Source organism: Seriola lalandi, unplaced genomic scaffold (genome assembly GCF_002814215.2).
Source record: "Seriola lalandi dorsalis isolate HSWRI2012SDOR001 ecotype SW California unplaced genomic scaffold, Sedor1 jcf7180002054694, whole genome shotgun sequence".
Classification (NCBI taxonomy): Eukaryota; Metazoa; Chordata; class Actinopteri; order Carangiformes; family Carangidae; genus Seriola; species Seriola lalandi.
The window spans coordinates 240,679-311,801 of NW_019525247.1; the positions used below are offsets into that span (position 1 = coordinate 240,679).

Sequence of the window (71,123 nt, forward strand, 5' to 3'; positions counted from 1 at the left end):
ACCAATCCTCCACCATGACCTCTGACCTCTGAGGTTTTAAAACCTATAATGTTATAGCTATGGCTGTCTTTGCTACATAATTCATACAGTCAGTAGAGGTCCTTGCTAGTTAAATGTAGTATTTGAACAACATATGTCATTTTTAATGGGAGGACAGTCTTGGATCCTTAGGATGTTTTTTTCACAACCTGATAATTAGTACAAATGGTTTATTAACCATTAACAAAGCCATTAGTTATAACACACAAAACTTGGCACTAATCTTATAATGTAACCTTTAGAAAAAGGGTTTATGATGCTGTACAGCTTTTATGGGCACATCAACAACACGCACAGGTCAGGGACACTTTCACACAGGATGTGTTTGATGAGGAGGAAAAAACAAAAACGTTAGATATTAAAAACTTTAAAGATTGGCAGATTGGCCCAGCAGCGCCCTCAGTACCAGCAATCAGGTGCAGTCTCTCCGACAGCTCCGTGCCTGAGTTTACGTCACACTTAATAGTGAACAGATACACAGCGCAGTATTTTCAGCAGATACTTTTATGCACAGTATTTCTTCACTGGATGTGGATGCAGTGTGTGTTTAAAGGGAAATCAGAGATGTGCCAAATTTCATGACTGAAAACTTAAACTAGATTTGTCAATTAGCTCCAAAAAAATTACAGTTTTTAATTACTGAACATGAGTTTTAGTTGAACACTGATCTATGAGTTAAATGTCTCAATAGAGAAGAACCCCTGTAGCACACAGACAGAGGTCGGAGGTGATGTCATCAGTGGTTGAATGTGACACTGAACATTTTTTTATTTGGTTATTTATAGCACTTTGTTTAAAACATGTGATGATGGTATACTTTGTATACAGGTGAATAAACTGCTAACACATTGTGCTGCAAACCCTCCTACAGGGTTAAGTATTATATTATTGTATGTTTTATGACTTACTGTACAAGCCATTGAGTTAGTGGGTAAAGCAGCATGCACTTTAGTTGTCTTTGGCAATAATAGATATGCTCCTATCTACTGTACAGTAGCATCGACTTCAGTGGAAACAAATGTTCTTGTCGCTCATCTCGATGTCCAGAAACAATCATACAGTTCCATGTGAGAGACGCTTTTCTCTGTTTCTTCAGTGCTGAACCATTTCACACAAGACATGTAAAGACGTTTGTACATTCGTATACAGTGGTACTGAAATGAAGACTATATTTTATTCTCAGAGCAGACTAACAACTATAAGATTAACACACTGAGAGGTTGAAATGGCTGTGTTCTGAAAGAGTAATGTGGGTTGGGTTAGTTAAGTCAAGAGATAAAAAAAAAATACATTTAGTATACTAGTTTGTAAGTAGTTAAACTTTATGTGAGTAATTCCATTTTGTGAGACCTCATACTTTTACATTTCAGAGGGAAATATTGTCCTTTTTACTCCACTACATGAACCTAACAGCTGTAGTAATTTTCAAGACTAACGTTGTTACATGCAAAATATAAATAAGATGCACTGCTGGAGTTTGAACCAGCTGGTGTGATGGTAGAAATGTGTAGGCTGCAAAGATCATTTTATTTTAATATGCACTCAGTGATGCAAACCTTCTTCTCTGTACATTAAATCTCTCTCTGTGCTCGATTTGTAGTGACTGCTTTGTCATGGCTTGATAGGTGATGCCTTGGACCTCCAGGAGGGGGGACATGAACAAACCTGACTCATTTGTTGTGTTTTAAGTAAAGACAAGCAACGAGTCTGTGTTTCCTTTTTTTTTTTTTTCCCTCCTCTTAAAGGAACTCTCTTCAACTCTTCAACCTTTCTTTGCTTTCGTAGTAAATAGATCAGGTACACAGCTGGAGTGAGGGCGTGGCTAGCCTAGCTTAGCATAAAGACTACAAACGTGGGTTAAAAGCTAGCCTGTCTCTGTCCAAAGCGGCATACCGACACCCCCAGAGTTCACTGTTTTAAAAACCAGCTTGTTTAACCTGCACAGAAACAAAAGTGTAGAAATGACCAGGTGTTTCCAGCTGTATCTCAGATAGCCAGTGAGCACAGGTGTTGCTTCTCTGTACAGGTGGGATTGTCAATTCAGTTCCAGCACAAAATGTAAAACCACAACATTACATTTATGTTTCTGTACGAATCGTTGACTGTACATAAAGATGAACGAGGTCACATCTCCCCAAAAGTGAAGCCCAAACATCTGGATTGCCACCTGGTGGCTGGCTACAGTATAGGTCATAAACCGGGCTTCCTCTATGTTAGCAGATGGGACATGGGCCAAACTAGAAAACGTGTCTTATGTCGCTGATGTTTAATTCGTTTTTTTGATGCAATGAAACAGGAGTGTGATGTTGTGATTGACAGTTGTGATTGACTCGCAATTGGGTCGAGCAGGTGTATGGGGCGGGACCTCAACCCAGAGCGATCACTACTGCACAGACTCTGGCTTCAAATGACGTCACCAGTGTCGTCACCATCTTTATAAACAGTCATTGGTACAAATTAAACAAACCACATGCAACATGGTAGCCAGTGAGCTTCAGAGGTGTTGGTGTATTTAGTTGTTTCCCCTGCTTTTATGCTAAGCTAAGCTAACCTTGTCTTGACTCCAGCTCTGTCCTCAACACACAGACATGAGTTTGGTATCCCAGAGCTCACTCATGGAAGACGGTGGATAACTATATTTCTATTCTTTAAAGTAAAGAGTCTGGAGTGAGGACTTGGTTAGCCTAGCTTAGCATAAAGTCTGGGTCAGTAGCCTGGCTCTGACCAAGTGAAGGGTTGAACACCAGCAGTATGTGGAGAATAAGATATTTACTGTAAAACACATTAGTTCTAATGGAACAGTGAAAACCTCCATGAGTACATGTACCTCTGACATTTCACTACATTCCACTTTAAATACTTATATTTTATTTACATAAAAGTCTGAAAGCAGTATTATATTATTGTGGTACTGATAGCTTTACTTAAATAAAGGATCTCAGTCATTTCCCATTACTGTTTTCTGTCAGTCATTCTAGGGCTACATACAATAATCTGTAGTAATTCTTTAAGTTGAATATGAAAGTATTTTCATAGCACTTGGTAAGTTGGATATTTGTACAAAATATTCTTGTATGGACCTCAATACATTTGAGGAAGAAACTGGTTCTCAGATCATATCCTTCAACTGTTCCAGTATGAATGTGGAGCAAATATATTCCCACAGTTCATCTCAGCAGGATATATTTAGAGAATAACAACAAAATATTTGCTGTATATACATCAGTGATAGTCTTCCACCATAAAAAATCAAAATGTGATTGGTTCATTCACCTGTCTAAACAAACACATGCAGCTGTGGGGGCTTCTACAGACATATATACGTAGACACCATATTGGTCGCTTCGATATGCTGCGATATGTCGACATCGCCGCCATATTGGACCAGGCAGGACTGGTCTGTAAACAAACAGGAATAAATTCAGGAGCTGTGTTTTTCTGGATAAAAAGCTCTATAACGTTTATATTTCTCTCCCAAGTTCAATGAGTCATTTTTATATTCAAGGTTTATGATCTACTTGAAGTAAAAATAAAAGTTTTGTCTCCAGTTACTTACAGTCGTGATAGTTTGGCTTTAATCACTGTTTTCCATAAGGAGGAGTGTGTATTAACATTGGGTTTACATCATGAACTGAATTAATTATATGGTGGAAAATAATTCATTGTCATAAGGAATTGTTGAAACTTGTGAGTAAAATAAATGAAATATAATAAATAAAATAATTTTATCAGTGAAATGATATACATGTTTATTGATTCCAGATGAGAAATCCAAGTGTTAAAGCAGGATAACATATTAACATGATAAGCTATTAAAAAAAAAAAAAAATAGTAACCATATTTTACAGTGAGGAGGAAAACAGTGGCAGCGTGCACAGCTCTCAAAGTAAGTAACTCTGTAGGGTGCACGGACGTGGCTGAGTACATGGTAAAGGAAATGCTGGCACTTCCACTGGAATAGTACTTATATTTTAATACAGGGCAAACAACGAACACATACATCCTGAATGCACCGCTCTACACATTCTAACACTTCAAAGCAGTCTGAGCTTTTTGTTGCATGACTATGAGAAATACTCTGTTTTTTCTATGATTATATTCATCATTTATTTGATGTGATGGATTACATAACCTAGGCATGCCATCCTGATCTTTTGAAGGGATACTCCAACAGTTCTGGACATGAAAGTCAGTCACCTGATGCTCCATCACTCAGCCTGTGAAAACATTTTTATGATGTCCTGTGAGGCTCCGGAGGCGCTCTGTCACATCTGAAAAAGTAAAGATGTATGATGTCATACTGAAGTCATCAGGGTTCACTTGGTTTGGGATTGGAGACTTTGTTAGCCTGTGTTATAAACTGGAGGTGAGGAGTTTGAAAGAAGCTCTATTATAATTATTATTATCATTATGGGAAACAGAGGATCCAGTATCAGGCGTCTCTGATCTTCTAGGTATAGATCTTCTGGCTTTGTTTATGAATATAACTTTATAAATGAAAAAGCCATTGATGCTAGAGTGCACTGCATTCTGGGAGCAAATTATTGAACCATGTGAAGGGGAAAGTGAGGTCCAAGGCTGAGGCTGAATGGTCAGCAGCTGGATGGATCTGGGTGAAAGGATCAGTAGACCATGATGTGCCAGTGAGGCTGTCAAAGGCTTTCATTTAGTCTGCATCCATGGAAATGACTCAGCTGATGTAGACATTAGATGACATCATTACTCAACTACCTCCCTCCTGGTGAGAGAAGGCTCTCTAGGGCACGATGGAGGAAAAGGGTGGAGAGGACCTGCTTGATCTTTTTACAAGGATAGGTTCTCACTTCCTTCCCCTGAAGAACAACATGGAGCCTTCCAGCAACACAATGGCTCATTAAGCCATTCCACAAGAGCCACAATATATATGTACTTATAAGCACTTGTACACACTGTAAACACACTGGTCACCTACCCAGAGGCCTGCACTTAGAGGCAAGTTCAACATACCCAGGATACCTTTCTGTTATCTGGCTAAACTGAACCTAACATTTTCCGTTCTGGATAACCTGTTCAATGAAGATAGTTATCAACTGGTTCGAGTGCATTCGTGTAAAAGAGGCAGATGTGTTAGTTATAAGCAACATGAGAACCATAAATAAAGTACTTAATATTATATGAGAAGAAAGGCTACAGTCCAAAAGTGTAATTAATTCAGATTTAACCTAAACCAGCTAGAGAAGAAGCAGTGGTGACTCCCTACCCCTGAAGAGGAAGTCTGAAGTCGTCTGTCTGTTCCCCATTTTTTATATTCTTTTTAGTCCATAAGAGTCCACAAATCAAAAGAATCAGAGGGTTTTTCATTAAAGTGTTCCAGGTTGTGAATATTGTCATGTAGAGTCCATTACATACTGACTGACTGACAGACTGAAGATCTGCTGCTTAAATCCCTGGACAGAAGAAGGGAAACCCCATGTAATAACTCTGGTCTTGACCCATGGGCTTCTGGAAAGCGGTTGTGAAGCTCAGAGTGAGCTGTTTCACTATCGCCGTCTTGACAGTACCTGACTCCGCCCCTAACTCCCAGCTGATCCAAAAATAGGTAAAGAGGTGGGGCATGGGTGGATGTGGAAGTATACACTCTTGTTAGCACCGTGAGCACAGGTGGGCCTCTTGGCCGAAGGCTAACCCAAGGCTAATTAATTTGCTGGCTAATTAGCTAGTTAACAAGCTAAACTAACAAGACAGGTATGACTAGTGCAGACACTGATACCTGCTAGTGCTAGTGCTAACATAAATAAAATAATACAAGAAGAACAGAATTTCACTCACTCACTCAGACTTCTTCATGTTCTGCCGAGAGACCACTTCATCAGCCTGCTTTCCAGTGCAGTTTTGCACGAAATAGAGGCGATTTTTTCAGAAAAGTCAACAAAACACAATAGTCTGGTCTGTGTTTCCATTGAGTGATGCTATGTGAATAAAGCTGGGTTTTCTCCTCTAATGATATCATTCTAATTAAACATGACAACAGATTTCCAGCAGTCTGACTCTCTGTTGGAACTAGGTCCCTGGGGCCTGATATGACAGGAGCCACGACTTGAATGTGAAAAAAGTATTTCCATTTCAATTTTGCGAAATATTACTTTGTCGAATATTCGGGAAAACAACTTATGTGAGCCGATAAATTCTTTTGTGACATTTGAGTTTTTCAAAAATTCACGTGTTTCCATTACTCTTTTTTAAGTTCACAATTTCAAATTGTGCATTAATAGAAATGCACCTATTGACTTGAATTAGCTGAGTTGATGCTGAGCAGACAGCTAGCAGCTAGACACTGAGGAGCTAGCCAGCTGTGACAGAACACACCAGTCACTCAAAGTGGCCCCGCCCTCAATTATATATGTAAAGTCAGTTGTATGAGTTATATAAAAAGTCACCCCCCATACAGTCCAATACTGTTTTTGTACCAGGCTGTAAACATGTTTATTTCTGCAGTAAAGTTGGACATTTTAACATGGGAGTCTATGGGGACTGACTCACTGTTGGAGCCAGAGCTGCAGGTTTTGGTTCTTCAGTGTCGGCTTCAGTTTTCAGCCTGGAGGTTGCCTTGAGCAAGGAAGGCCTAGGGCAGTGATTTATGGTCTCATCCACTATTAATCTAAATGTGTTTGGTTAATTCAACTCTGACTGCACCTATGGGAGCTCCAGGCCTTTTGTCCCAGTTCTGAAGTCCTAACCAAAGAATGAACCAGCTCACCTTTTCTCTGCCTGTGATTGACAGACTCAAAACATGAACATTGAGCTTTTTAACAGAATTATTCCAATTAATTTTAATACTGAATACAAGCACATCTGGCAGCTTCCTCCTGTTTATGTGCTGATGTTGCATTAGCTGATGACTTTAAAGCTGTATGGTCTTGGTTACATCACTGGTGAAACTGCTGTGACACTGTGGTGAAAAAGGTCATCAGTGTGCTGAAGCTGAGCAAGAATCACGCTCTTGGTGGTTTTTATGTGTATGGAAAAATATCTGAAGAAGAGGAGGAGGAGAGTGTGGATATAAATATATGCAACTGTCATTTCATGCTACATTCAACAGTCACATTGTGAGATGGTCATCCTTTCTGACACTGACTATCTTCGAACCTCTCTCACAGTGTGATGTAGAACCACCATGACCAAAGATATCACCACGTTTCTGTTTGGTTGGTCGTCATGGTTTGGGACAGCCCAGAATCACACATTGTGTACATGGCTTTAAAATAATTACTATTATTATTAAAGTAGTTATATAAGTAAATTTATTTAATATGTGTATTATAACTGCATCAAGACACCACCTTTCAATATGTATGATCATTCTTTACACAAATGTTCGGATAATTAGTAACTAGCAGTGGGACTAGTGGAGATGATAAACAGGGATTATTGATGGACCACTGAGGCCACAGCACTCTGATGAAACTGCCTCTGCAGCATCATTTAACATGTCATTCACCCAGTGTTTGATAACTGTACATCATCTACAGTAAAACACAATTTTCAGAGTCATTAAACTACATCTATTATGATACATTTCACATTCGTCATCTAAAAATCACACTTTCTTTTCAGATTCCCTGATACAGGCTGAAGAAGGTAAAAGATTAAAGTGTGTGTTTGTATAATTGTACCTGTGAAAAAAAACAAAAAAGTAAAAAAAAAAAAAATTGTGAATGTGTACATAAAAATTGCGCAAACAATAAATCAACAGCAGGGTCACACTGAGAAATAAACACACACACATTCATGTTATAAGAACAATTTGTGTCCCGGTGTTCAGGTGTGTAACTTCAGCACCACACAGTGGAGGAGCTGATGTTCTACCCACGTTTCCCTGTAGAGAACCAGGGATGTCACAGGAAAAGTAATACAGCATTTCCTTAGTTTCATATTTTAATAGGCATTAGGAATTGTAAAAAGAATTCATAAATGAACAATTAATCCATCAATAAATACTTCAGATTTGAAAATGGCCGCGGGATGTAATAAGCTCTCTGATTGGTTGGAGAGCTAACCAGTGGGTTTTACCAGAGAGGCTGAAAGGAGAAGCTAAATGAAAGGAAAGAGCTGGAAAAAGGAAATGGAAATTAAGGAAGGAATCCAGGAATTTATTCCCATTTTTAAAATGCCTTTTCAGAGTTTTTCAAATTCTACAATTTATTCGTGAATTAATAAATATATTTATAAATGGTTTATTTAATAAGAGTTTTATGCTGTTTTTGTAAATCCATTTTTATATCTGAAGTATTTATTGATTAATTAATTGTTTATTTAAAGATTTATATTCATATATTCATTTATTTCAAATTCCTATTTCTCATGCCTGTTAAAAAATGAAATCAAGGAAATGCTTTATTACTTCCCGAGTCCCTCCTGCTGTAAAACAACATTATTGATTATGAAGAACAAAAAAAGGTCACTATTGACACATATAATCCACATGATCAGAGAGAAGATCCTGACTGTCAGTGACTGACACACATTACAGCTGAAATCAAGGGGTTAGTGTATGTTTATCACTGGAAGGAAGAATCAAAGTGTTTGAGGATCAGAAACTTCTCTGCGTGGAGAGTGTGTGTGTGTGTGTGTGTGTGTGGGGGGGGGGACATGTTTAATTGACAGCTGAGAAAACAAAGGTGCTGTTGAAGCTGTGAGGTCATGTTGGTGTAGTAACTACAATCAGAGCTGCAGGCTCTTCTTCACATACACAATCATTACAAAAGAACCAGCTGTAAAACTACAAGGGTGACAACCATCTGATATGACTCTGTATTGTCACATTTACATCAGATAAACATTAAAAAAGGTCTACAGAGGCCACATCACAAAAATTATTTTTGAGCCAGTCATGTGTGCAGCTGAAACTTCTCCTTGAAAAATGATGTAATCGATTAATTCATAATAAAAATAGTTGCTGATTAATATTCTGTCAATTGAGTGATCAACTAATTGATTAATAGTTTCAGCTCTAAACTGACCAGAGTTTCTAAGCTGCTCAGGTATGTTATTAGTCCCTTTATAATAAAGACATGACAGGGTTTAACAAACAACAATCACCATTCTGTAGTGTGACACTGTTTTGGCAAAAAGTAGTGAACACATGGAAGTGGTATTTTCATGTGTTTGCTCAGTTTCTGAGGTGATGCAGAGACTGTGGACCCGGATCCTGGTTCTCCTGCAGAGATTCTGCGTTCTAGAGTTTTGGACGCAGGGATCCAACCGCAGGTTTGTCTGAGCAGAACTCTTTCCACCAGGAGGGCCGGTCCAGCACCTGGCTGCCCTGCATCACCGTCGACCACAGGTTCTTGTACAGCTGAGAACAAACAGGGAGAGTCACGGAGAAGGTTTTAAGTGGATCCAGTCTGTGATTCAGGATCCAGCCAGTGACCTGGGGAACAGCTACAGCTATAGGTCATTCATGGCCATGTAGTTTTATGAGGCTAAAAGATGGAGCTTCGTTCCCACCCTCAGTTTTTACTCAAAGAACCTAAACAAAAGAAGAGGTGTGCCCCCCCCCCACCTGTCAGCACCACTCACCTGTGTTGGTATGATGTCACAGATCTTGTATTATTTATGAAACACATCAAACAACACCAGGTCAAATCTAGTCCAGCATGTGTCTGGACACTCAGGACGTAGTTAAACTGTTGTGTGGAAACAGTGGAAACAACTGCACACGCCCCCTGATGGTGTAATTGAAAGTGTTGGTGCCGATTCATTCAGACAGAACAGCAGCCAATGAGGAAACTCCAACACTCAGCTGACCAACAGTGTGACTTTATGACTGATGGCCCTGCTGTACAGCCATGTACTTACATACAAAGAGCTAATGTTTATCAAAATGTGTACAATCAGTTATTTAGTTGTACTGGTGATGTCATTCTCCGTGTTATTGTCAGTCTCATTAAATTATTACTTACTAACTGTTGTTTCTTCATGCTACTGTCTTACTGTGTACAGTTCATCTTGCACTGGTCGTGTGTATTTGTCCCCTGGGGACAAATAAAGTTTCTTGAATTGAATGAAGTTTTGTGTGTCCTCACCTGTCCATCAGCACAGCCAACAGGTGAGTTGAGCATGAAGTCAGTGGGTGCAAGAACATCCACCAGTGAGACAGCATCATCTTTCAGCTGCGGGAGAACAGACGGATCACTCAGCTTCATGAAGACAGAGAGACCGTGTGGACGGACACAAGGAGGCAGCGGGTGCCACACGATAGTCACACTAATAAACAAGCACAGGCTGACTGCCATTATCTACAACCATAATACTTCATTTAACTACTACATTTTCTGGTTTGAAGTAAAAAAGAATTAAGTAATAAATAGTAAGTAAACACTGATCAGTTCAGTTCATTTAAACTCAGATGGTCCAGTCTGAAGACTTGATGAGTCTGACTCAAGTCAGAGCTGTGTGGGTGAAAGCAGTGGGATGAAATCTGGGTTCATTCATGTACGAGACACTGAATTAAACGTGGACAGAGCCGCTCAGTGTTTCTACTTCAAAATCATTGCTTTGAGTTTGGGAAATGAGCGTGTGTGTAGGTTTGCATATGGTGATCTCGTTTGCACTATTCGGAATGAAGTCATTAGATAATTCTGTTGTGTCCTCCAAGAGGCAAACCTGCTATAGCTAGCTAACGTCACCAGCCTTAGATCCTTAATACTGATGCATCAGTGGATTAGCAGCATTTTCCTGATGTAGCTGGTTGAAGCAGAGCTGGTTTTAAAAGTGAAATCAAGGGGAAAGGAAGTGCAGCACAGGTAGATCTCCTGAATATAAACATGTTGATGATGGATGAAAAAAATGCAAAAATATTTTCTCTTTTAAGTGAATTACTTTCCTCTAATCTTTGATCTGTTACTGTGATAGTTTTATCTAAATGTAAATACAGATCATATGTTAATAGACCATTCAGTTGTTTTGGAAGGGTTGTTCAAACCTACACCCTTGGAAATGAGATGGACATGGACTGAGACTGAGACAGATGTGAGGACAGAGACAGATGTTCCTGTACCTGTGAGCAGAGAGAGAGAATGGACATCTGGACCAGCTCCGCAGGTTCCCGCCCACTCAGGTAATTACCTGGAAAGAACCAGTGCAATGTTACAAATACCAGCACAAAGCCTGAGTGCTCTACACCTGTGTGTATCATACAGAGAACAGTACAGACCCTGGTACAGTGTGGCCATGTGGCTGCTGAGGCTCCACAGACCATACAGGGCACACAGCTTCCTGAGCACTGGTCTGAGACCAGCTGGTGTGTCCTCATCCGTCGTCTGCTCATGAAACCTCCGGAGGCAGTCGTGTTCGATGTAGGCGATGGCCAGGGACCGGCAGTAGTACACCTGAACACAACATGTTGTGAGGTTGCCATGTCTGCCCTTTGATCTACTCTCAATAATCCAAGATAACAAAGTGAAAACATGTTTTCAGAAATGTTAGGTAATACAAATGGAAAAAAAATCTCTCATCTATAAACTGTGGTCAGCTGCTTCCTGTTTTCTTTAGTGAGCCTTGGCATCAGTCTAGAACCTCACTGGAGTCCACCTGTGGAGAACTGAACTGATTTGACACACCTGTGTATATGTGTGTGTGTGTGTGTGTGTGTCTCACCTGGCTGTTGTTGCGAGCCTCAAACTCCCCCTTGCCTGAGGCTCTCTGCTGCTGCAGCCTCTTCTGACTCTCCACCAACAGGAAACACACCAGCCACTTATAGGCTGCCAGAGGCACTGAGGACACACACACACACACACACACACACACAGAGTTGATATCAGTGGAGCAGTTAGCATGTCCATCGTCATGTGCATTAAAGGAGCATTGCACAATTAACAGACAAAAAAATGCTGTGGGAGGTTGATTGTGTTTTCCCATGGATTCATTAAGATTAGGTCGTTAGTAGTGATCAACTGTGTGTGGAAAACTTTCGACAGGATTTACATGATTATTCTACAGACACTAGACCCCTTGACCACAGCACTAAAATATGCAGGGAGCTCCAAATAACCTGGTAATGATATATGACTATATACTATTTAACTACAGTAGGAAACAGAGAAATAATATAGCACTCAACACCATATCTGATCATCCTGTAGCAGCTAATAAGCGACTGGCTGCTGGGTCTGTGTTGAATTTGAACATTTACAGGGAGAATCTGTCATGGCCTCACAGACTGACAGACCTATTGTTCTCTTTAATGGCTCTTTAATGACACGGCAGATGGTTTCTAAACTCTACACATTTATTTCTGAACCTCTTAGGCCAGTGCAGGTAGAAGCTACGTGGTGTAGGGACGTATCTGGTGTGAATGATGAAGAGATCTGCTTGAAGACAGTGTAGAAAAACCTGCATGATATTTCTAAGGATCCAGATCAATCATCAATCAATATATTATAAATTTGGACATAGGATGTACCTGACCCCCAGAGAGCACCACTCTGTGACCTATGTATGCACAGCACCCTGAATTGATCAATAGATTAGACATTTACATTTACAGAACACCTCCTCCTCCACCTGCTGCTCTGTCCTTATTCCTCTCTCCCTCTCTCTCTCTCTCCCTCATATCTGACTGAAAAACTTTGGATTGAATTAATTAGAAACCACAGCTTTTATAATTTCGATTCATCTCATTTCCACTTCCCAGATTTGACCTTCAAAATGTTTGATTTTTTTCTGCTTTCCTTTAAAACTGAACATGTTTTCCTGTTGACTCCAGTTTGATCTTTACAGGGAGAATTGGTGTGTTTCCAATAGAGACTATTACTCATTAGAGACAGTAGGACAGAGTTAGACAGAGTGATGAAGAAGAGAGAGATGATCTTGACCTGCAGAGGAAGTAAAGCTGTGATCTTAGCTGTGGACAGTAGAGACAGGTGCGCTGTGTACAGGTGTTCTCCCAGCTGCTGATAAAGTGCTGACTCAACAGTATCATAGGATTAGACCACCTGTGTAACCTGCAGCCTGGTGGGAGGAGCCTGGAGTGAGAGGGTTAAGATCTGTCACTCTGCGTCTCTGTTACTGGAAGAACAGAACGTGTGCGACAGTATTAAATGTCCTGACCTCCTGCGTCTTTCACTTGGTTCCTATGAACCCAGAAGTGAAGGTTTGATACCAGCAGAGGAAAATCCACATCTGATCACAGACAGTTTGGTATCAGGCTGATCTGGAGCAGCTGAAGTACTGGACTACCTGCAGAGTCCATACACTCCTCCATAGACGTTGCTTTGAACTTGGTTCCCAGGATCCTGCGGAAATCATCCAGGAAATCCACAGTGTGAAGAGGAGACTCGATCCTTACCCCATCTGAAACCAGACAAGAAGACAGCAGCTGAAGCTTTAGAGACTGATCAGAGTCCCTGTGCTCTCAAACTGTCAGCATTCGTTTATAGATAATTAATATTTAATAAACCAGGTTAAAACATGTTCCTCATGGTTCACAGGAGAAACTCTGTCACAGGCAACAGTAAACTGACAGGATCAGAGCGGCCACAGAGGAGCCAGGTGCTGCACTTACTCTGTGTAGGACCACAGAGCATGATGGGAAACACCTGGCTCTCCACCGATCTAACAGCTGATTGGTTTAGAAGTTGCTCAACAACAATATGGAGTTTTCTAGAAACATTTCATTTTTGTTTAACGGGAGATTTTGATTTTATTATGAAGGTTTATTCTGTCAACACAATAAGTATAATGTTTTATAAGCTGTAAAATGTTATTTACTCAATTTTTAAGCAAAATCAGGCAATTTCTTAATTGTTAATGCAACATGGACATCTACCTTTACACTATCTGGGACTTCAGGATAAACTCTAATGAGAAGAGTGTTTCTGTGACTTCCTGTTGATACAGTGAAGGCTGCTGGAAACAGGTGAGGCACGCTTCATCTCAAATGAACCTGTTATCACTAACTGCCTTGACGTTGCCACACCGACAGATCAGCACCGTCAGTCAGAGAACATCATATGACTCATGAATAGGTGCTGTAATTGTCCAGTTCTGTCCCTGTCCACATGAACCTTCAGTAGAGTCTCAGAGGACGGGGGACTGACCGTGCAGCTTGGCCTGGAGCCAGCTCAGCAGGTAGTTGCTGGTCTGCTGCAGCAGCACGTTGTTGTCTCCTTCATATGTGCAGTTAGGATCATTGTCGTCACGCAGGTTACCGAGCCGGTTCACTGAGAGAGAGAGAGAGAGAGAGAGAGAGAGCCAACTGAGCCAGGTGTGTGTGTGTGTGTGTGTGTGTGTGAGGCATTCAATAGTGAAGCTTGATGTGTGTGAATGTGTGTGTGCTTGACACTGACTGGCCAGGTATCCATGTCCTCCACAGGCCTCCCTGCACTCCTGGATCCCCCTCTGAGCTGTCCAGGACCCCAGTGGTTTACTGGAGCAGCCTATTGCATGGATCTCTTTACCCATCTCTGCCTGGGACACACACACACACACACACACACACACACACACACACACACACACACACACACAAGAAATATAAGTATTTGAACACTTAAACATGTGTCACTCTGCAAGCTCTGCATGTTAAATTAGACATAACATAATGGATCCTACACCAAGTCCCAGGTCTGGACTGTGACACTCCGGAGGTTCAGGATGACAAATACACAAACACAAACACAAACACATACACATACACATACACATACACATACACATACACATACACATACACAGACACACACACCATCTCCACTCACCTGTCTGTCACTGTTGTCTCTCATTATCTGTCCGATCTGGAACTCCACAAAGTTCATGAAGATGTCTTTGGAGAAGCGTTCAAGAGCGTACGCTGCAGCCAGGTACGGGATCAGACGCCATTGCTGAACCAAACACACGCAATACACAACACATTAATATTAACATCCACACTACAACATGAGAAATGTACACAGATATTTTTATAATGCCACCAAATCAGTACAGCTGACTCAGAGCGAGAGCGAGTATTTCTGTATCTCCAGAGATTCAGACGTTTACTTTTTGTCTTATATCTTACTGTCTCTATGATCTAGTGCCAGGACTCTGACCTGTAGCTGGTACTCCAAAACAGGGATCTCCTCTGTGTCTTTGGGTCCAAACTGTCTCCTGGTGGCTGAGAAGCGGATGGCCACAACCAGAGCCAGCTTCAGGTTGATCAGAGCCATCCTGGTGATGGACACCCTGCCCCCTGACAGGGCCCCCAGAGAGGCCCCAAAACGCTTGTTGGGGTCCTGGAGGAGAAGACACAGGGACACAGAGAGAAACAATAGATAAAAGAATGAACTGTATATACACTGCACAACTGAGGAAGAAAGAAAGAGATGGACGATGAGGACAAACACAGATTAACACTGGTGTGGTTTTTTCCTCACTGGAGAGGCTGAAGGAAGAGAAGAGACTGAGAGACATGGACGCCGTCTTACTGCTAGTAATGTATAACTGTCTTGGAACTGTGGAAATGTCTCTGTATTCAACAGTGTTTGTGGAATTCCTCTCACTGCCAGAGGGGAGGGACAAAGCTCCACACTAAGAAACCACCGGAGCCTGACCTGAAATGTCTCTGGAGTTCTCACTTTTACTACCAGTGGGAACGGTACCGACCTTGAATGGAGTCAGGTAGCGTCCGTCAGCGGTAACATCTCCTGTCTTATTCAGCAGATTCTCCCGGGGGATCCTCACATTGTGGAACAAAGCAAACCTGAAGGTGAGAAGACAAAGAGAATACTTGGTTACACACTGGAGGCGTGAGTAACACAACAGCAGGACTTTAAACTGTGTTTATAGTCCTGCTGTTGTGCTGTTGTGCTGTTGTGTAAACTGTGTTTACAGTGAAGTGGTGGTGTGTTCGTCTCCACATCAGTACACAGCTGCACAGTTTCATGTGGAGGTCTTCTCACACCTGTCTCTCTGCTCCAGGAGATCTACCCACTCGCAAATATAAAATGCAGGTCTGATTGAACACACCTGCCACTCATCCAGCATTAATGCTGACAATGTTCTTTAAAGTCCAGACACATGATTTTAAATAATAAAGTTAATGACCTAAAGAATTTATCAAAGGAGGTGTTAACTTTTGAGCTTGGTATTTAAGATTAATTTTGACGTGGACTCAGCTGTGCCAGGCCGTACCATTAAGTTCTTTAGAGGGAAACATATTCAAATGACTATGAAAGGCCACTTTGAAGGTGAACTGTACTATATAGATATATTATTTCACCCGGGGTTTAAGGGGGATGCAAACTTTTGCTCTCAACTGTATAACCATGTTTTTCTACAAACTCTTTTTTCTACCAACAGAAGATGAGTGTTTAAACCTTATTAAAGTCGACAGCACCACACTGTGGTCGCAGTGTCAGTTGGGGAATAAACTCTGGACATCAAGCCTCTTGACCGACACACTGTCCCACCACACTGACACTCACACCTCTGTCTCTGCACCACTGTTGCAGATGTTCTGGTTTCATCTTACCCATTATCCAGTCCGTTCTGGCCCAGCTTCTTCCCTATGTCTCCCACCAGCACACCTGGCAGAGCCAGCAGGGTCTTAGGGTCTCTCACCTGCAGCACAGTGGTTAGAGCTTCACTGGATATGACACACGTAGTCAAAGCTTCATAACAACAGGAAAACTTGGGTAATAGGATTTTGTGACATCACATCAGTTAACAGCATCTGATGATGTAACCGGCTGTAACTCGGTCGGGGGTCAAAGGTCAGAGTCTCACCGGGACAATGAAGGAGTGCAAGCCGTGGCAGACTCGGTCGGGTGTGTAGAGCTGAGCGAACACCACAGCGTGCGTGGCCGTCTTACCGAGATTCCCCACCCAGAACTTGGCAGCCTCGAAGTCTGGAGAGTGGATCACAAACTCCTGCAGACAGGAAGCTTACTGTCAGAGCAGAGCAGGGGGGTCAGGAGTCCCGATTACCCATCATTCACTGTGAGGTTATACAGGGTAAACCAGCAGACTCTGCCAGCTGAAGGTCTGAGGACCAAAACACTGTCAGAGAAGGAGTTTTATATTCTTTGCTTTGTAGAAATTCATTTAACTAGACAAATATATTTTGCTGTGTCACTAACTGATGGTTCCCACCCTGGAGGTCAGGCCCCCTCCCAGTGGATCACTGTATAAAAGCATGTGTGTGGTGTGTGTGTGAAGTGAGTGTTGTGTTGTCTGTGTGTGCTGACCTGGGTGGAGGGGTCGTACGTGGCTGTGGTCCTCATGGCTCTGGTGTTGCTGCCATGACTCAGTTCAGTCAGTGCGAAGCAGCCAAACGTCTACAGACACAGACAGACACAGACAGATACAGACAGACACAGACGGACACAGACAGACACAGACAGACACAGATGGACACAGACAGACACAGACGGACACAGACAGACACAGACAGACACAGACAGACACAGACAGACAAAGACAGACACAGAATAACACAGACAGATACAGACAGATACAGATACAGACAGAGACAGACGGACAAAGACAGACACAGACAGATACAGATACAGACAGATACAGAGAGACACAGACAGACACAGACAGACACAGACAGACACAGACAGACACAGACAGACACAGACAGATACAGACAGACACAGACGGACACAGACGGACACAGACAGACACAGACGGACAAAGACAGACACAGACAGATACAGATACAGACAGATACAGACAGACACAGACAGACACAGACAGACACAGACAGACACAGACAGATACAGACAGATACAGACAGATACAGACAGATACAGACAGATACAGAGAAACACAGATAGATACAGATACAGACACAGACAGACACAGACGGATACAGAGAAACACAGACAGATACAGATACAGACAGATACAGATACAGATACAGACAGATACAGAGAGACACAGACAGACGCAGACAGACACAGACAGATACAGACAGATACAGACAGATACAGACAGACACAGACAGACACAGACAGACACAGACAGACACAGACAGATACAGACAGACACAGACAGGTACAGAAGGCATAAGATCTCAAAGGCAAAACTATAAACCTGTACAACAATGGTAATTCCAAATATTAAATACTAAATTTGGAGTATGAATATACTGAACACAAGGATGCAAAGAAGACTGTATGATTCAGTGTGAAGGCTGCTTAAATCTGAGGAAAAGCTCATGGCCAGGACTGTGAGATGTCCTCAAAGAATGAGGACAGAATTTGCCAGTTAAACCATGAATAAAGCACCACACACCTGTCAGGTGGTGTTATTTGTGAAGCTGTGTTGATCTCTTACCGTCATGTCTTCAGTGTTCTCTACGTATCTGCTGTGTCTCCCTGATCCTGAGTTGGCAACAGTTGCTCCAAACATCTAAAAGAGAAGAACAGAACTGGACTGAGACGATGAGAAACAGGTCTACAGCCTCGCTAGCAGCGAATGTCCAGTGTTTCATTTTGCACTTCCCACCACTCCCGCACCCTCACCCCTTTGTTGAGGAAGAACTTGGCGGACATGGCCCAGTCGTACATGCCCAGACAGTCACTGAGGACCACGGTCTTCCAGGGGTTCGCCATCGTCTCCTCTTTTGTAATGAAGTCGTAGCGGAAGAGCTGCTTCACCCTGTGGGTTTTCCCCTGAAGCTTTATGTTTGTTCTTTCATGTACAGTGTAAAGATACGGAGATGATGTACGACAGAAGGATTGAACTGTACCTGAGGAAGGTCAGCTCCCTCATCTTCTCCATGGGGACGTCTTCACCGGGCCGACGGGCAAACAGAGGATCGTTCTCCAGAGTCCTGTACACATGGTGCTGCAGCAGAGAAGAAGAGAGAGGAACATTTCGATAACACAGGAGCCCAGGAATGGTGCCAAAGAGGTCAAATAAGCTGAAATCAGTCACTTATAGCATTTCAAATTTCAGTTTCAAGTTTAAGCTCTGAAGGCAGTTAAACTGTCCATCTGTACACAGGAGCTGAGAGCAGCTGAAGTGTCGACCAGCCGTCCTGGAATTGTAGAGCAGCTGGGGTCAGACTGGTTTCTCAACTGCTTCCAAGGTAAAAATGAAGTCTGAGACTGCGGCTGAAAAGTCTTTTTTGCTTAGGAAGTATCTGAGCAGCAGCCATGATTAGAGCGGCTCCACTTCACTACATGATGAGGACAGGAGCTTCAGTGTTTCCTAATGTCATCTCCTTCCTTTTGGAAAGGAAAGGACTGCAGCAACATTTAAAACGACACAAGATTGTAGTTTCACCACAGCAGAGCCACATGAATGTGTTAAAAACAGAGCAGCTGTTTAATGTTTGTGACACGATCCAGAACTGATGGAAATCCCTGACTGATCCACTGAAGCCAAATCCATAAATATAGATTTCTTCTCTTTAAGTCCAGTGAGGCGTCATCATGAAGAAGAAGCAGATTGAATTTATAGTTAATAATGTCATCATCTTAACAAAATGCTATACTCTATACATAAATGTTGTCTCACTGTGTAATGCACTAAAAATGTATTTTCTCTCTCTTTGGATGTGGTTCAGGCTCAGGACTCTGGCTGGTCTACTCGGGGACATTCACAGAGTCCTTTCTAAGCCTCTCCTGTGTTTTCTTGGCTGTGTGAACCTTCAGCCCAGTCTGAGGTCCTGAGCTCTGGACCAGGTTTTCATTAAAGATCTCTCTGTACTTTACTCCGTTCAGCTTTCCCTCAGCCCGACCAGTCTCGCTGTCCCCCCCATTGCCTGATGCTGCCTCCACCATGCTGCACTGTTGGGATGGTGTTGTTCAGGTGATGAGCAGTGACATGACTCTTAGAACTGAGACCAAACGGTTCAGTCCTGGTCTCATCAGACCAGAGACTCTGGTTTCTCTCAGTCTCAGAGTGCTTTAGCTGCTTTTATACAAACTGACTCTGAGGAGAGGCTTCGTCTGGATTCTGACATAAAACCCAGATCAGTGGAGAGCTGCAGTGATGGTTGTTCTTCAGGAAGTTTCTCCATCTCCACGCAGGATCTCTGGAGCTCAGAGTGACCATCAGGTTCTTGGTCTCCTCTCTTACCAAGAACCTTCTCCCCTGTTCGTCCTGGTTTATTCTCTCAAAAGGTATTTCAACCACTTGTTCAATTAAGAGGAGCTCTTAAGAGAGGAGAGGAGTTCTAATGAGCTGCTTTAAAGCAGGAGAGAATCTGATGTTACCTTGAATGCCAGTATTTCCTCTCCATCTAGGAAGAGAAGCATGTCCTTCCAGTTGAAAGAGGCTTTCTTCCTGTAGATATCCAGGGGGCCGGAGGGGAGGTCAGCCACTTCATGGTCCATCTTGTGTTCAGACTGAAGAAGTTTCCATGCAGGGTCCTAAGGCACTTTGGTCTCTGAGAAGTAATAAGGGACAAAATTAGGATTAGGAGGCAGGATTTGATTAACATGTGGAGTAAATATGTTTCCATTAACAATGATGATAGACCTGAAAAATTAATCTTTTTTGTATCATGCCACAGTTTCAGATAACTAACAGTGCCTTAACAAGCTGTAGGAGGTGGAGGTTTCAGTAAGCAACCATAGGTTTGAATTACAACTGTTACTGACTAATTTACACAGCAGTAACTAACATTAATTCTGTGAGTTGACCAAACTATAAAAAACACTGTACTGTCTGTACTGTTTACACTCAAAGATGGTTTCATCACAGGAGGCACGACTCTGATGTAACTGTGACGACTGAATAAACATAGAGTGGGCTCTGTCTTTTGACCTAATTAAACAAGTCAAAACCTAGTATATGTCTGGACTGCGTTTGGTCAATGAGTGAATTGTTTAATTTTATTATTATTATTATTATTATTATTATTATTACTATTACACAGGGAGTCTGGGGCCATGTAATGTTCCAGCATAAGACTATGCTGGGACATAGTCCGTCTTAATCTTATGTAAGTGCGCCAGCAGTTTAGACACCTAGTGCAGATGTGTATGTGCCCAGATGTTGACAATGTCCAACCGTTACCTCCCACTTGTACCACCCTCCTGTGTGTGAGGGTTAAAGGGTAATAAAAGAGATATTGAATAACAGAACATTTAGCTATTCAAACTGAAGTACAAATGACTTTTCATTCAAAGTAACCTTTGTAGTCCAGCTGCTATCAGCTCAGAGCAGAGTTCAAGGCTGAATCTATCGGTTCACCTCACAAATAAAACTACACAGCAGTCTGTAGCACATGAAGAGACTGCCGTTAAACCTTGTCTGGTCCCACTGTCCCCACCTGTCACTGTTGTTTAGTGACTAACAGGTGAAAATAAGATGTTAATGTTTACTAGAGTTCACTTAATTCTTCTCTGTTCACTGATACACAAGTTGTTTATGTGGCTGCTACAGGTGAAGAAGAACTAGCATCTTCGTAAACAGTTAACACTGTTAAGTTATTTCTTACCCTTTACCTCGACGTTAACTTTCCCTGCTACTGTCGTTGTCCCTCTTCTTCCTCAGTTGTCGGGATGACCTGTGTACACATAAATTTTTAGCTGTGGGTCAAATATTCCTACAGGAGCTTTACTTCCGCTAGGAGCAACTACATTTCCGGTTTGTATCTTTCAGAACAAGAGCCCCGTCTCCACACGTCAATTGAATTAAAAACGTGACTCGCTAATTAGCCCCTACACAACAAATGAAGCACGTCAAACGATTTTTCCACAAAATAATAATCTCTACTGTAGCTATAAAGGTTAAACAATAAATAACAGTGCCATACTTTAAATCCAATTAAAATGTTTGAGCTTATATTCTGAAACTCTTGTTGTTGGTAAAACTTTACAATTTTTAAAAGGATAATTCAGTTAAACAACAGCAGCACATACAAATCAACTGTAAATGGCACAAATACAAATGAAAAACATAAAAAGAAAGCAATAGACATACATAAAAAAATACAGGGATACATACATCCACTAATAATAATAATAATTATGATAATATTTACTGTTTAGCACCTTTCATACAAGAAATATAGCACAAAGTGCTTTACAAAAAAAAGAAACTAATTGCACCAAGTACTCACCTCATAATCCATTAAAAAAAGATAAAATAAAAATAAAATGTGTGCAACTGAAAATATCTTGACAGAAACTTAAGGAAAAAAGCAAGTAGGATTGTGTCTCTGTAAAACATCGAACTTGTTTGTGTTTGATACTTCAGGAACAACAACGAGGTGTATTGGAGTAAAAGGCCAAGGATCAGGTTCGACATTCTATCTCAGGTCTCACCATAACGTTTTAACTCCAGAGGGGGGAGCTATTAACTAGCAAAGAACTGCTACATCCATTGTTTTCTAGTTGTTTCTAGTTCCAGATTCACCCTCAGTTATTCAAATTCAGTGACCTACAAAAGCAAACTGTTTTGAATAGCAGTTCCCAAATAATGAATGAATTTTGTTTCATGTCTGAATGAGACATTCTCTTCTCTGAGACACCTGTGATTACCTCAGGTTCTAGTAGTTTATCATACTGGTAAAATGGTTTTCAGCCCTCAGCCGTTAGTCTTTGTGCTGGGAACTTTGCACACCATCTGTGGGTATCCATGCATCCTCACCTGCCCCTCTGCGAAACTTCACTGCTTTTCCATTAGACTGTTGGGGTCTTGGCAAACACATGATGTGGTCAAATCCAACTCCTTTTTAAATTTCCTGATGTCTCACAGTGAAACAAAACCACCATCAGTGGCAGCTTTTAGCCCACATATCCAAGAGTAATCTTTAAACCTTTTCAGTCTGCCTTTAGGGCCTGTCGTCCCACTGCAACAGAGCTTGGTTCATTATCTTCTGCTTACTATGGATTCAGATTCCACCTCCTTGCTTCTCTTACCAGATCTCACTTCAGTTTTAAACACCATAGATCATTGTATTCTACTTGACCAACTGGAAAACCAATTTTAGCATCTCAGGCCTGACTCTCTCATGGTTAAAATCATATTTAGCATATCTCAGCGAACACAGTGTGTTTCCTCTAATAATACTAAATCTACATTTTCTGATGTTAAATATGGAGAACACCAGGGCTCTGTTGTTGGCCCTCTGCTTTTCCCTCTTTTCTCTCTAACCTCATACTCGGCCATGAACATGCCAACGAAGCATAAAGTCTCACCTGAGTAAAGAATTAGCATACATTGCATCTTATATTGTTAATGTGTATAGTATTTCTAATTTATCTTATTTGTTTTAGATTCTATTTCTATTCTTATTCTATTTCTCATTACATTTTCCCCTTGTGCTGCTGTCAAATTTGAATTTCCTCTATGGTGGAACAATAAAGATACATCTCATCATCTTATCATCTTACCATCTTATCTTTGTTTGTCTGCTACTTTCAGTTGTCATATGCCCTTGCTTTTCCTCATACATACTTTAGTCTCACACTTGCGCCTGTGCATGCCACTGCAGTAGCAGCATGAGGCAGCACCTCTGGGTTGTTGGTGATTTCATTGCCTGTTAGGGTGAGATTATGGTGTTGACGTTTTCCCTTGGTCTGTCCTGTGTCATGGCTTTAATCGATGTATGTGACATCTCTGCTGCTCTACAGATCTCAGTGGCAGAGTGTCAAATCCTTTTAGCTCATTAGAAATGACAGGAACCATTCTGTCCCTTATCACTTCATCTATTAGTACACCACAGTCTGAAGTCACTGCATGTTCAATCCTTCGGTCTGCTTACAAAGGCATCAGTGCTTACACTGTCCTCTTGTTTATAGTTGCCAAAGGAATGCACTCAATATCCTTGTGGTGTGTAAACTCCAGGTTATGCTTGTCTATGTGATGGCAGTCACTAACCCATTACACTCCTCAGAGTTGCAGACTGTAACTTTTGCTGGTTTATGTTTCAGTCCTGATGCAAATAGGTGGTCTTCAAAGTTCTCCATAAAACTACTGCTCAGGTCTGCAGCCTTTTTCTTCTCCCCTGGCAGCAGAATGATTTGGAGCCATGGCTATAGAGGTTTTGTTGCAACGATAAGGAACAATATGCTGATGCTAAAATGGTGGGAAAGTTGGTGGTAAAGGTGGAGAATTGTTCCTTCAGAGAGAGAGAGAGAGAGAGAGATGAGGCAGAGGATTCCTATGGTTTGAAATGTTTGCTGTGTTTACCATGACCAAATTTCATAATCTAAAAAAGTTTCATCTAAAAAGGAAGAAACACGAAAACAACAATAATTCCTTTTGTTCATTCAATTGTATTTTTATGGCAATTTCTATAAGATTTGAAGCATATCCCACAAGCTTTTTATTCTAAAAGTTATACAAGTAGTTAAGTCATTCAGCAGGTTGTTTCAGAGTCATTAGGTTCTGTAAATGTGGAACAACACAACAATGTGTTGACATAAAAAAAATGTACTTTTGAATATTTAAGTATTTTTAAAGGCAAGTACTCCAGTACTTTCACTTGTATTGCAGTAATATTTGAGCAGAAGTATCTTTACTTTGACTCATATGAAATGTGATTGAAATGGTTAATATTTTCCTGCAGGGGGCAGTGACACGGCTAGTAGCGTCTGTACTGCTAAAACCCCCCCAAAAAGAAGAACTTTTATAACAGAGCTTTCATGAACGCATCACAAAGTCCTAATATGTTCCTGGAATACAAAGGAAATGCACGATTGACCGTATTATTCTTTGCAGAAATGAGGGAACAACAACAAAATCTGACTCAGTTACAGATACAATAAAGACTAAATCAGACGAATAATTACTGATGTCTTCTCTTCAAGAAACCAGTTCATGTTTCACTTTAATTAACCCCAGCCACTGAAGGTGAATTACATTAGCCTATTTGATTTTGGCTCAAAATTCGTTACGTAGCGAAAGCGTTTCCCAGGAGACTGAAGGTGAGGGTCTAAAATTAACGGCTATCCCTAAAAAACATACTCTGTGTGACGCCATTGCTACGCGACGGACTTGTAGTTGCCATAAGAGCGAAAAATCTGCAGCGGTCCGGCTCCGGGCTCAACTCGTCTCCGTACAGACCTGTTAAAACTGAAATAAATTCCTCCTGTCGGTTTCACGTACACCGTAGACTGTAATCCACCGTTCCTTAGAGGTATTTGCGTTTTTCTTTGAACCGGAAGACCTAAAAGAAATCAAAGTTCGCAAGGAGGTGACATCTGGCTGCTCCACACCTGACTTCATTGAATGAGGTTTAACACCAATTAGCATTTGTTTTGGTTCGATAGCCATACAATATCAAACACACCCTACTGTCAGTCAGAAGCAGCTGGACACATACTCTTATAAATCTGCAGGTTAACGGTAAGCACACACATGCAACACCTGGCTATTTAAGGTATGCATAAGCCGGGCGTTTCATTTTGTTGTTGCTAACATGGTATCTGCCTAACTAACGCTTAGCTAGCTGACGACAACATGGCTAACTAGCTAATATGTTAGCATTGATAGACAACAGATTACTGAAGAGGTCTGGTTAGTACAGATTGTTCTCAATGGTGGTGCAGTGGCTTTGTCTTTCCATAGTTACTGACAGCGGAAGGTTTGCAATCGGTGTGAGTTGTATTTAGGATTAAATTGTGAAACTGGCGGGGATGTTGCTAGCGCTCGTCGCGCTCAAGCTAGCTCTGGTGAGGACTATTTCCTGCATCGGAAACAACTGTTCTCACCATAGAGCAGCTCTAACTGATTCTTTCCTGCACAGGATGCAAGTATTCACTGTTATAAATGCTAATTCTCCCAGCTGCCCAGTTATTCTCCCAGCTGGGCAGTGGTACAGTAAACCCACTCAGTCTAGCTAGCAAGCTAAGGTACGTGTCCGCACTCTGACCAGGTGCACATGGTAAAAAGAGTCCGGTGTTGTTGCACTCTGTCTCATTAGCTAGTACAACCTGACTATTTTTAAAAGCTACCATTAAAATAGCTTCTTAGTTTTGTGAAATAACACATTAGTGTTCTGTTGGAAGGTCAGAGGTCATTAACACTGCCTCCTGTCTATTTCATGGGAAAAGTGCTGCAGGTTCCCGCTAGTTGTGCCAGTCACTGGAAAGCAAGTGGTGTGTTTTTATACCAGTGAGTGCTGAAAGATTAGCACCTTGATGCCTGATGTCCAGCAGGACTTGACACCTTCAGGGGGACATTGTTGTTATTCTGTCTAGAGTGTGATCAGATATTGACCTGCAGTGTTTCAATACTGAACTGGACATATGTTAACTCTGCTGTCCCAACCTGAGGCGAGCACAGTCTGTGGACATTTTGGATTCAAATGTTGGTTTTGACCTGGATGCATGCGTTGTCCTTCCAGGCTGACAGTAGATATCTTTCACAGTCCAAAATACGTCTGAAGATCCACTGTTTAATAACGGGTACAATATTAGGAGTCACATTTCCCCCAAGGTTTACATTGGCAGCACTGTGAGACCGAAACACAGAGTAACATCTGGAACGCTGAGATCATAGATGGGGCTAAAACATTACTAGTGACAGGTCCTCAGCTATACTGTATATAAATGCAGCTTGAATAATGTTTTACAAAGTGATATGTGGTATCTCATGGTACAGAAATGCAGTGATATACATTGTGGATTAGAAATATGGCTCAATTGAATTTTATAAATAGGAAATGTGAGCGGTGTTGAATGAGAGTGGATCACTGTGGAGCAACTTTGTTCAAAGCAGTGTTCCCTCTCACCGCAAGATAACTAACAAGCTGCATTTACATAGAGGGTAGAGCTGCTTGCTCTGTTTGACACCTCAGACTACTCTCCAAACCTACAACATAATTGAGTTTCTCAAACCAGTTTGTGAGCTGATTGTATGATTAGAGCCGCACTGTAAATGTGTATGTTGTTTGCAGGTGACGAGCTGGCGCAGGTCGTGGGTTGTCCGTGGATAATGCGAGACAGTGGCGGTAGCCTGGCCCAGAACTGCTGGCAGGGAGACCTGGGTCTGACCGCAGTGGGACAGGACGACACAGGAGGAGGTAGGCATTATACTTCTGGGTAATAACATATTTAAATTCAAGTTAGGTTCGTATGTTATGAATAATGGTTGTTCAAATCTGATGAGTCTGGTCATAAGTGACAATTATTTATGTCTTCTCTTCAGAGAAGGTACAAGCAATGCCTAAATATGTGTTTCATCCTCTTCCAACTAACTGCAGTGCAGTAAGTACTTCCTGATGAAGTAATAAGAAACCACCTTGACACAAAAAATAGTGTGAGCAGTTAGAAGCCACAGCATAAAGTTCGAATGTCAGCAGCATTACTGTGAATACTCAGCTCATTTCAGTGAATTACCAGAATCATTTCACATACACAGGTGAAGTGAATTCACGAGCTGCTGTTGCACACAGTTCAGCTTTGACACAAAAAGTCACAGTGTTCACCAACAGTAAATTGTCGAGACAGTTCAGACCTTTGAAGGAACAGAATGTCCAACAACTGTCATCATAGTGTGGGGCTGCACAATTAATTGAAATATAATCAAAATTGCAATACATTGCATACAAATCATATTCTCCAGACATAAAGGAAGATGTTTGTTTGGTACAAGGCCCAGAACAATCACATCATCATTAAAACATTTTTTTCAATGAAAATGAAAACGTAAAAAACGATCATTCCAACTGAAATCACAATCGCAATATCTTCCAAAATAATTACAATATGTTTTTTTTGTTTTTGCAATTATTTTTGACTAAGGTAAAATGTGTCATAACAGACCATCATAAATAAAGTGTTTTGGTGCTACAGAGACGCCATGCCCCAAACCTTTTCTCCACATGTAAGGGAACACGCTTGTTCCGTGAAGACCCCAGAAAAAAAATCACATCTGTTTTTTTCAGTGAAAACGAATGTCTAAATCTCCTAAAGTGTGACTCATCAAAATATGTCAAAAATAATCACAATATGATTTTTTTTTTTTTCTGCATATCATTCATCCTTATTACTAAGTAATCTGCAGACTGTTATTTTTATTATAATTATAATTGTTTGGTTAATAAATAATGCACAGGTCTCACCACTGTTCTCCAAAGCCTAAGATGATGTCATCAAATTGCTTGAAAAATCACTTAAATGATTGATTGATAGATTGATAATGAAAAAAATGTTTTGAGAATAATAATTTAGTTTTCTGTCTGTCGACTCAATAAATCAGTGAATAGTTCTCTGCTCTGTTACTGTTTGGTTAGAAATGGGTCATAACTCGCTAATTAAGTTTAATAGTAAATGTTCCAAACACTTCCTCGTTTCAGTTTTTCAGTTATGATGATTTGCTGTTTTCATATAATCTATGAACTCTCTGCTCTGTGACGTCAGTGTCACTACAGGCGTTAATTTCACTTTCAGCTGATACAGTTCATCACTGCTCATGTTTGTGTGTAGGTGGGATTCCTGGAGACCACCTCATCGTCCCAGTGTCAGGCCACAGCGTGCCCAGCTCCATGCACCTCAGGCTGGGGCAGAAAGAGAAAGTGTGGACCCGCGAGTATGTAGATAAGGAGGAGGATGACGGGATGGGAGGGATTGAGGCGATAGGTGACGACGACGACGAAGAAGAAAACAATCTGGACGGGGAGGACAAGGGCGAGTTTTCAGGCAAGGATTGGGATAACAATGAGGAGGAAGACGAGGACGAGGAGGAAGAGGAGGAGGAGGATGTGGAAGAGGAAGGAGACCAAGCAGAAGTGGAGTGGGAGATCCCAGACTTTCCCTTCCAGTCCACCCATCAGCCTCATTCACAACCACATCCACATTATGGACCACAGCAGAAGGCAGAAGACGGTGGTGATGTCACTGTAGAGGATTCCCTCTCCCAGGCTGAGGCCGGGGACCTGTTCAGGTCCCACCTGAGCCGGTACAGGGCTCTGAGGAGGCTCCGGCGCTGGCAGCGTTTGCGATCCCACGGAGGCCTCGGATTTCGGCTCACTCAGCACTGGAAGAGCTGGCGCCAGCGGGCCCAGTGGGTGTGCTTCCTCGGGCACCGGTGGAGCCGGAGAGGGCAAAGGTACAATCTGTACGGCAAGCAGAGGAGGATAAAAAGGTATCAGCAGTCACCATACACCGACGGAGAGGACGACAGCACCGATGAGAGGTTCACGGAGTCTGACAGAGGTACTGACGTGCACCACATGTAGCTCTAAAGATGGTGTAGCTCTGTATTGTACTTAACTCCTCATTTACTATCAAATCACACGAGAAGACAAAAAACAATAATGTCTCTGTATTTTCTGATTTGTCTTCTCTGTATGCGACTATGGCCCCGAGCTCAATTGTTCCTATTGAAAAAAAAAAAGTCCGCATTGGATTTGTTAAACATAAAAATGATATATAAATATAAGATGTTGTACTTTCTTCTCTCCACTTTAGAAATAAACAGAATATGTAATGTAGGAGGTGCCCAGTTGTTTTTATACAACTATCATGTCTGATGTTTTAGTTGGACATGAAGTCCAGTTTAATCCTTGTGTGTTCAGTAGAGTGAGGTCAGCGAAGTGTTTATTTTATCTCAGCAGGGAAGTTGACAATAGCTGTAGCTCTGTCTCTGTGTCTGATGTCAGAAGCGGTCCACTCAGGTCCAGTTCCTGAGTGGACCATTTCCCCAGTAAAAACAGAGCATAATGTTTACACATTTTTATATCCCTGTCATTATAGTGGCTTTACAGTTTTCCGAATTTTGAGAAAAGCTTAGGAGGCAGTTGGATTTATTGTGACAAGCTAAAAATGAAGCAGATCGGAGCTGATGAGGAATATTTTTTTACTAACGATCATTCTTGAAGAGAAGAATATCCCACACTGCTCCTGCTCAGCATCACAGTTTATTGATGCATTTCAGTCTCTGTAGACCTGCGTCAGAAGTATATTAACAGTTCTTACAACCATGATCTAAAATAGATGAAGCTCCAGCCGTCTGGTCTGCCCCAGGTGTGTGACAGTTCATTTGTCATGGGAGTGTCTTTCAATCAGTGATTTGTGTATACTCTGTCATGTTATAGAATATATGTTATATATATATATATATATATATATATATATATATATATATATATATATATATATATATATGTTATAGAATATAACATGACAGATACACACACATTTATTGTATAATTGTACATTATACAATATTTTTTGTATTCTATTTTATATTTTGTATATATATATGTGTGTGTGTGTATATATGTATGTATATATGTGTGTGTGTGTGTGTGTGTGTATATATGTATGTATATATGTGTGTGTGTGTATATATATATGTATATATGTGTGTGTGTGTATATATATATGTATATATATATATATGTGTGTGTGTGTGTGTGTATATATATATATATATATATATCAGATCTGAGCCATAGATGGATCTATAAAGTGGGATATTTTTCTTTTTAAGACTGAAGTGACACTTTCCAACACACCTACACCTGAGACATTTGGATGTGCGAATATCTTCATCAAGAAAATAACTTGTTATGATTTAAAATATTCCTCTTCAGTAACAGTCAGCTGTGGGAATGTACCACAATAGTGGTGAAGTCATGTTCCTCTCAGCCTCAGTGTTTCTTACCCAACTTCTTTACTGAGATTTTGCACATTTTAGATTCAGGTGTCAATATATTGAGTTGTAGTATAACATTATATAATGTTTTATCTTCACCAGGGTTTGTCTTTTTTTGGAAATAAATGAAAAATATTGACTGAGTCTAAGAATGTGTATGAGAAAGAAGTGTGTGATGTGTTTCCCCCTCTCTGCAGATAAGAAGATAAATGGCTGTCCTCCAGAGAAGCAGGAGGACAGAGGGAGGCGGGAAGTGGAGGTGAAACCAGTGGAACTGTCTCTTACGCTTACTGAAGAACACATGAGCTGTGTGACTGGTGAGGATCAGACTGAGGCTCACGTTCACTGTGGTCAGATGAATTTAAACCTGCTGATTTCATGTCTAAAGCTGGGCTTAGACTGCAGGAGTTTAACCCTGATTCACCCCTCTGACCCCCCCCCTGACAATCAGAGGAGGAATTTGCCCCTGGACCTTGGTCGGTACCGATTTTTCGGCCGAGATTATCTGGTCATGTGATCATTTTACCATCTAGTCTTAAACCTCCTGAACTGCCTCATCAATGCCGCCCTGATTTAAAAAAACAAAACAAAAAAAAACCATGTTTGATATTTAGAAGTTAAAATCAGGATGATTACAGCTGTGATCACATCAGTCCTGGAGCAGCTGATGATGTTGCCAAGCAATGGTAAACAATCTAGCATATGAGGCTAACATTAGTTAGCACGCTACTGTTGACGCTTATTACAAATAAAAAAGTTAAAATTTCACCTTCCGCAAAGTTTTACCCACATTACAACAGGTTGTTGCAGCACAGTCTCCATTTTATTTACATCTGCTCTGTCCACATTCCCCTCCCTCTGGCAGGATCATTTTAATAACATCCATCATGATGATGATGTCGTCTTGTGGCTTGTGTCTGCAGGTATCCTGGAAGAGTCTCTACAGCAGTACGGCAGTCTGATCCCCATCCACGTGGACGACATCGTGGAGAAGCTGCAGGACATCTTCACTGAGAGCTTCTCTCAGCCACACAGGTCAGACACAGCGTCAGGCTGCTTCCTCAGTCTGCGGTCACATGGTTTGGAAACAGAGCAGGGATTGGCTGAATGAAGGGATTTACCAAAGGTTCTGGAGCTGTGAATGCCATTATGGATGCATTCATCTGTTCTTGATTAACTGCCTTATAATTATATAAAACAAATGGTAAAATCAGATAATAAGAGTTAAAGTAAATGAGTCACCACCTAATGTCTGCTCTTTGAGACTGAAGGTTAACCCATCTCCTGATTCCTGACATTTTTACAGGATTTGATGAAACTGCTGTGATGTTGTATTTACCCGTGAAGTGACTCTGTTTGATGTGTTCTTCATCAGGAAAGCAGTGGTTCAGCACCTAATACAGTCCTTCCAGCGTTCGTCAGGATCAGCCCTGGCTAAAACATTCAGGGTCAACTACAAACGCCACGTCCTGACGATGGACGACCTGGGTACTCTCTACGGACAGAACTGGCTCAACGACCAGGTACAACGTCACACGCCTCTCACTCTCTGGGATCAACACTATAGACCTGTTTCATGTATGTTAGGAACAGCAGCGGTGAAACACGAGTCTTTAACAGTGGCTCAGTTCCATCCAGCGTCAGAGAGCAGTGAACACAGCACCAGGATGACCTGGATCTAGCTAACCTAAATGGAATGCAGTCATTTTAATGTTATCAATTACACCTGTGCTTTATACGGTGGCTGACAAGGACAAATGTGGTTTGCTGTGGGGATCTGATTACAACAAATTCATCATAATTTGGATTGTTAAACAATGAATTAGCAAACAAAATATCGATAAGTGCAGATACAATAAATATGAATAAATTGAAACTATATATTGCTGCCAGTAGAAATGGTTTATGTGACAGGGTCCATTTATAAACTGCGGTGCAGGCCAAACACCCAGAGAGACTGAAAACACTGCTGCACCGTCTTCAGTGGGATTTGGACAGTGCATTATGGGTAAATACAAACCACCAAAAGTCATCAGAGCTGTTAAAGCCACCTGACAACTCAACCAGCTGTGCTGTCAGCATCAGAAACAACAGCACAGCTGGATTCAGACCGTTCAGGGTAGAGGACATGTCCGCTCTCTCCTCACGTCTTCAGTGGGAGGAGCTACGATGAGGAAAAGACGCAGTTAAGAGATAAGAGCTGCACCCGGGCTGATATCACTTCCCCCTTTTGTAGTTCTGTAATAGTTGCAGTTAGGGCTCGGCAATGTGGCCGTAAAGTAATATCACAATATTTTTAGGCTATATTGCGATCCACCTTATATATTGATATATATATATATATCTATCGCAATATTTTGAAATCTACTCTAGAACTTCATGAATACAAGATTTAACCCTTTGATGCATAAAGAGACGCTCTCATGCTTTGCTGTTGTTGTCCCTGTTTTTCACTCATGCCGAGCGGCTCCCAGCGGAGATAGACAGGGAAACATTTGTTGCGAGGCAGACTGTGTTCTGATGCCGTTTCTTTTCTGAACCAACTCGTCTGCCTCCATCTTCAGTTACCATTTCTAAACACGGATACACTCGCTTCGGCACTTCGCTTTTCAGTTCCCTCCGCCCCCCAGATACAAACGCACGCGCCTCCTCACCTACGTCACACATGCGGAGAGGTTTCTGGATGGGCGGGGGAGTGTGGCCGTGAGAGGGAGAAAGCGAGAGGAGCGAAATGGCGAAGAGAACTTCATGCCGGCGTCTTAAAACAATTATGTGACTATTTATACTCGATGTTCGGGGTATTGTCATTTACTACATCCAACGTGGAACAAGCCGGTGTACATCGAGTATATTCCATTTATCGCCCACCACCAGTTGCTGTGAAAACATCACTAACAAAACACCTGTGCTGCCTGACACCTGAAGCAGCTTCTCTAACCTGTTCTGATGCAACGACTCCTAACACAAATCACTGGGCCACAGCAGCAGCTCCTCCTGCTCAGATCAATACAACAGTTTGACCTCTTTCTGAACTCCTGCAGAGTCAGTCACAGTGTTTTCCGTCCCTACAAACACGGGAGAGAATCTCCGACGGCAGAGACGTTCCCGTGTCCTTCTGAAAGAACTGTGTTTACATGTGCTATCTTCCTTTTTGTTTGTGTTTGTTTCCAGATTATGAACATGTATGGAGACCTGGTCATGGACTCTGTGCCGGAGAGGGTAAGAAAAACTTAATTGAGCTGTACTGAGACCCAGAACAAGTGATGACAAAGTGAAATCAGATCTATAAATGTTACTGTCTTCACAGCTGCAGTAAACAGTAACACACGTTGTGAAATCCTGCTTTACGACCAGTTGTTGATTGTTGTGTTGATGTGAATTGGGAATTAAGAGCAACACGTTCATTATATTATTTATTACTTAATCTTCAAACATTGTTCATCTTTTTACTTTTATTTCAAAATGCTAATTATCAGACATTGATGAGCACCACACATACACAAGCTTCTCTTTTTACTTCTTTCTCTCTTTTTCCTTTTCTTTGTATCATAATTATATAAGAATTATTATAGAATAAGAATCCTCCTCATACATGCGAAACCTCAATGCCATTCTATCTATTCTGTCTGTTTTTTTCCCACTAGACAGCCTCTGCAATTATTATCATTATTCCTTTTTTTTCTCTCCTCTTTTCTTTGTTTTTCTTTGACGTGTTTGTTGTTTCCTCTGATATGTGTACACTTGACATTGATGAGCTCTGCAGGGGACTGTGATGATGTCGTATTTTCTCACATAATATAAAGTGAACAACATGAGCATCGTCCCTGATGACGGCTGTTTCTAATGCTTAGTTTTCTCTGTTCTCCTCCTCAGGTTCACTTTTTCAACAGCTTCTTTTATGATAAGCTACGGACAAAAGGCTATGAAGGAGTCAAACGGTGGACAAAAAATGTAAGTGGCCGTTTTAACGTTGAACTGTTTTTCAGTGAAGAAAAATAGATAGATAGATTGATAGATAGATAGATAGATAGATAGATAGATAGATAGATAGATAGATAGATAGATGTCGAGCAGGATTATCTGCAAGTTAACGTTGTGTTAGACGAGGTTTTTATGTACAAACCCAGTTATTATAGATCACACTGAGCGGAAGCGTGTCTCACCCCTGCTGTTTGCTCAGCAGTAAAATGTGTCTGTTATCAGCTGATAGTTTCTAGTAGCTTTTTGTCACCCAGGCTTTATGATTACTGTGTACTACTACTGTGTCGTGCTCCGTGCACCTCTTTCATTCACAGTCACATCCACACAGCAGACAGGACAGTCGTAGGGTTACACCTCGACTGGTCATTCATTCTCCTTTATGTCCATATCTCTGAATGACTTTACTAAGAACATAGAAAACGAGTCAGTACATCTGCCACTTGTCTGGGTAACCATGGCAACAGGCTCAACAGCCCAGTTGTCCCTCTCCCCGGCCTCCTCCAGTCTCTTCCTGGGGAGTCCTGAGGTGTTAGATGGTCCGTGGGTCTGTCTACCCCTGTAAAGAAACGGGTTGTCGTGACATCAGTGCTGTGTATGTCAAAAGTTCATTTCTAAGTCCATAAAGCAGCCGTCCAATCAACAACCTGCCTCTGTAGCACAGTGACTCCAGGCTGTGTAGTTCAAGTACAGTAGGACTGAGCGCTATAACCTGAAATACCATCATGATGAACTGTACGAATGATGAAATCTTATTATTAAACATCTTCTCTGTCATGGTGTTCTGCTTATTAACTGTTTATATGAGACAATAACCAGAAGCTGCTGTTAACATGAGTCACAGTTACTTATTTATAATTAGATCTGAATAGCTAGATAATGTTCTGGCCTGGTATATCAGGGTGTTATTGTGGGGTGATATTTTAACATTGCAGAGATATTATTTTTACACACTTGTACATAAAGTTCTGTTTTGGATCCGGTTCCAATTCCTCATCAAACCCGCACAGTTAACACGACTCACTGAGCGACCGTGGTGAGCTGCTTCAACTGAAATCTTCCGCTGTGTGAAATACAGTGTCTGTAGGGGGACACTCATGATGAAGGGGACAAGGACACGTCCCTGTTTAATATTTAAACCGTCCATTATACTGAACTCGTGGTGTGTTTGATATCTTGAGAAGGACAAGAGCTCCTCCTCAGTCTGTCTCTGGTGTTGCACAGTGTTGTGTGGCCTGCAGCAGTGTAACAAGCTCTGTACCTTCAGGGAACATAAAGTGCATCATGCAGGCAGAACAATGCTGACACCTCTCAGTCTGTGCTCTCCAGCTGTAGGAGGCAGTGAGGAATAAATGTATGGAACATAGCACTGTCCTGAAGTCCAGCTCAATGTGAAGTTTTATTCATGTCTGTTTCCTCCCCACCCCTCTCCTCTTCTCACCTGACTTGACTTTGACCAGGTCGACATCTTCCAGAAGGATCTGTTGTTGATCCCGATCCACCTAGAGGTTCACTGGTCTCTGGTCAGTGTGGACATTCCTCGTCGCGCCATCACTTACTTTGACTCTCAGCGGACCCTCAACAGACGCTGCCCGAAGGTGGGACATGACACCTGCCCCCACACTCCTAGATCATTGTTATTATCAGACACCCTCTGTGAATAGACTGACCTGTGATCTGTGTTGTTTTGCTTCATCGTTCTTTCCTTGAATCTCTTGTTGTTTCCAGCACATTTTTAAGTACCTTCAAGCAGAGGCCATCAAAAAAGACCAACAGGACTTTCTGACGGGATGGAAAGGCTTTTTTAAAATGGTGAGACGCTGACACAGTGTCGGCTCGCTCATTTAAACACATTCAACAGCTGCACAGTGTCGTGTTAACGTGCTAACGGGTTAATGAGGTAACGTGTTGTGTGTTGCAGAATGTGGGTCGTCAGAACAACGACAGTGACTGTGGGGCTTTTGTGCTGCAGGTGAGTTTCTAATGGTTTAGTTCTAAAGTCACATTGATGCCGCGTTAGCAGATGCACAATTAATCATATCAGCATCTCGGTCTCAATTCTGGCTGATTAACAATCTCATTTCCTGTCAAACAACCACACACACATTTGTCAGTGCACTGCAGGAGCCTTAGAAACACTACAGAGGCTGTGACCGTGCAACTGATGATGGAGTGTTTAACTCGGCCAACCCTGAGTCCTCCCCTGTGTCTAATGAAGGAAGTCTGTTATATTCACCCATTAGCCTCAACATTAAAACCACCTTCCTGATACTGTGTATCCCCCCCCCCCCGTGACCTGATCATCTGTGTTGCATCCCTGTGTTTTTCAAACCCAGCAACACCAGCAAAAACTGTTCCATCCTAAAAACATCCTGGTCCAATCTGCAGAGCAGTGCAGTGAGGACGGCACAGACCTGTACATCAGTGAAACTAAACACAGGGGGTCGACTCCTCAGGTCAGGACTGAGCAGTTTACCTGCAGAAAGCGCGGGTCTTGTGTCGCCTAGCAACCCTGACACTATGTAACTTTTTTTTTTTATGCCTCCGTGCCGACGACAGCCAGAGCCAGACGCGTGTTGTTCTCGGGTTGTCCGTCCGTGCCGTTGTCGTGGACACGATATCTCAGTAACGCCTTCACTAAACTTCTTCAAATTTGGCGCAAACATTCACTTGGACTCAGAAAGATGAACTGATTAGAATTTGGTGGTCAAAGGTCAAAGGTCAGTGTGAGTGAGTTTTAGCTGTGACTCAAGAAATTATGACCAAATTTCACACAAATGGTTGATATTTTCTCTGACTCTGGATAAACAGGGATGTAACCTGAAGCTAGTCTGAGTGGAGGAGGCAGAGGACCATGAGGACTGATTCTAGTTTTCACAAAAGCTTGAGGTTTTAAGGCCCTTGGTTTTAAGATTTGTACGGTTAGCTGTTGAACTGAGCTGTAATCCTCAGGCTCTCTGTCACTGTTGTTTTTATTACCAGCGCGCAATGAATCTTGGGATATTTTTGGGCCACGAAGGATCCACCCGTTAAAAGGTGTCTTTGAAATTGGACAGTGTAGTTGCGTCGTTCAGATGCAGCCTCTAAAGGATGAAGCCCCTGAATGGGACACAGTTGACGTGTACAGTGGGATGCACTATTACAAAATGTGTCGTTGCGACTGGGTCGTTCCTGCAGCCAGTAACTTGTTTTTCTCTCCCTCTACCATCCTGCAGTACTGCAAGTGTCTGGCACTAGGGCAGCCGTTCAGCTTCGGCCAGCAAGACATGCCCCGGCTGAGGAGGCAAATGTACAAAGAACTCTGTCACTGCAAACTCATCCTGTGACCACCCACCCCGACCCGAGCCCCCCCACTCCCCCCATCTTCCACCTGCTCCCGCCCCTAACCCCAGCAAGATGGAGGGACAATGATATAACAAGAAGAGGACACGGGGAGCAAATGAGTGACTGGAAAAAGAGAAACTTTTCAAAAACTTTATTTTTCTCTGCCAATATCCAGAGAAACTACTTCTACTGTAGGTGATGTCATTGTTTTGCTTTGTTTTGTCTCTCTTTGCTTCCCTCTCTCCACCCTTTGACAACTCTGATTTAATGTCCAGGTTATTCCTTTGTGGTTGACAGAGGCCAAGACTAGCTTCATGTGCTAATCTTCCATCCTGTTGTAGTCCATGTGTGTTTTTCAGTCTGAATGGACGCATGAAAAAGATCTGAGATATCTAAAGAACCAGTCCAGATGAAGGACTGGACCACAGTTAGTCCAGCGTGACTTTTAACTTTAAGATGCCTGAGTGGTGAGTGCAGAGGCAGCAGAATGATTTGAACCAGTGTGTGTGTGAGCCTTTATCCATCCGGTCCATACAGGAAGTCGTGTTCATTCCAAAAAGTCAAAGTGTGAAACTCTCATTCGACATCTTTGGAAAAACAAGGAGATTCCTTGAAACACACTCCCCCATGCTACAGCCAATGTTATGTTGACAATGCTCTCTCTCTAGTCACCACATAATGTTTGCCACTGTAGTGCGACGTGACATTTCCAGTGTATAATATCTGTTTGACAGTCTCCTACCAGACATTTAGATGGATTTAAACCGATGCTGAGAAAAAGGAACTTTGGTGCGTGGTTGATGCTGCAGCGTGTGACGAGCTGTTCTGAGGGGAAATCAGAATTTACAACATCCATGGAACACACCACACACTGACACCCCCACCCCACTCCCCGTGCCAGAAACTTCCTCTGCCTCCATCTGTCTTCCCGGTCAGACGCACGGGAGACAGGGTCCGCATCTGTCGACCGCCGCCCAAACAAGCCACGCTTGGCCTAAAGAAGGGGGTAGCTTTACATTGCATTTATCTTTTTCTGTGTTTTCTCTCTGTCAGTAAATGTGTTGATATGCTTCTTGCTTTAAACAAATGGTGTTAAAAGGAGGACTACTAATTTGTGTTGTTTTCGGTGTAGGTACAAAAGAGATCCTCTGGTTAGTGTTTCTTTGACAGTTTGAGAGCCATTTGGTGAGGACCACGACAGCTACACAATAGATTAAGCATGTCCACAACGGAGTTACAGTACCCTCCTCTTCTTTTTATAACGAAAGACAAATTTGTTGATAGCTGTGTTTTTTGTTTTTGTTTTTGTTTTTTTTTTTTTGTTTTGTTTTTTCAAACGAGTTGATGCAACAGAGTTGACAGTTTTATATATCTTCTACAATGCATTATGATTGATAAAAATAAAAATACGTGGCAAACGAGATTGTGCATGTGCAGTTTGATTATAGATCAGGTCTAGCTTCTATATTAATACTGTGAAAGTATCAAAGCCTCAGTCCACAGAGAAATGCACACAGCCTGTATTCAGAAACTGAGCCTTAAAACCAGGCGTCAGGACTTCTGGAACTTTGTGATGTCACAACAAAGCAGTCGCCACTCCCAGCCCGACCCACCTTGACCCACCATCCAACAAGTTTTTTTTATTTCTTTTTTAATTTATTTTTTTGTTTGAACTTTATTACCAACATAATACCAAGTGGTCGTTCCGTCACTGAGGAAACACTGCACAATCTTTGGATGTTAGGAAGCCAATACATCACACATCCCATGGATAGTAATATTAGAGACAAGCGGCTAAGGTTTTTTTTTTTTCTGTAATTCCAGAATTTCACTGAGCCACAGTGGTAGGATACAGTCTGTTACCTGTGGTTGGCCTGGCCGTGTTTCACTCAAAAAACAGCAAATCAGAAGAGAGGCTCAGAGACCAACATGAAACACCTTGTTCTTGCTAGCGCTCCAGAGGGAAGCCTGAGAGATGAGAGAGGAGGTGTAAATTATAGGCAACTGAAATTGTTTTTGGTTCTTAAATTCTTCTTATGGATCAACACTTCAAATAAGACGCTGGAAAAGTATAAAATATGGACCTTTAATGCTTCTACCCCGTACCTCTGCTTGTAGGATGTTACATCACTGAACATGTAGAGATGATTGTTATTATTGTTTAAGGTGACCCACAAATTCTGCATCAGCAGGGTTGGATGTTTTGGGGAAAAATGGCAACAAAAGCGAATTTATGCAAAATTGCTATCGTTTGGTTTTTGATCTCTCACTCTTCAGCAGAGAAATACACTCACTGATCACTTGACACCACATTAACTCTGGGTAGTTCCTCAGTTCTTCATGTCATTGATCCACAAGATGTTGAAACTTTCCTCTGAGACTCTGCAACATGTTGAAATAACTACATCACATGATTTCTGTTGATCTGTCAGCTGCACATTCATGCTGCAATCTCCTGTACTACCACGTCCCAAAGGTGTTCTACTGGATTCAGGTCTGGAGAGGGGGGGCTGAAGTTCATTGAACTCACTGTCATGTTGATGAGACCAGTTTGTGACATGGAGCATGATCCTGCTGGAAGGAGCCATTAGAAGATGGTGAACTGTGGTTATGAAGGGACACATTCAGGGAGACATTCAGACCAGGATTGATTGGTACTAGGAAGAAAATACTCCATCACACCATCACACCAGCACCAGCAGCCTGGACTGTTGACACAAGGCAGGTTGGTCCATGGATTCAGATTCTGACCCGACCATCTGCTGCTTCAGAAGAAAATATATTTCTTCTGGCCCAGTATATGCCCGGTTCCACAGCCCGAATCTGGCCCATATATGACATAATTGTCAGATGCTACTTCCACATCTGGGCATTGGTCCAGATGTGTGTTTATATGGGCCAGACTCAGACCAAGTAACCAGGCACATGTTGGGCCAGAAGTTTAATTTTGCTGTCAACAAGTTTTGAAAATGAGTATTAAAACTGTCAGACACTGATGATTGATTATCAAATTTGTAGTGTTTTTATTTTTCTTATTTTCTGATCAAATTGTTTTTGATTTAGGATCACTGCTGTTTATAGACCATATTATTTAGTCAATGTTTCTGAGACCCATGATTCCTGATGAGATCAATATGAACCATCAGTTGTCATTCATCAGGATGTATTACGGTCTAAGTGAATCCCTCTTCGAAATAACTGTATCAAGGGGCATGACTACAGTGTGACTCATCGTTACATCACTGAATGCAAGATGTGTCACTGCTGTAATTTTCCATTTTCTGATTTGCTAAAGATTACAAGGAAATGTTGTTCACAGGAGAACAGAGGAGATATTCTACCCGGAGGTTCAGCCTTTTGTGCGCGCTGACAAATGGCTGACCTGAATGGAGGGGAACCTGGGCAGTGGACCCCGGAGCAGCCCGGTGATAGGAGCCTGGACACCGCTCAGACAGTACGCTCATAAAATCCAAACTCCGCCCCTCTGGCGTGCTAGCAGTACAACAATCGTGCACTTCTGAAGCTGCTACGGCCCGCCTACTCTACGTGTGACGTACCAGTTGACCAATCAGAAGTGCATGTGGGCGGGAGCACAGCTAAGTGACGGCGGTGTGTAGCAATGAGAGAGTCTCTTTGTGTGTTGTCAGCGTATATAAGTCATTTCTGCCGCAGTTTCTTTCTTTGGAATAATGTCGGCTGAATATGATAATAGGTAAGGAAACATTTTACAATCTCACGGTCACACATCGGCTCACAGCTCGGTTCATTCGTTTCCGTCGGTTTGGTAGTATTTGTTATCATTGATTTTCGGTGATGTGGACTTTGTGTGAAGCATCCTGGCATTTCTGTGGCTGACTAACGATGAGGCCTGTAGACAGCCTGCCTCAGACTAACGTCACCGGTCCTCGCATTTGATCAACCGGCACCGGGAAGTCAGACGTTAGATTTGAGCATTTTCACTTAAAAATCTATATTTTGCTTCGTGAATTATTGTGTACATGTTTATCGTAGGCGGCAGGAATCATGGCGGCCGCTATAGATCCCTGAAGCTAAATGAAATGAAATGGCAGCCGGCGCCTCTAGTAGCACGTGAATGAGGCTGGGGTAGGCCTCAACGGTTATTATATCACAACGCTCTGTCGTTATTTGTCAAATATTAAATGTAAATGTGTTTTGAGGCTGTCGGGCTCTCTCTTCCTCTCGCGGTGGAGGAAGTCCAGCGGAGCCGGTGGTAGAAATGTGAAGTATCTTTGTTCTCCTCGGCCGACGGGCGCACATGGTCGCCGTACTGTGAACCGGCGGCTCGGGACAATGTCGGCAGCGCAGGCCGCTGAGTGCCGCTGGAAACGATTCTCCTGACGCTGCTGTTGTTGTGTCGCCTCGGTTGAAGCAAATAAGCGGTTTGTGTCGATGTGTGCTGTCGTTAATGGGAACCGCTGACTGGACAAGTTTTAATAAAAGGCCACATAAAAAGGATGTGGGCCTGTTGGCAGCGGCGGTAGCGGCCCGGGGCTACAGCTAGCTAAGCTGTTCTTTATTCCTGCTATCACACGTTTAACGTTAGCGCCACGTCTTAAATTCAACAGGTCACATCGATGGTTCATGTTAAATCACCAATGAGTCTCATGTAGTGAAGTAGCTAAAGTGTATTCGACGTGGCTGTCGTAGCCGTTAATTCGTCGTCTCGCTTCCGACTCAGCCTTCACCAGAGAAACGACCATCTTGGATGTATGTAGTAGAAATGGCGGACTCCGAAAAGGCGTTTACTCTGAAGGACCAGGAGAAAAGAGCAAACATCTCTGAATATAATGTCTGCTGTGTGAAGGAGGCAGCAGATGACCATACAGTTACTACCTGATTACACTGGCGTTTTTTAATTGTAATATTAACTATTAATAAGATCAAATATTTATTGACGTAGAGTTGGCATTAAAGGTGAATATTCCTCTAAGATATTATTAAAGACATTCAGTCATAAGTTACATGATGGCAGTAACCTAGACAATTTTGTCCCAATGTTTTTGGCATCATTTAAAAAATTTTTTATTTTTATTTTTTTATTTATATTTTGCTCACGAAATGTTAATTTATGTTGTGATGTGGCACAGAATAACCTTTTTGTTTGTTTGATCATTAACAGAGACAATGGCCCAGAGGGCATGGAGCCAGATGGGATCATTGAGGTGAGTTTGTCTGCAGGGGGCTTTATTATCTTCATCACCACAGTGACACTTCCACCCACATAGACTCAAGATGTAATTTTAAGCCAACAGTGAGGAGCACCTTACTGTTCTGCAAGCTGTAAAAATATAAAGTATTATCCTATAGATAATCTTTAACATGCATTTGAATTTCTTGTTTGTCTCTGCAGAGCAACTGGAACCAGATCGTGGACAGTTTTGATGAGATGAACCTGCGCGAGGCTCTGCTCAGGGGAATTTATGCCTATGGTTTTGAGAAGCCTTCCGCTATCCAGCAGAGAGCCATTATCCCTTGTATCAAGGGTAAGTAAGTTTTCAGTGATGGGGCTTTTTTTGTGTATTCTATTTTAATCAATACCTCTTACCTAGATTTTTAGAAATACTGGAGTATTCATTTCTCTGCCCAGGGACAGAACATCTGCAATGCAGCTGCACCACATTTAACTGCTAGAACAACAGAAGTTGTGTTTTGTTTTTTGTTCAAAGCAGTGATTTATGTTCACTCAGCCTCCCTGAGGCCTGCAGAGCATCAGATTCTTGTTGCTTAAACTACACTAATGAAACACTTTGAATCATCCCATTGACAGCTGCTGGACATTGAAAGTGTGAAATTGAGAACCCTGAACTAAATGACTAAAGTAGCTGTTTACAGTACTGTAGTTGAATCTGTTGTAAATAACCTGTTTTCATTTTTTCTCCCCTTTAGGCTACGATGTGATCGCTCAGGCCCAGTCTGGAACTGGGAAGACTGCCACCTTTGCCATTTCCATCCTCCAGCAGATTGATGTGGAGCTGAAAGGCACCCAGGCTCTGGTCCTTGCTCCTACCAGGGAGCTGGCTCAGCAGGTAGGCTCACGCTAAAAACAAACACTGAAAAACCTGCAGTGTTTTGATTGGATGCAACACACCCTCAGTCTTAATAGCTGCGTAACATTGTCCCTACTCTCTGAGTAGTTGTATAGTTACAGACATGGGACAGTTATATCAGTATAGGTGCTCCTTTCTGCTGCACCTCACTACAGATTAGACTGCAATGATTATTTCATTTTGGTTTGAAATGACTGCAGTTTGAATACTTTTGATGGTTTTGCACAAAGGACACATTAAACCACTGTTACAGAGTTGGTATCATTGTTTAAGTAGGTAAGACACCAGCTTTTCTCCTGTGTAGTCTTTCACTACAGCCAGTTGCATAACAAGAGTTTCATAGACTTCAATTACAATTAGCTGTGTGATAAAATAAGAACGCTTAATATCCCATTATGACAAAGGTAAAATAGAAATCCACATTGTGTCCAATCAGCTGAGTTTATCACAGGTGGTCTCCAATAAAGGTGTAAAAACATCCCAGATGCGATCCAGAGAAATGCAAGTCTGAATGCTTATATATGTCGGTCCAACTTACAGATGCCTCACATGCAGATATCAGTAGATGCTAGCTTAGTGTGTAAGGAAGTTAAAACCACTTTTAACACGAGCCTCAAACCTAAGGTTAGCCTGAGCAGGGAAACGCTTTTCCCACGGTGTTTGACACTGTAAGGGTGTTTGGCTGTACCCAGACTGACAGTGCGTTAGTGAAGCCAGTCGATTCCTCTGATAGTTCAAATGTACTAGTCTATTTAAACTCATCATATGTGACGGACGGAATTATTGGATGTTGGACACATTTTTATCCCTGGTTCATTTCTTCAGTAAAATGTCAGACTTGTTTTCATGAGGTTACTTTATGTCAGCAAAGCATCTCACATCAGCCCAGAGAAAATCGTGCAGGTTAAACTGGACTGATGGACTCTCTGACTTGCTATAGATGGACTTAAACTACCACAGTTGCTCTTGTAGACTGTCCATGAAAAATAAAATCCGATGTAGTAGTCTTCCATAAAACATGGACTCCACCTTTTTCAAATATACTTAACAGAAACATTATATTGACTTGTGTTGGGGCCGATGCTGTCTCATTTATCTCCAGAGAGGCAGAGAAACGTCTTGAGACAGCTTTAATGGGAATCTGAAAGGGTGTTTGTCTTTATGGCTTGGGGAGCACTTTATTAGGAACACCATATATCAACACTGGGTTTATGAAAACTAATCCAGAACAAGAGGCGGCTGCAGTCAGACCTGCTGTATAATGATGAAACCCATGCGTGTCAACTGACTCTGTGAACCCCTGGTGTGTTGTCGCTCCGGTCGGCGTTCTGCTGGCTCGAGTCCTCAGGACACCAGGGACCCAGAGACATGATCATACATCACTACTCTGAATACAGCACCATCAGTCCCACTAACCAGTCATTAGGGTTGACAGCAGACCGCCTCATCAGCTCCATCCTGCCTCGATCAGCTGGAAGGTGCAAAGAGGAGGAATTAACTTTATAATTTCACAATCCCTAGACAATACAGCAACTGTTCACTGCTGTAATACAGCAAGAGCAGTGTCAGGACACTAACAGCAGTTTAATACAGTTAATTTGCAAAGGATCAATCAGTGTGCAGTTAAATTGTTTTCTAAACCACTTTTTTTTTTTTAAATTTATATATACTTGCACGGATCTAACTGAATTGAGACGTTCATTGTGTTAAAACAAGATTTGACTGAATCCTAAACATATTTAGGATTTATTTTTTTAAATAGGTAACATGTACTTACTCTACAAGATGTAAATTGGTTGAACCAAAGTCAAAATCAGCATACATCCTGGTTTGAATGTTAACTCTTTTAATGGCCTAACACTTGGTGTTGTTTATCTGACTTCGTTTAGATCCAGAAGGTGGTGCTGGCCCTGGGTGACTACATGGGGGCCAGTTGCTACGCCTGTATTGGAGGGACCAACATCCGCAGTGAAGTCCAGAAGCTGCAGGCTGAGGCTCCTCACATCGTGGTGGGAACTCCTGGCCGTGTCTTCGACATGTTAACTCGCAAAAACCTCTGTAAGTCATCATGGGAGTTAACAAATGGTTTCTTAATGAACTTCAGGAGCGACTGTCAGGCTACCAATAAATGACAATATAGAAAGGCTTATCTACAGGAGTTTATACTCGCCTGAAGCAACGGGCTGAAGGTTGACTTGATGAATGTGATCAGTTCACCAATCAGCTCTCCATTTGACTGAACTTCAGTTTATTCTTGCTGCTGTGACAATAATGTCTTAACACTAATCCAAAACAAGAGGCAGCTCCAGTCAGCCCTGCTGTATGATGATGAAACCCATGCGTGTCAACTGACTCTGTGAACCTCTGGTGTGTTGTCGCTCCGGTCGGCGTTCTGCTGGCTCGAGTCCTCAGGACACCAGGGACCCAGAGACATGATCATACATCACTACTCTGAATACAGCACCATCAGTCACACTAACCAGTCATTGGGGTTGATAGCTGAGTCTTATCAACAGAATGTTTGAGAAAATGAAAGTGTCTGTACTTCTGTTTGTTTCTTTGTTCATGTATTACTCAACAAGGTGTTGTACTATGTGAACTCAGAGAAACACCAGGTCTGAAACATTTTCCCAATGTTTGATTTCCCTGTTGATGAAACGGTTTAGATCTGGACTCAACTCGTCCAAATGTGAAACTTCAAACAATAAGTTGAACACAATTTAATCAGATCAGTGTCTGTGGGTAACCTGTCGTATTGGTTTGGGTGGTGTAGCTGACACCAGCAGCCGTCTTGCCATACAGGTTTAATAAATCCACATACCTGGGAATGTGGTTACACATGGCTCCAGTTGAGTAGTTATGTCAGTTAAAACTGCCAAACTGGGCTGGTTCTACTACATGTCTGTCCCACTTTCCACCTTGCTGGATGATAACATCCAGGTTTTATTAAGGGAGGCTGCCATCTAGTGGTGGGCAGCTGAGCAACATCTGTCACACCAGTAACTGGTGTTGTATGTTAAAATATCACGCACATCCTATCTCCTAATGCAGAAATGTTTGTGCGCAATATACTGACGGCACGAGTCTGCTGCTGCAGTGTGCCGTCTACAGCTCTCTGAACTGCAGAGGTGCTCGTAGCTGTTGGTGGTGGTTTGCATAGTTAATGTGAGGAGCTGACTGATAACCACACTGTTACTGTAGTACTCTGGTTTGTTTCATGCTCCAGCTGGATGCCACTACTCTCTCTCTCTCTCTCTCTCTCTCTCTCTCTCTCCATATTATGTTCATGAGAAAAGATGGCACCTGTTCACCTGAACGGAGCCAGTCCCTCTGTGCAGCACGTCATCTGGCTCTGTGTTGGCCCGTAGTAGAGATGAGCGCACGCATGGTTCTTGTGTCACAATCTCAAAAACAAAATGGCTGACACCGTAATGATTCTCCAGAGTCGTACGCAGTGGATTTTTTGTAATCTGTACAGATTTAGACGGGAGACGACAGGGAAGAGAGATGAATAAGAAGTGTTGCACAGGCCATCAGCTGGAATCAAATATAATATGCTCCCTAATCATTTCCTCCAACTCTTTGGTCAGTCCTTGACATTGCCAGAATATATTTGATGAATAACCGATTCCAATCTCCAGTCTAAAATGTCCAACCAGGAGTATCACTAGGACATTAAACATGTTTCACCTCTTTATTTTGCAGCCTCTAAGAACATCAAGATGTTCGTGCTGGATGAGGCTGACGAGATGCTGAGTCGAGGGTTCAAGGACCAGATCTATGAGATTTTCCAGAAACTTGCAAGCAGCACACAGGTAAGAGCTGAACACCTGGCTGAGGCACTTTCTCAGGCACAGTGCATACACCTGGATGTGTGCTTTTTTTGATCTGGTTTTAACCAGCTGTCCTTTTGTCTCTATTTTGGATAGGTTGTCCTTCTGTCGGCCACCATGCCAGCCGACGTCTTGGAGGTCACAAAGAAGTTCATGCGTGAACCGGTCCGGATCCTGGTGAAGAAGGAGGAGCTGACCCTGGAGGGTATCCGTCAGTTCTACATCAACGTGGAGAAAGAGGTGAGGAAACATTAACCAGGAGAGATTAGAGTTGATTCATCAAAAGGACCCGTCTGTGTACAGGTTGAAGGTGATCTGTAGTCACATGTGGAAGATAAACTGGTTTAAGTACACCTGCAAACACTAATACCATTTAATCCAATGGCCCAACAGTTGAAACGCTCCTCACCTTCACAAAGGGATTTATTGTCAAACTCTCGACTGGTATTGTGTTACACAGGGAGTTGTCTCTCTTGTTGGCATCGGTGAGGCTGAGTTCAATAATGGACAGGCCTCTCTGTATAATACAGTACAGTTTAGCTGAACCACTTAGACTACATCCCTCTATAGTGGATTCAACAACATTATCCTTACAGCCTCCACAAAGGAGGATTTACTGCAGAACTCTTGTATAAGTCTGTTGGTATTAGCTCAGTGGACTGACTCAGAACCCGGTCCTGTTCCTCAGGAGTGGAAGCTGGACACGCTGTGTGACCTGTACGAAACCCTGACCATCACACAAGCTGTCATCTTCATCAACACGAGGAGGAAAGTGGACTGGCTCACTGAGAAGATGCACGCCAGAGACTTCACCGTGTCCGCTCTGGTAAGAGCCTCTCTGTCCTCATACACTGAGCTCCGAGTCCAGCCTGAGACCTTTAACTCTGTATGGCTAAAGTTGTGGAATTTGTGATGCTGCACTGTAAAGGCAATCCAGAAATGATCGGCACAACTAAACCTTTCACTGGAGTTTACATCTGGTAGCCCCCATTGGTGAGTCAACCGTCGTGAAGGAGCTCACTCTGTCCTGTTCCTCTCCATGTGTTTCAGCACGGTGACATGGACCAGAAAGAGAGAGACTTGATCATGAGGGAGTTCCGCTCTGGCTCCAGTCGAGTCCTCATCACCACTGACCTGCTGGTAGGTACAACAGCTGTTTACACTGTAGCTAAACAACCTGAGCCGCTGACGGTGTGAAATATTTTTCAGACCAATTTTTTTTTTTTTTTTTTTTTTAATATTTCATTCACTGTGCAATATACCTGTCTGTAAATGATATTTATAATAGTATTGTTATATCGCTGAGCCAGATGCAAAGCAATTTTGTTCTGCTCTGCCTTTTGTCTGAATAACATTAAAGTTAAGTAAATCTATCATGTCTGTACACACACTGACTGAGACTAACGATGTCAGGTTTACTATAAGATGATCTGTGTGGTCCAAGGTTCCCTCTCCTCCCATCTGCAGTGCTGGTGAAGGACTGAATGTTCCTTGGTAGAGAAGCCTATCTGCCCTCCACTGTAGCTAGGTTCAAGTCCTGGACTGACAACTAATTGGCGGATTACACTACCTTTTTATAAACATGGAAATATATATATATTTTTTATTCTGAGCCTAACCTCAGTCATGTCCTCTCTTGTGCTGTGTAACTAATGTTCCTCATGTTCCTCCTCAGGCCAGAGGTATTGATGTCCAGCAGGTGTCTCTAGTCATCAACTACGACCTGCCGACCAACAGGGAAAACTACATCCACAGGTAACGGCACAACTCAGACAAGTGTCACGTCACATTATTGTCTGGCCTGAATAAGTGTTCATAAGAAACGTTAGTGTCTCATAAAGAAAAGTAAATATGACACATGGTGACTGAAGTTCAGATTCAGATTTTATTATCAGTTTAACGCTGCCTTGGTGATTACAAACCAAATATACATATTCCCAAGTGTTTGGTTTTTTTTTTTTTTTTTTTTTTTTTTTGGTTTTTTTGTCCCCCCTCCTCATGGTGTTTTGTGATTGGTTAATAATTTCCAACTACCAAGTCAAGGTAACTGAACCCAAGTTCTACCGGCTTAGCAAACAGAGCTGTCATGTTGTCTGATGTGAACCTTCAGTCCATAAAACCCATCAGTCTTCATCCTCCACCCTGTGTGACCTTGAAGTCTCCCAGTTACACTCACTGTCTGGAGCTTCCAGATGTTTACAGATGTTCTCTGCTCAGTGACTGACTCTCCTCTTCTGACTGTCAGGATTGGTCGGGGTGGTCGTTTCGGCAGGAAGGGAGTAGCCATCAACATGGTGACCGAGGATGACAAGCGCACCCTAAGGGACATTGAGACGTTCTACAACACCACCATCGAGGAGATGCCCATGAATGTGGCCGATCTGATCTAGACGACGACTCCACCTGCCCTTCGTCCGCCCCCACCCTGCTTATTTTAGAAGTCAAACTTTGTTTCTTACACGATCTGAACCATGACTTTACCCTCCACGCTCAGAGGGAGGGAGGAACGCAACCGCCACTCCTCCCTTTCCTCTGAAATAGATTTTGGCCATGTTGGAAGGATGACTCGGCTTCATCCGCTTCCATAGTTCGTCACTCCATATCAGCAGCTAAATTCTCCTTTAGCATTAATTAGACCGTTCCCACATTGATGTCCTGACGACATTAAAAAAAAGAATCCCACGAGTGCAGAACATGACCACTTCTCCGAAAGCACATTTAAAAACCTGACGTTGCTGTTAAAAGGATTCTAGCTGTGACTGTTAGAAAAGCTTAACATTAAAAGAATAACTTGGCTCAATATAACTCGCACAGTGAAAACACAAAGACTGAAGCTTTTGTCAAATGTGGCTCTGATTTGCTCCTGCGCACCTCCACCAGGTGCTGCACCACTGGTAACTAATAGCTGGGCGGTTCAGTCTGGACTAAACGCAAAATGAACTGGGATGTGCTGCATTTGACCAGATCAGTATTTAAACAACCTCCAGTGTACTTCAAACAGCCGTTAACACACATCCATGATCATGTTCAGTACCCAGGTTTTGGGGGGTCTAGCGTACACAGGGCATATTCAATAAAAAGACCTGTATAGTAAAAATCCACCATGAATGAGTTGTTTACCCTTTTGATCCTTTTCCTGCTGTTTCATACCTATATTTTTTACTGCTATTGTACATACTGCTTGACTTGTACAGTCACTTGTCCAGTAGCATTCGGTTGGAGAGCGACCGGCGGCCGCAGATGCTCGGAGGCTGAAGCGACGGTGAGTTGAGTGCAGCGTTTGCCTCTCGACCTCCTGGTTGGATTTTCATCTCTAACTCTTTGACATTATTGTTTATTTAGATTTTATTTTTCAAACAAAAAATTGGATTTTTTGATAAGGTGGTGGTCAAGTTTTTTGTAACCTACCTTGCCAAAATGTCGGGGGAGGTGGGGGCGTCTGACACGAAAGGACCAAACTACAGATGATTAAGTATATGGAGACTTGACCCCCTTCCCTCCCCCCCCTTCTAAGCGCTCATTATATTGCCTGTCATCATGGGGTGTCTGGTTTAGGAGAACCATCATGTTTTGGGGTGTATGGTCAGTGCTATTTTTTAAAATGAATTTATGGAGTTGTTAACCTTTTTGAGACAGAAACAGTGTATCAAGTTTTCTACATTGGATTCTGTATAGTATTTATTTTAATGGTCTTAAAAAAAAAAAAAATAAAGGTTTCTCCTTTAACAGTGTAAACTGGCCTCTGCATTGTTGAATAGCATGAAAAGTGTTCGGGCCAAGTCCTGTGTGGGAAAGCTGGTAGGTTACGATGCTCACTTCCTGTAAGGTGACAGCGTGGGCTCTGATTGGCTGCCCTGAAACAGCACCGCAGTAACCTGTGAGACAGACAGTAGGTTGCGTTTCTTTGTGTCGTCATTTGGTTAAAACGAGTGATTTGTGAATGATAGTTCTGAGTGAACACTGACCCAACTCGACTCCTCCATCTGGATGATACCGGTCCTCGATCTGGTCTCCACTCAGACCAGTCTATCATGTCTTTACTGATTATTGTCTTTACGGAATAAACCTTTAATTTCACATCAGTGTCAAAGTCTGTTCAGCCACGTGCGCCCAGATTATTAACAATTAAATCACAATATCTGGTCAAATACAGTAAAACATCAAAGGGAACAAACAGCTGATACTGAGGAGAGGTTTTCTTGTGTGCCTGATCATAACAATTAGTAAACACTTTGAGGTACACCTGTTCACCTGCTTATTTGTGCAATTCACCAATCACGTGGCAGCAGCGCGATGCCGTCCCCGCGGACACAGCTAACACATTAGACTTCCCGTGAGTATAAGGCAATCTCATTTCCATATATGTGTTTAGTATCTACACTTTGTGTTAACACCATATTCGGACGTAGTCACGTGTATTCTCGCGCCAATTTGGCCATGTCTTACGCATTTTGATAAGTTTTATGTAGGGTGCTCAGGTTCAGTTAAGACGTCATAGCCTCTCCTCAGGTGAGACTACTTAATTCTGAATAATGTTCAGAATTATGAATGGGTTGAGAAATCTGCTGATGCGTATTCAGAATCTCTGTGTCCGTGATCAGATGTGTTCATGTGTTAAAAAAAAAAAAAAAAAGATCTCCATATTCAGATTTTCAAGTGTTTTCAAATGCAAATGCATAGACAAATCTGTAAATACATACACACAGTAATAGCTGAGAAGTAGCTCTGCTCCAAGACCCGGAGATACAAATCATTAGTTGGATGTATTATTAGACCTTCCATGGTTACAACTCGTGGACCTCTCAATTGGCTGTCTTCTTGCGCGTGACCTTTGGAACAGTTCTACCTTGGCAGATCTTCAAATTTGGCAGATTTGTCTGTGCGCCTCAGAAGCTTTACAGCCTACATACCACTAGTCGGCACTAGCACACTATAAGCAATACTCGGCACACCCAGGACAGGTCGCCAGTGCCTCGGAGCTGAGCACCCGTGGCACTAATAATAACATAAGTAGTATGAAAGGGGACAGTCATTGCTTTATTATTACAAATAGACATTACATTGTTAGTGTACAGTTGTACATCGGCTGAGTTTAGGGTATTGAGCAACAGCAGTTGTTTTTGGGTGAAAAGCCTCTGCAATGATCAACAGCGCATCGTCTTAAACTGACAACAGAGCATTCTGCATTAGGACTTCATAACGGACCTTTGAGCAAGATGCCAACTTCATATCTAAATGAAAATAAAATAAAATCAAAGTCAAATCTTCATCTTGAATAGCCAAATCTATTTTGACCAACAAAATTCTGGGTCAGATGAAGCCCTAATGAACAGTATTTATTATGTGGTAGTTCTCAGCCATGTTTTTAAACTTTATTGTTGTTTTTTTTAACAGCTTTACAGCTTATTAACTGTCTGCTGATGCCTTTCAAAATTAATTCTAATTGATCTTTGCCTGTTAGTCTTGGCACACCTATGGTCATGTTGCAAAATGCTTTTTTCCCCTTTTTTGTAACATAAAACCAATAAAAAACCAATATGATTAATAAGCAGCTCGACTCATCAAAATTCAATTACAATAGAACAAACAAAACAATAAACTGGTCCTTTAAACAGGGCAGTTTCTAAAACTGATGTTCCGGCCTTCAAAGTTAAATAAGACGCATGCAAATAAATATGTCATCAGAAATACAGCTTAGGAAAAAAAAAAAAAAAAAAGAAATATATATAAAATATATTCTCAAAAAAATAAAATAATATAACATAAATACTAAAAATAGATTAAATCAAACAATTAGACAAGCAATCAAATTCCAGGGAACCCATATTTCATTACTTTGTAGTTCAAAAATAGAGATTTACAGTGTAATATTTGAATGGACAGACTGGATAACCGCTCTGTGCTGAGCAGAGAAGCTTCAGAGGGAACAGCACTTCCAACCTTGAGGTGGATGGACTACAACAGCAGAAGACCACGTCAGGTTCCACTTCCTGTCCCTCAGACCAGAAACCCGAGGCTGCACAAGACTCACCAACACTGGACAGTTGAAGTGTATGTACCACCGTGACTCCACTAGAGGGAGACGTTGTTCTTCAGGCTTGTGGAGCGACCTGGATCAGAGTCTGAAACATCCCGCAGGATCACAACATCTCAAGCGTCTCATTCCCGTAGAACTTTAAACCTCTCCTCAACGACAAACACAATGAGCGTCGGAGAGCGTCTGTCCCAACAACAACAACAGTCAGACACCGTTTCCATAGGGATGACAAACAACAGAAAAGACTCCCTGCTCTCCTTCCTGACAGAATCTGATGTCCGGAGCTTCTCTCGTACTCAGGTCCTGTTTTTTTTTTCACGCAGCAGAACCGGTGTTGATCCGTCTTCCCTCTTGTCCTGTCCCTGTTCTCTTTGTCTTCCCAGCTGCTTCTCATCTTTGTCTCTTAGGACTTGGACTCAGGGAGGAGTTTGGTATGAATGATAATAACTTCACCTCATTCATTTGTTCAGGTCTTGATCATGTTTTATTCTATCTCATCTCATGTAAAAGTCAAATGAGTTTCCCGCCATCAGAACTAACAGTGTTATTTATCTATCATCCTGTTGATCCATCATTCAGACCAGTGGTTCCCGACCTGCGGGCCGCGGCCCACTGGCGGGTTGTGAAGGTATTTGCAAAACAGTTCTAAAAACATTAAATACAAGTTTTTAAATGTCTTAAAATGAAATGATGTTAAACAACTTTGAAAATATTTAAATATTTCTTTCTTATTAAAGCTTATCACTGTCATCAGCAAATGATAGACCCTTTTAAACCGTCGCTGGCTGGACCACTTTGCCGCTGGATCACATTGTATTCTTGTATTGTTAGGGGTCCGATGTGGGCCGCCAACAGGTTGGGAACCGCTGGTTTCAGCTGTTTTGACCGTCTGTTGTCTGACAATCTGGTTTTGCAGAACGTATCCGTTTCCCTCTTTTCTTTGGTTCAGATGGCGCATGGCTGTCAGGCGGTGTTAGCTTGCTGCAGAAGGATAACACAGCGCTGCAGGGATGACGTATTTTTGTAGGCCAACCAGGAAGTTAGCGTCACCCTGGTTCCCTCCACAAAAAGCCAATGGGATTTTAACACTGTCTTTTGGACAGTTTCTGATCCTGAGGTTTAGTTCAGCAGGATCATCTTCACTAATGAACATCACTTTATGATGCCTGTTATTACTGTATGTAGAATGTTCCTATACATTTTCAATCTAAAAAAAACTGTGGGTTTGTTAACACTGCTCCTAAAGACTGAACTAAGTGTTCATCTGTTCCTCAGTGTATCCGTCCACGGTCAGATTCACCAGGTTAACGTCACGTTCACATTGTTCGTAGAGTTCACAGAGAAACTGCTCACCGAGTCCACGTCCTGTCCCTTCACTTCACTTCCTGTGATTTCAAACTGTTCCCCGCTTTCGCTCCTGAACATGACCAGTGTGAACGTGACCACGGAAGAGGAAAAGCGATGAGGTGTGATGAAGAGAGGCGTTCATGTGGGTCTGCCGGTGACGGGCTGGAGATGTGTCTTTTAGGATTCGATTTTTTTTTTTCTAATCACTTTCAAGTCTCTGTCCGGTTTGGCACCTTCTTACATCACACACACACCCCGTATCACTAAACACACTCCTGCAGCTAAACTCTGTTATCTGTCCCGAAGTCTCGGCTTAGAACCAAAGGTGACTGTGCGTTTGCTGTTGGAGCCTCCGGTCCTGCGGGTCCTGGGGGTCCTGCTTGAGGAGATCGGGCCCCGGGTTTAAACGCTACTCAAAACATACTTTTATCTTTTATTTTCTTTCGTCTGCTTTGTTGATTTCATTGTTTTAAGTCAGGTATTTGTAAATCTCCCTGTTATACTTGCTTTGCTAATTGACACTTTGCCTCTTATCAATAAAGTTATCATTGTTATTATTATTATTATTATTATTATTATTATTATTATTATTATTATTATTATTATTATTATTATTATTATTGTTGTTGTCTCTTTTAATAATGTAGAGCCTTTTATCAGCAGGACTGGATCCATCTCAAACACCTCTTGTCAGTGCTGATGAGATGTGTAAAGAAAATAAAAATCAATGAGAGCAGCAGAACGAGTACTTCCTGATACTTGTGATACCTCTATCAAAGGTGGTGTTAGGGTCAAAGGTCGTCCTGGGGTCGTGAGTCCATTAGAGAAATCCAGCGGAGGGTGACCTGTTTCACGTGAGGCTGAACTCCACAGCGACGCTCGTCATTAAACCAAACCGCTGCTAATGACTAATTTACTCCTGCAGGCCACGGAATATTCCCATGATCCTCTCTGCCAGTGGGAATCTATGGGGATCTGAATATTAAACTTTCTCGGGAATAAAAACAACTCATCGACTGTTTGATAGATCGTCAGAAAATCCCTTCTGGGATTTCATTTTAAAGGCTAAATGAAGACGAGGCAGGGCAGCAGTGATTGGACGTTCACAGTTTGATCTCTGACACTGATGGCTGTGATGATGTCACCTGCTGCACCTGTAACCACATCATCACACCCCGATCCACCTGGGCTGAAGTTCTGATACGACTTCACTGTTTGCTTCAGGTCACTGTGGAGCAGAAAGGTGAACCGTCTCTCCAGTCTCAGGTCTCCTGGACTCTGGATCAGGTTTTCCTCTGACCAGTCTCCCTGTCCCTGCTGCTGTTACAGTGACTGTTGGGTTCTTGGTCTCCTCCCTGGACCCAGGTCCTTCTCACCTGGTTCCTCAGTTTGTCTGGACACCAGGTCTAGAAGAGTCCTGGTCCCAGACTTGTTCCTCTTCACAGTTCTTGTGAAGAACACTCAGAGCTTCTTGTCCTGATCTGTGTCTCACCGCAGTTTATCACAGAGGTCTACACAGAGTTCACTGGACTCTGGTCTCTGTCCAGACCTGCAGGTGAACTGTGGGACCTGATACACACAGATGTGTGTCTTCCTGAGCTCTGTCCAATCAGATTTGGTTCACAACAGGTGGACTCCATCAAGTTCTGGACTTTGGTTGAAAAGTATCTGAGCAGCAGCCATGATGAGAGCTGGGTGAATTCTATCTCATCTCCTTCAGCAGAGGAAACACTGGACCTTCCTTTACGAAAGGAAAGGAGAAACGCCGTCCCACAATTCCTTGCTGCAGCAACATTTAAAGCAATGTACCTGTAGTTTCACCACAGCAGAGCCACATGAATGTGTTAACAACAGAGCAGATGCTTTATGTTTGTGACATGATCCAGAACTGATGGAAATCCCTGACTGATCCACTGAAGCCAAATCCATAAATATAGATTTCTTCTCGTCATCATGAAGAACAAGTATATCATCTTCATCATCATCATCATCATCATCATCATAACAATCTACACATCCATGTTGTTTCAAAACTGCTCACTGCACTAAAAAAAATACATTTTCTCTATTTAACAAATGTATAAAAAGATCAAAACTCTTTAACCTGCTGGTGTCTGAATATAAATCACTCTGGCCCTTCACTCGCTGCTTTTATTGAATTATTCAACATATCAGATCAGCTTGTTTTGTGTTCGTGGTTAGTGAGGGAGGATTTATTATCTATGTGTTATAAATAAAGTTGCTTGATAGTGTAAGTGCAGTCAGACGACGAACCCTCCTTCACATCTGTCCTCGACCTCGTGGCGTTTTCCATCGAGGTCGAGGAGAGAAAGACGGAGAGACGAGAGTAAAGCATTTAAAATGAAATCTACTCTAATCTATCGAGCAGCTTAATGGATTTTAGGCGTATTAGCCATCTCTTGTCGCTAACTGCTGCTAAGCTCTTCACGCTCTCAGTGATTTCCTCACACACTTCCAGCAGGTTCCAGCAGGTGCGTCACACACTCTTTACCGGCAGACTGGCGACATTCACCCGTCTCACACACCAACACAACAACACACTGATCATCTTCATTCTCCTCATCCCTTCCCTCCACCCCCACAAACAAAACCAAACACACACAAAATAAGACGGAGAACAACGACGGTGGTTCATTACCAGAAACTTTCTAGAAAAAAAATGTGGAAAAAGAAAATAGTGGGAACCATAGATCCTGAAATATACTATCACCTTTATGTTTTTCCAGAGTCAGTCTGTAAAAGAAAAAGTTCAGCTCCTTGTTCCAGGAACATCCCTAAAGTTGGAGGAGATTTTTTTTATTTTTTTTTATCTTGATGAATCTGTGAATATTCAGGATAAAATAAACCAAAGTAGGATTTCATGATTTATTCAGCTCCGTTTTCTTTGTTCTGCAGATACGTTCTTGATGAATAAATGAATTCATGATCTTGTGCGACCTCCACTTCTGCGATGTGAGTCGTTCTGCAGGGACGACGGCGCAGAGGCCGGAGCATGAAACACTCGCTCCCCACCGATCACACACACACACACACACACACACACCAGCTTCACTATCTAAAAGGCAAGGCAAGTTTGCTTCTACTGCACCGTTCACACACAAGGCAAATCAAAGTGCTTTACATTAAGAATAGAAACATCAAGATGATGTTAGAATAGCATTTAAAAATAGATTTTAATAAATAAAAATATTTAAATACACGAGATCAGGTAGGAAACTGATTTAAACCTTCCTGTGAAGCCGACTGTTTTCCAGTATGTAGATTCTGTGAAGTGTTTTATATGCTGTTATTTCATATGTAGTGTTTAACGGTTTGTTTGTGTATCTTCCCTCCTCAGATGTAAATGAGCTGCGGAGCGAACTCTAGTTAAATAAAAGCTAAACGGATCAGTGACGTGTGCAGAACTAAAGGCTCCTCTGTATATAACATATATGCGCAGCATTGTCATGCACAGTATATATGAATGTGGTCCCAGCACCAGCACGCATGAATAACACATCCCACTCCCACACACACACACACACACACACACACACACACACACACACACATCCAGGCAGGTTAACCCCTCCTAACCTCCCCGGTGTCCCAATATGACGTCCATCAGCCTCAAAACATGTTATGTCTCTCTGCGGTTTTGTCCTCTCTCAGCCTAGGTGGCCTGTCCTCCAAAGGCACTTTCTGTGGCGGAGATACCCCATGCCCATCCCCCCAACTGCCCAACACACACACACACACTCCCGTTACCCACTCCACCCCCCGTTGGGTGCTGGATAGTGGGGTTGAGAGATGGTGGGGTGGATGGCGGGTGGGGATTATGCGAATGTGGGGCTCGTAAAGGGCCTGCCATGGTCTTTCTGTTGTGTGACGGATGGCTGGGAGGCTGAACAGGCCTGCTTTGCATGAGAAGAGAAGCCAGCAGAGGGGAGAATAGAGGTCTATTCAATGAGGCCTGTCACCCAAAACCACCCTCCTGCACCGAACCCTCACACCCCACCCCTTCATCATCCATCCCTTCATCCTTTCATCCCTCCTCCTCCTCCCTTGTACTCCCTCTCCATCTCAGTCTCCCTTTCTTCCTTCATTTTGTGGTTTTCATTTGCCTGTCTTCACTGCCTCTTTCTCACCCTATAATCTACACCCCACCCCCACTCCCCTGCCCTCCTCACTCCTTCTTATTTCATCCACTTAATTTCTGTTCATTCAGATTTTCCCTCCTTTCCATCAAGCTGTTTTTACCTCGCTGAGTTCCATAACATTTGAATCCTCTCATTATTTTGTGGCCATTGTGAATGAACAGCTATAATGGAATGTCATGGTCAAAGCTCTTTAACACTAAAAGAAGTCATGTGACTTGATGCTCTGACATGCTGACTGAGTCCACATTTGAGTCAGCAGGAGATATTATGGCATAATTAGGTTAAAGATGTATTCAACACTTTTTAACCACTGGGAGGCTGAAAAAAAAAACAAAACAGACGGACGGATATTCAGCCACAGGTCAGTCACGCTCGGTGAAGATATAACATGTTAAATGTCTGCTCGCACAGGCGGCACGCAGACGACTGCGGTGACGTGTTTATGTCCAGCTGTTGGATACAAGTCCGGTGTTCGCCGTCTTTTAGCTCTAGTTTGGTCTCGACCAACTCCGTCTGACTTTTAGCTGCTAAATGTTTTGCAGTAGTTCCTGTTTAACTTTGTGTTACTCACCTCTCCTCTCGTTCCTGATGCCCGCTTCCTGCCCTCATGCGTTTTCCCGCCTCTCTAGCTGTGTCCCAATTCAAAGGCCGCATCCTTTCAGAGGCTGAATTTGAAGACTGATTACATCACAGCGGTGCCACTAAACTAGTCCCATTTCAAAGGCTCCTTCAAATGCGTCCTTCGTTTCCTGGACAATGAAGAATCCAACAGGTGGATCCTTCATGGGCCAACATATCCCAAGATTCATTGCACCGGTAATGGCAGCAAACAACACAGACAGAGAGCCTGAGGATCACACTGTTAAATATAAATATTGTGTTTCAGCTCAGTTCAACAGCTAAACGGTACAACTGTTGAAACCAAGGGCCTTAAAACCTAAAGCTTCTGTGAGAAAAGTTACGTGTTGTCGAGGTTGCTAGGTGACATGAGAAAAGTAAAAATCCTCCGTAGTTCGGCCTTTGCGGTCTACGAAGGGCCACACCTTCTTGGACCACGTCCTCCAAAGGATGTGGCCCCCGAATTGGCTCGCAGTTTAAATACAGTAGGAGAGGAGAGACACCAGCTGCATTTCCATTAACTGCTTGATGTGCAATTTGAAACTGTGAATTTAAAAACAAGTAACGGAAACACATGAATTTTGAATAAAAACTCTCAAAGGGCCTTAAAACCTCAAGTTTATGTAAAAAAAAAAAAAGTAACTTGTTGTCAAGGTTGCTAGGTGGTTTGTCCTCGAGTCCGGCCTGTGGCCCTTTGCTGCATGTCATGTTCTCTCTCTCTCTCTCTCTCTCTCTCTCTCTCTCTCTCTCTCAGTATGGCTGTACTAAAGGAAACAACTTTAAAAAAAAAGGATAGTCTGTCTCTTCTAACGTTCTCTCTGATCATGTGACAGTAAATCCAGCTGAAATCACAGCTCAGTCTTTGTCTTTCATTTATGTGTTTGGTGATTTTGTCAGACGACATCACAGTTATAAAATCAGGATTGTGACCAGAGGAGGTCCAGACATGTACAAGGCTTATACCTATTTTTGTTTAAATAGTATCAAACCTGATATTAACTTATTGTCTCAGCACCTGAGACAATAAGTGACGCAGAGCTCCAGAGGTTTTAGAAATGTTTCTGAACTTGCTGATGCTGCTTCCAGTGAAGAGTATAACCACACCTCCGGCTGCCTTCAGGACATACAGTATGTTAGACACTGTCATTAACACATTTCACATTGAGGGTTATTCATTTTATGCATATGGAGGGTGGTTAGTCTCTATAAACTCACATAAGTGTTTCATTGGGTTTCTGTCAGCAGCTGGGGGTGAATATTAGTTTACCTGCTGACAAATGAGTCTCATCAACACCAACTTCACATACACACCACCATGAAACTAAACGTTGTGATGTGTGTGTGTTTGTCTGGCAGAAGTATACATCGGTGTGTAAGATATGCCACAAGGTTAAAGATGTCATGAGCCTGACACACAGCAAAGACAACAAGGTCAGTAAACACTTTTTTACAACCATGGAAGTGAAAGAAGAGAAATATTTTTTCTTAAATATACTTTCATTTCATTTTTTACAGTGTACATTGTTAAAATGTTTGATTTGACACCTGTAGATTATTCATATCAGAAAATAATAGTGGATGAATTGCAAAAAGAAAAACATTTCCATGCCAGAAATGGCGGCCATATTGAATTTTCGAGTGGCTAACATGTTCTATCAAAAGAGTAATACCCAAGGAGGATTTGTGCCAAGATGAGCATTTTGTATCCAATTTCAAAGATCTCCATGGAATATGCAGTTACGTGCTACGCTAGTCAGGGAGAGAGGGAGCAGCAGTGGACTGAGCTACAGAAAGAGAGAGGGAGCTTAATGAGACAAACTTCATTTGCTGATAGTTTCATGGCTGTTACATCCTAAAGCAGAAATAAATGAGTGTCACTGGTGCTATGGACCTTTCACTTTCCTTTTCCACTTCTTATCACACGCAGCTCAAACGTGGAGTCACACAACAGCAAGTAGCCTACAAAGAATTGCATTTCAGATGCTGCTGTCTCGTGATCCATCATCTGTTTGATTTGCTTTGGTGTTTCAGAGGCGCCCAGCTCAGCTCATGGTTGGTGACACATAGGAGCCGACGGCGGGCCGAGCTCCAACCGCTCAGTTGGATGAACTAGTCCCTGCTGCAGAAGAACAAGTGTAGTGACCATGGTAAAGGAGCTCGCAAAGGTTCAGGTGAGGTCATCATCTTCTCTTCATGCTGACATATGTGGCCGTTAGTAGCTGCTACAGGTTAAAGGCTTAGTGCTAATTAAGCACCTATGCCATGACATTGAAATGTGAAGGTCATCTGGGATATGGAGTAGCTCAATATAAAACAGACTTTTGCGTGTTACCAATGTGGCTAATTTGTTTTAAATTAGCATAGTGACACAGCATAGTCACTGGGGAAGGCCCACGAATCATATTTTGCTCCCTCGAGAGTATGGCAGGTGTTAGCATTAGCCACAGGATGCTAGTTAAAGGTCAGAAAGCATGTTGACCTTTAGGCTTTGTTTGAAGGAGTTAGTGGTGATCAGTCTCTTTATTTATCATCAGTCAACATTAGGCAGGACTGTGCACAGGCTACTGATGGTGTGCTGTTTGTTAAAGACCAGTTCATACAGTATGTGTTTGGTGGTGATTTTGACATGACCTTAAACCTGTGGCTGTCTCAGCAGAACAGAAGGAAGCTGAGTTGAAAAAATATGGTGAAACCAGCTACAGCAGCACAGTTGGTGGAAGATTGCAGATATTTGGTTAGAGGAAAAGGGAAAACTGAGGTGTGAAACTGAGCCAGGGTTGATATTAAGCAGATGCACAATTTGCTGCCTCCTTCTGATGAAGATTTGAATGTTCGATAAAATAATAATGGAAAGTGAATGATGTAAAAAAAAAAAAAAAAAAATTGGGGAGAGAAATGTTCACGAATAATGTGTTCCGTAAACCCACAGAGGGAAGTTTCATGAACTGAAACGACTACCAGGAGAATTATATATAAACTTGTGGCGGAAGCAGAAAGTAGCACTGGACCGGTGGCTTTTATTCCTTTAACAAGAAAAAATTAAAGACTGCATTTCAGTGGAGTGGGTAAGGGTTAGCATAATACAGCTGGGGGTCATCTGTAGCAATAACAAAAAGCTGTCAGTTGTTTTGTCCCACTCTAATAGTGTCAAGTCAAGTCAAGTCAGTTTTATTCATATAGCACATTTCATATGGCAGGCATAAACTCAATGTGCTTCAAAATAAAAGAACATCATACATGTAAAAATATAAAATAGCATATAAGATAAGAAAATATTACATAAATAAAACATCGGCATATGATTGATAAGAAATGTTGTATTGCTGTATTAAGGACCCAAGTGGAAGCATGTACAAATTAAACAGCAGAGCACCTAGAATTGACCCCTGAGGTACTCCACACGGAATGCTAATCTCATCAGATTCACAGTTACCAATAGGTACAGAGAAAGATTGTCCTGTGAGATATGAAGAAAACCATTTAAGAATGTGCCTTTAAGGCCTAAACAGTGTTCAAGGCGCTGAAGAAGAATTGAATGGTCCACAGTATGGAATGCAGCACTGAGGTCAAGAAGTACCAAAATAGAAACATTATGATTGTCCTTACTAATTTTAAGATAATTAACAACTCTGATCAGGGCAGTTTTGGTACTGTGGTTAACTCTAAAACTAGACTGGTAAGCATCAAACAAATTATTAGATGACAGATACGTATGTAATTGTTTGTATGCCGATTTGTATACGTCTTTTAGGGTATGCTATATCGCTGTCTTTTTCTTTGTCTTGCTTCACTAAATATAAAAAAAAACACAATGTTGCCAAAACATTTATATACTCACATGAGGTGATTTTTTCTGACTATTCTCCAAAGCAATATTTTGAAAAATTTAAATGGAAACACTTTTTTCATATAGACGTTGTGGCTCCTGCAATATCAGGCAACAGGGAGCCAATTCCAACCGAGAGGCAGACTGCTTGAAATCTGTCGTCATGTTTAATTGGAGAGGAGAAAACCCAGCTTTATTCGTATAACATCACTCAATGGAAACGCAGAACCTTCACTGCTGTGTTTTGTCAAATTTTCTGAACAAGACTAGGTCTAAGCCTAGTAATCATGGACCGCCTCTGGTCAAATCCTGATTTTATAACCGTGACGTTGTCTGATGAAATCTACAACCACATAAATGAAAGACAAAGACTGAGCTGTGATTTCAGCTGGATTTACTGTCACATGATCAGAGAGAACGTTAGAAGAGACAGACTATCTGCTTGGTGTGTCTTATGTTTAGTTATTCTTCTGCCTTCTTTAGTCATAATGATTCATCTAATGAAAGTAGGTTATTTGCTTTAATGGAGTTGAGGTTCAATGTATTGGAAGTGCTCCTCCTCTTCCCTATAGTTCCCGAGCAGCCGGGAAACCAGAGCAGCTCAGTACTCTGCTGACCAGTGGTGGAAATATCATCACTCAGTCAGTCAGTCAGTCAGTGACATTCCAGATTATAGGTCTGGCCCTGCTGTTGTGGTCCAGCCAAAAAAATGTACATATATACAGAGAACTGATCACTCTCCAACCTTGTTGCAAGAAAATGAGGAAGCTGCGATGTCTGCCATTTTGAAAAGAAAGTCCGTGTGCTCTGTTAACCTCACCCCTACAACTGTGGCACCACCGAAAAGCCTGGATGTCCTCGTGACAGAACAGTAGCACTCAAATAGGTTTTTATAGATAGTGTCACAGACTCCCCCACAAAGGACAAAAATTAATGGAATCTTAGGAGTATATATAAGTAGAGACCAGAGAGTCCAGGCTTGTGACCAAAGACTAAATTTAATAGAAAATACTAATAACAAAACAAGTCTTGTTTCATTCATTAGAAAATCATTTGACGCCAGCATCAACGAGTCAATGTGAAATTGTAGTAATGACTGAATTTGAATGGACGTGCATCAGTTGTAGAGAAGCAGAGGGACAGAGAGGGAGAATACTGAAAACTTCACCTCTCCCAGCCCACTGCCATGTTGGCTTCTTCTGTGTCTGATGTGACACACACCGATGCAACATGCGCACACAAGTTTAAAAGAAAAATGTGTGAGGGGACAGAGGGAGAAACTCCTCTGCCACTCCGTCTGAAGCCACAGAAGAAGTGAGACAGATGAAGAAAAGCCGAGAGTGAGAGTGTTGGTGAGTTGTTTTTGAAAGAGTAAAGCCAGGGAGCAGAGAGGAGGAGGAGGGGGGAGGGGGGAGGAAGAAGAGGGGGGAAAGGGCAAGGTTTGGAAGGGATTCCACACAAGGTTGTCATGGAGATGGAAACGGGAGAGTGGAGCCTCACAATTCCCAATTAGTCACAAACACATGGCCACAAACACACACCTGCAGCACGCACACACACATCTGCATAATGCACTCTGCAACTGACTTAGGAAAACACACTCTGACACACACAGCTGGTTACACACACACACACACACATACACACACACACCTGCATGACACGCGTCACATTTTCAGTCTCACACACAGAGAAATAAAACACCTGTCCATCCTCATTCACTTGCTCTTTTACACAAAAATGAGGAACTGGGAAATCTCACCTGTCTCACCTGCACCAACAGTCACCATGACCACAATCCCTCCCCAGCCTTACCGTAACCACGGTGATGGAAGTCCTCTAACTTAGCACGGTGGTCAGTTTAACACAAACCTTTCCTGCACAGACATAATAGTTTTGATATAAAATAATTTTGAGACACACAGGTAAAAGGATGTCAGATCACGTTAGGTGTGTTTTTGTGTGTATGTAGGCCTATATTTCCCTCCCTCCCCCTCTTCTTCTGTGCATCATGTGCCAATAAACTGCCTTCCACCCTGAGTGTCTGTTCAACATCCGATTGGCTGATTTTCACTCCTCAGGTAACTTCTCGTTCACCCCACTGACTGGTTTCACTCTGTCGAGGAGAGAATCAGGTCTTTTGTTTGGGTTTTTCTGTGCAGTTGAAAGAATTCCTGCTGCACTAGAAGTCCTGCTACATCCTGCTTCAGTGCACGTTAGAAGGCAAGTCTGATGATGGCATCAAAGGGATCATTTTGCCTGAATATTAGCTTGTGCCAAAGGTCTATAGGCAAAGTAGTCTATGAGTCTATGATAATCTATGAGTAATCTCCGTCCAGACTAACAAACCTGACAACACATACAGTACATGACCATTCATCTACTTCCCAACAGGAAGTAGATGGTCTACTCTGCAGTTCATTAGTTTCAGAATATACTACGAATGAGGACAGCAAAGACAGTTGTAGCATTAAAATGCAGAATGCAACAGCTGCTGGCAAAGACAGCAAGTTCAAGAACACTTGCAATTCATTATCATGTTGTATTCACCACTGGCAGTCGAGGCTCCACAAATCCACAAAATTGGCTGTCTTTATTTTGGTGTAAGAAACCTGCCCCCAAAATTGAATTCAGTTTTGATGTTTTGATTTCATTTGATATCACTTTTTCATGCACAACATCTGCACAAGTATGGTTTTGATGTTATACTGGAACCGTTGGTAAATGATAGAAAAACGACTGGAAAGCCAGGGGCTAAGTCCTCCACTCTGTCACAAGCAGGTACATGGTACAATCTCACAGATCACAGGAGATAATCTAGGGATGCACACACAATTCTTCGCTTTAATGAGTCATTCAGTAGCTGTCATTTCTGTGACCTTTGTTTGATTGAGAAGAATGATACAGTGAGGATGATCCTAAGGTGATCCTTCGTGGAAGAGATATGTTTGAAATGCACTGGAAGACTCTCCAGGAAAACCTATAACCTACAACTTTGAAAAAAAATTTCTACACGTAACTCATTGAAGCTTATTATGTGTGTGGTCTATGAGGGTTTGAAGCCAGACACTAGCTGTTCAAAGATTCTTTTAAAGATTTCAAAAACAGAAGAAGACAGGTCAGTGTTTTGTCAAAATCACTGATTTACTTTTGGTTGACAATCATATTCTTTTACTGACGAACAAGCTCTTCACAGAGATGATGTTTGATGACTTCCATCATGATTTCAGAGTGTTACAAAGTGAGGAAAGGTACAGTAAAAATGAAAGTTTGTACATTATACCGTCACTCACAATGTTTTAACCACTGGATAAATGACTGCAACTGGGAGCCGTGTTACATGTCAATCCCTTAGTGGTATTTTAACTCTGTTTTGTGACTTAAAGAAGGAACTCTGACACAGCGTCAAATATTGAATTATTTTGAAAGTGTTGATTTAACTCTGGAGTGTGGAGCTATAGAAAACCCTGAAAAGAGTCTGTGGGAGTTAATTCAACACTGGACTTTGAGCTGTGCAGACGTTGGGTTTTTCTCACAACTAGAGTGTCAGTGTTTTATGTCAGGATGCTGGAGACGTTTGGATGATGTCGGATTTTGGTTCCTTAACAACTCAACTTAAAACCGACAGAATACCAACATCAGCTGTCTCGGCATTGTCCTGACACTGGATTTCTGTCACCTGACGTCGCAACCTACAGTCAGCCGGCGACCTGCAGGGAAGATGCAGAACCATAAACTCAGATAGACAGATAGATAGATAGTTAGTCATGTGGCAGTTCATTTCTGGTAATTTAATTAATTGTTCATTTGCGACTATGTCACTTTTTTTCCCCGCAGGACAGAGACCATGAAGTCCAGTGAACTCTCTGTAGACCTCTGTGATCAAACTGTGGCGAGACACAGATCAGGACAAGAAGCTCCCAGGGGAACAGTGGGAACCGTCCGTTAAGTGACATGAACACTGGGCCACTGCTCCTCTCACTCTGAGGCTGGTATCAGCTGCTGTGACTCAGGTTGCAGGAGGATGTAGGTGAAGGTGGGTGGAGTATGATGGAGCAGGACGGGGGGGGGGGGGGGGGGGGGGGGGGGGGGGGGGGTCTGCTACAGTGTCACTGTTACAGTATTGAATAACGGCCAGAAAGTGTTTTTGCAGAACATTAGGATGTCACAGTGAAGTTGACCTGTGACCTTTTGGATATAAAATGTCATTTGAGTTCAATTGTGTCATAATGAGCGAATGAATGTATGAGTTATGGCCACAGTGAGGTCACAGTGTGACAGAGGTGATGAAGTTCCTGATATTATTTGTTGCTGCCACTTTTCTGAACATGAAGCTCAATATAAAGTAACACATCTGTTTTACAGGACAGTTAGACAGCAGTGGACTGTGGGTTTCACATGTACAGATAAACCACCATATTCCAATAAACATGAAGATGTACTTAAACAAAAATCGAAGCGCGGTCTAAAATAACTGATGGACATTGCAGATGGATAACTACAGAAGAGGATTAGGGCCACATGTGATTTTCTTTCTTTTTTAGAATTCTGACTTTAATCAGAATTGAGAGAGTTTACAGGGTTTCAGCAGTGGACTGCAGGTGGATCTCCAGCAGATCCCCATATATTTCTGATTGACCTAAATTAGAGTTTAAACACAGAATTCTGACTTTAAAAACGTCTTCTTAGAAAAAAAAGTGTTAACAAGATTAGAACAGAAGTCTAAGAAACAAGTTAGAATTGAGAAAAAAAAACCTTTGAATTCAGGCTTTAAACTCATAAATTCTGACTAAAGAAACGGCTAAAAGGAGTTTAATGTCAGAATTAATTGAAAAAAAAGTGAATTCAAAGTCAGATTCTGACTTTGAATTCACTTTTTAAACTCACTTTTTCACAATTCTGGTTCTGAGTTTAAAGTCAGAATCAGAAAAAACAAAAAAAACATTTTCACACGTGGTCTTAATCCTCTTCGAAGGTAATAGTTGTTTCTCTCTCTGTGTGTTCCAGTCTGACTGACTCTCTCAGAACTTTGTTCAACTTTGAAATCGATCACAACAGTTGATAACGATCAATTATTAAGATACGTGTGTGCCGAAAGCCCTCTCTCCTCACTCCGCCTCTCAACAAGTGTCTCGTGCACAGTCAGGAGGCTTTTCAGTTGCAAATGCACGCGCACAGACGGAAGCTCCTCGCGCTCCCATTGGTCCGCACGCGGCTGCCTGCACTAGGGCTGGGGAACTTTTTGGAGAAGCGGGCAGAAGAGTTGAGAGAGAGAGCTGAAGGTCTGAAAGAGAAGAGTCCGAACCGCACTGACTGCTCTGTGACAGTGATGACCGCCGCCAACACGCTCCTCATCCAGGAGAAGTAGACTCTGGTCCGCGCGCGCTTCGCCTCCGGGTGTGTTGGGAGTAATTAGTTGATTCGGATCACCCGGCGCTCCGGTTGAACCTGTAGGGAAACCTGGCCACACGTCGCCAGGTGGACGGCGACAAAAGGCTCCAACTGTTGTGTACCTCGTCAACTTCTCCGCACCTGTCCAACATGTATAGCATGATGGAGCACGAGCTGAAGCCAACCGGCCAGCCCCCGTCTCACCAGACCTCCCAGGGAATGTCACCAGTCACCGGCAACATGACCGGGAGCATGGGCAGCAACGGAAACTCTCACCCGAGCTCCAAGACGGCGTGCGCACCTGGAGGAGACCCCATGGATAAAGTGAAGCGGCCCATGAACGCGTTCATGGTCTGGTCCCGGGGTCAGCGGCGCAAGATGGCTCAAGAAAACCCCAAAATGCACAACTCGGAGATCAGTAAGCGGCTGGGGGCCGAGTGGAAGCTGCTGACGGACGCCGAGAAGCGGCCCTTCATCGACGAGGCCAAGCGGCTGCGGGCCGTCCACATGAAGGAGTACCCCGACTACAAGTACAAGCCGCGCCGCAAGACAAAGCCGCTGCTCAAGAAGGACGCTCAGGTGGCCAAGTACCCGCTGTCAGCGGGGAACCTGCTGGCGGCGGCGGCGCAGGGCCAGGGTGGTAGTCCGAGGATGGAGAGCTACGGCTGGGGCCCCACCGGAGGGTACGCGGGCATGCAGGGCGAGGCGCTCGGCTACACGCAGCAGCTCCACCGGTATGACCTGTCCGCGCTCCAGTATCCACCTACAATGACTGCAGCACAGACGTACATGAACGGAGCCAACTCGTACAGGTGAGTCTCACAGTCCAGGTCCCGGTCCCACAATGAAGGGCGGGTTTTTTTTTTAATTTTTTAAACAGCTTCACTGATTTTTAAAACAATTTGTCTCTTTTGAATCGTTTTAATCAGCGGTGTATTAAAGTTTTTATTCTAAGTTTATTAAAGTTTTTATTCTAACTTTGTCACTTGATGTTATTGGACAGAAACTTTAATTTGGAGGCAAAACTACCAGAACTGAAAAAAAGAAAAATAAAACAGAAGTTGACCAACTCCTCTCACACATCTGAATTCCGTTTCCAGTTGCACCTGCTGTGACACTGACTTGAGAGAGATTTGTTAGAGAAGAGGCTTTAATCAGGTTGAAGTAAAGTACATTCAGTCCCACTGAGTCACTGATGGAACAACAGGCTTCAGTCTGCTGCCTACTTGTTATGCATGTGACACTGTGCTCTGGGCTGGGTCCTGCCTGGAATGTTGATCAGGATGACTTGATGGCAGGCAGGGCTGCTCTGTGTGTGGTCCTCTACCCACAGTCCCCTGCTCCTGCAAGCCATTGTCCCCACTTACACTTCAGGGTCCCTGCCTGCTGCCTCAGGCCTCGATGCAAACTGCAAACACTCCACACGTAGATAAATGATAAATAAAGTTGATTTAAACAGCGATCATTTCCACGCTCCTTTTGACTGACGAATCAACTGGAGCTCATTTTAAAGCCTCAGATGTTTTGACCTGTGTTTTTCAGTTGATGTTTGAAGCTCTGAGTCATCCTGGACTTGCTGAAGCTCGTCCGGTCCCACTGAATCACAGCGGCTGGGTCCAAGGCCAGATTGTAAAGTTTAAACTAAGAACAGGTCAGAACTGATACTCAGATCTTTAGAGAGGCTGAGATTTGTGACCAAAAATATAACTGATCTGGAAAAACAAGCTAAATTAAATTCAAATTATTTTAACTTTCTCTTGTAACGTCATTAAAACTAGACCTGATCAACTGACTGGATGCTCCGTGGTGTAACATAGACATAATGTTTGAAGGTTGACGTGAGTGTGTTGTCTGCATGCAGGCGTCTCTTCAATACATGTCTCCATGACTCCTTGTCTCATCCTACTTTGTCTCTCACGACCCAAATGTCATGTCTGCTTCCTAACTTTTTAAAAATCTATTTGTTTCCAT

At 42.4% G+C, this 71,123-nt stretch overlaps 5 protein-coding genes and 2 non-coding genes across 9 annotated transcripts in view; 6 read left to right on the forward strand and 1 right to left on the reverse strand.

Annotated features, from left to right (window-relative positions):
• The window catches only part of nat16 (N-acetyltransferase 16), a 36,131-nt gene extending 34,499 nt beyond the window's left edge, over positions 1-1,632 (forward strand). For both annotated transcript variants that reach the window (XM_023423882.2, XM_087178692.1), the window contains exon 5: positions 1-1,632. This exon is cut by the window's left edge and continues 7,045 nt beyond it. The gene's annotated coding sequence lies outside the window, so the exon portion shown is untranslated.
• Positions 1,633-4,683: 3,051 nt separating this feature from the next.
• On the reverse strand, positions 4,684-21,589 carry acox3 (acyl-CoA oxidase 3, pristanoyl). 2 transcript variants are annotated; one of them, XM_087178690.1, is made up of 19 exons: positions 21,458-21,589; positions 20,229-20,401; positions 18,755-18,852; positions 18,528-18,663; positions 18,340-18,414; positions 17,244-17,333; positions 16,783-16,926; positions 16,529-16,617; positions 15,661-15,757; positions 15,108-15,290; positions 14,778-14,900; positions 14,367-14,487; positions 14,118-14,240; positions 13,258-13,371; positions 11,677-11,792; positions 11,234-11,408; positions 11,078-11,145; positions 10,104-10,190; positions 4,684-9,373 (listed from the first exon to the last, which is right to left on the reverse strand). In XM_087178690.1, the coding sequence occupies exons 2-19, from the start codon at positions 20,346-20,348 to the stop codon at positions 9,254-9,256; spliced, it is 2,079 nt and encodes a 692-aa protein (XP_087034816.1). In that variant the 5' UTR covers positions 20,349-20,401; positions 21,458-21,589; the 3' UTR covers positions 4,684-9,253. The 2 variants fall into 2 exon arrangements, with proteins under 2 accessions (XP_087034816.1, XP_023279541.1); XM_023423773.2 differs by having other exon boundaries at positions 21,465-21,553.
• Positions 21,590-24,821: 3,232 nt separating this feature from the next.
• senp3b (SUMO specific peptidase 3b) lies at positions 24,822-39,293 on the forward strand. The gene is made up of 12 exons (XM_023423915.2): positions 24,822-25,314; positions 26,867-26,992; positions 28,398-29,126; positions 30,768-30,887; positions 31,494-31,605; positions 31,946-32,093; positions 33,742-33,789; positions 34,444-34,521; positions 36,009-36,146; positions 36,277-36,360; positions 36,470-36,520; positions 37,764-39,293. The coding sequence occupies exons 2-12, from the start codon at positions 26,905-26,907 to the stop codon at positions 37,872-37,874; spliced, it is 1,707 nt and encodes a 568-aa protein (XP_023279683.1). The 5' UTR covers positions 24,822-25,314; positions 26,867-26,904; the 3' UTR covers positions 37,875-39,293.
• Positions 39,294-41,472: 2,179 nt separating this feature from the next.
• On the forward strand, positions 41,473-50,874 carry eif4a1a (eukaryotic translation initiation factor 4A1A). The gene is made up of 11 exons (XM_023423836.2): positions 41,473-41,584; positions 43,013-43,055; positions 43,244-43,376; positions 43,780-43,919; positions 45,830-45,998; positions 47,646-47,755; positions 47,870-48,013; positions 48,462-48,599; positions 48,824-48,913; positions 49,449-49,528; positions 50,019-50,874. The coding sequence occupies exons 1-11, from the start codon at positions 41,562-41,564 to the stop codon at positions 50,161-50,163; spliced, it is 1,215 nt and encodes a 404-aa protein (XP_023279604.1). The 5' UTR covers positions 41,473-41,561; the 3' UTR covers positions 50,164-50,874.
• LOC111668017 (small nucleolar RNA SNORD10) lies at positions 45,197-45,335 on the forward strand. The gene has a single exon (XR_002761703.1). It is a non-coding gene; the product is annotated as a small nucleolar RNA SNORD10 (small nucleolar RNA).
• LOC111668018 (small nucleolar RNA SNORD10) lies at positions 46,261-46,399 on the forward strand. Its single transcript, XR_002761704.1, has one exon. It is a non-coding gene; the product is annotated as a small nucleolar RNA SNORD10 (small nucleolar RNA).
• An 18,112-nt stretch (positions 50,875-68,986) lies between the features above and the next one.
• sox19b (SRY-box transcription factor 19b) overlaps positions 68,987-71,123 on the forward strand; it is a 4,052-nt gene continuing 1,915 nt past the window's right edge. Inside the window, exon 1 of the mRNA XM_023423809.2 lies at positions 68,987-69,964. Coding sequence (XP_023279577.1) covers positions 69,303-69,964 — 662 coding nt within the window. The 5' untranslated portion in view covers positions 68,987-69,302. The remainder of the gene's footprint in view (positions 69,965-71,123) is intronic.

Excerpts from the sequence above, each read along its gene's own strand:
- senp3b (XM_023423915.2), top strand. The coding sequence starts at position 26,905 with ATGCGAGACAGTGGCGGTAGCCTGGCCCAGAACTGCTGGCAGGGAGAC. Across the intron at positions 33,790-34,443 it reads TGGACTCTGTGCCGGAGAGG|GTTCACTTTTTCAACAGCTT; the intron begins GTAAGAAAAACT and ends TCTCCTCCTCAG. Across the intron at positions 36,147-36,276 it reads TCAACAGACGCTGCCCGAAG|CACATTTTTAAGTACCTTCA; the intron begins GTGGGACATGAC and ends TGTTGTTTCCAG.
- acox3 (XM_087178690.1), bottom strand. The coding sequence starts at position 20,348 with ATGGACCATGAAGTGGCTGACCTCCCCTCCGGCCCCCTGGATATCTAC. Across the intron at positions 18,853-20,228 it reads AGGAAATACTGGCATTCAAG|CACCATGTGTACAGGACTCT; the intron begins GTAACATCAGAT and ends TCTCTGCTGCAG. Across the intron at positions 18,664-18,754 it reads AGGGAGCTGACCTTCCTCAG|GGTGAAGCAGCTCTTCCGCT; the intron begins GTACAGTTCAAT and ends GAAAACCCACAG.
- eif4a1a (XM_023423836.2), top strand. The coding sequence starts at position 41,562 with ATGTCGGCTGAATATGATAATAG. Across the intron at positions 48,014-48,461 it reads ACATCAACGTGGAGAAAGAG|GAGTGGAAGCTGGACACGCT; the intron begins GTGAGGAAACAT and ends CCTGTTCCTCAG. Across the intron at positions 48,914-49,448 it reads TCATCACCACTGACCTGCTG|GCCAGAGGTATTGATGTCCA; the intron begins GTAGGTACAACA and ends GTTCCTCCTCAG.